At 41.8% G+C, this 52,470-nt stretch overlaps 1 protein-coding gene and 1 long non-coding RNA gene across 2 annotated transcripts; both read right to left on the reverse strand.

Moving 5' to 3' along the window:
* Positions 1–1,126: 1,126 nt before the first annotated feature.
* Positions 1,127–2,361, reverse strand: LOC146573520 (uncharacterized). The gene is made up of 3 exons (XR_014892547.1): positions 2,153–2,361; positions 1,864–1,950; positions 1,127–1,157 (listed from the first exon to the last, which is right to left on the reverse strand). It is a non-coding gene; the product is annotated as an uncharacterized LOC146573520 (long non-coding RNA).
* A 5,370-nt stretch (positions 2,362–7,731) lies between these two features.
* On the reverse strand, positions 7,732–21,544 carry LOC146573521 (uncharacterized). The gene is made up of 4 exons (XM_085275439.1): positions 21,190–21,544; positions 13,764–14,444; positions 10,079–10,202; positions 7,732–7,757 (listed from the first exon to the last, which is right to left on the reverse strand). The coding sequence occupies exons 1-4, from the start codon at positions 21,205–21,207 to the stop codon at positions 7,732–7,734; spliced, it is 849 nt and encodes a 282-aa protein (XP_085131565.1). The 5' UTR covers positions 21,208–21,544.
* Between the last annotated feature and the right edge of the window lie 30,926 nt (positions 21,545–52,470).

Consider the following 52,470-nt stretch of genomic DNA (forward strand, 5'->3'; position numbering starts at 1 on the left):
ATACAATTAATATCCTTTTCATTTCTTTTCTCAAAACCTCCATTCGCTTTATCTGCCTAAAGTTTAACTCATCTGTTTCTCTGTCTGGGTGCTCACTCGTCACAGTCACTTCCTTTTATGCGCATGTAACTTCCTGTCACACACCCACAGCTTCTCAGAGCAGCTCAAGCTGCTTTTCTGTTTCTGCAGGCTAATCAAACTTATTTTGTATTTACAATCTACAAACCCTCTGTAATTCTACTAACTTTTGATCTAAAATGTAGCATCATTCACACAATGATTTCATAATCCTCTCACACACACACCTTTTAAATAAACTAAACTCTTATAACATCACTCATGCATCTCTTAAATTAAAAACACTTTCAAACTTTAAAACATCCTACTTTACATCACCAAAGAAATACCTCTCACACCCAGAGGCGGAGCCAGACATTTGAAACACCCGGGGCTTAGCCCAAAAGGATAGTATGCATGTGGGATTTTTTTTTCCCTTGGGGGGGGGGGGGGGGGGTAGAAATGACTGAAAGATTAATTGGCTCTGTTTTGAGTTTTGTTCAAAAAAGAATGACTTCATATAGGGAAAAATATATATCACATGTGCAGAACACCTTAAGCTAGTTTTTTAATTAAGCAGCAAGGCAGAACAAAATCAGGGCTGTATCAAGACACGAGGACTAAACCCCAATTCAACCAGACCAAGAACTGATCCAGAATTAAAACAGGACTACAACAGTTCAAAATCAGGACTACTTGGGACTTAACCAAGACAGAACCAGAATCAGAACTAGATGATAGTAGCACTAAAAATCATCATAGACCTGCACTACATTTATTTTTTAATTTTACCAAAGTACAATATTTAGATTGAGAAAGGTTTATATAATTATTTAGCCTTGTTGTGCAAACAAGCCTTCATAACTTAATAAATATAGAATTTGAAAAATAACAAACCTAAAAAGAAACACTAGGTATGAGATACATGAGTACCTATGATACGGTGATACTTTTGGTAAACAACCATTTGACTAACATGTGTGTCTCACCTGCTCTTGTTCATCTCTGTTCTGTCCTCATTCTCCATCTCCCTCTCTGCTCCTCTCTCTCTCCCTCTCTGTTCCTCTCTCTCCCTCTCTGTTCCTCTCTCCCTCTTTGTGCTGACAATCATCAAATATACAGTTGAAACCAGATATTTACAAACTCTTCAGATAAAAACACAAACACTTTTAAATTGTAACCTCAAATCAGACTAAATGTTTATTTTTTTAGATTGATAAATATAAAAAACATATTTGTTAACTTTAAGAGTAAAGAGAGAAATCGTCTGTATTTCTTAATTGTAAATGGCACCAAATTGTATTCAAACTGAGCCACACTTATGGAGCTCCACAGTTCTTTTCCTGGTGTTTTGTTGACATCTCTTGATTTTCCCATGTCACAGAAACAGGCTCTGTGTTTTGCCTTATATGCATCCACAGCTGTGCCACCTGTTTACTCACATGGACTCTACTAACCTATCAGAAGCTTCTTCAGCTCAGAATGGAATCGTCTGGAGTTTTCTTATTAATTAACAATAAACTTAGTGTACATGTACTCCTAAATTTGATGAAAGTGATAAAAAACAGAAAGCTCTGTCTCTCTTTATTGTGACATTTAACTAATTCAAAAGATATTTCAATATTTATCTAAAACAAAAGTTTACTCTAAATTGATGTTGTGCAGTAAAATGTTTTATGTTTTCTCCCTAAAGTGTAAATATCTGGTTACAAATGTGAATATCCTGCTGTGTACTGAAATTCCTCTTGTTTTGCATAGAAATATACTGAACAACATACAAAGCATAATATATAAAATAACATTTACCTGAGTTTTTCTTTGAAAGAACCCTCTAATGTCCATTCTTATATTTCAGTACATAACTGAAACCGATTTAGTCGGGGAGGGTAAGAACTGAAAATATGAAATAAACACACGTAAGCTAAGAATCTCTAAAAAAAAATAGCATTTGTTCGGCTTTTCATTTCGCCATTTGTTGATTCACTTGAAGAGCAAGTAACGTAATATTGGTCAAGTGATCAGTTTGATATCAATCTTTCGTGATGCACCGTCATATTTACATTATTTGTACGGTACGAATGATTTGCTTTGGTACCTGGTCAAACTTAAGCTCTCCTTAGTATGGCTGGCTCCGTCTCTCCAACAGCGCACTGACGGGCAGCAGCTGCCCCGCCCCCTCGCTCAGTCGCTTAGTGCCTGAGCTTGGATCATACCAATATCAGGGGGGGATTCACGCACAGTCGTAAATTCCCACAGTGTGCACTATGTGCTTCGAATATTGTGTGTACTTTTTGTTTTATACAGTTGTCAGCCAGACATCTATGAAAAAATTACACTCCAAAATACCCCGGGCTTCTGACAAAACAACCCGGGCTTAAGCCCAGTAAGCCACCCCCACGCTCCGCCCCTGCTCACACCTTTATTCATCATTCAAAACCTTCTAGTCACCGCATTCACACACTTAAAGTGTGACCAGAGTTGAGGAATATAACTCAAAACACACTTTCCTAAGAGTATTTTAGACATGCTTGTCATAATCAAAAAGAGCAAGTCAAAAACAAAAAACAAACGAAAAATTGAAACCTCCATTAATTCTCACCGCACACACAAGAAATTGAAAAAATAAACCACACCAGCAACTAATGCTGGAGAAAAGTTACTACTGAAAGTAATGTGTTAGTCTTAAGTATATACAGTGCACTCAATATATTTATATATCTGCATCCAAACTCAGTCAATTACTATACATCCACTACGGCAACTCAAAACTTTATTTATAGTCCTCTAATAAACATAAATGGCATTTGAAACACACACTCAACAATGTTTGCAGCAGTATTTGTAAAACCAACTGTGGTTTAAACAGTTCACTACTTACTCATTTGCATTTTCACTCACACACACACCGTCTAAAAATAGCTCCAGCATTGCCTCAGACTCCTTTCACACAGAGATCTCTTATTTTATATTACAAAGACATCTTATATTTACAACCACTGTCAGATCTGTCAGCTTTAGCACCTACACAATTTCGACAAATTTAAAATAACCGCCCAGCGGATAAACTCCCTGAGTTTTTTGCGACCAATTAACCAGTATCAAGACTTTAACTGTTTCTGGCCTCATCTCTAAAATCCCTAACTCAATTTAAAAGCGTCAACCAACCCAAACTTTGCCTGAAGCTCTAATTTTGGCGTTTCACAGCCAAGGCTTACCCCAAAGTGTTAAGTTAAAGTTACACACCCGAAGTCCAACTTCTCCTGTCCAAAAAAGCGCAGACTACCGTTCCAAACGGTAAGGAGACTCTAACTCCTAGCTATTTTGGAGGTTCCCAAGTTCTCCCCGGTTGCCAACCGTACTAACCCTATTCGCCGATAGGTCAGGGCCAAGCGTCCTTGGCCGGGAGGGAGCATTACCTCCGAGAACTGCACTTCCTAGAACCCCCACGGTTCCGTTCTAAAATAATTTATAATACTTTGAAACAACAATCAACACCCGAAACAAGTGTATAACTGAGGCAGGTGCAACCTAGTGGTCAATGGAGACTCCAACTCACAAAATGACCGCTCAGGTCCACTCTTATGACCAAATTTGGACTCTAACCAACACAATAACCAATTCCCTACCAAACTACTTGAGACTCTAACTCAATTTCTTTGGGACTTCAACCCAGTATTTAAACTTTTCTTATCAGACTCTTAACTGCTTTCATTTCTTCTTAGCAGAACTCTAACTGCTTCAACTCATGAGATTTTTCATCAAAATCAAAACAGACATCCACCAGTAACTTCAGTGAGTAGACTTAAATTTTATCATATCCAATTTGGCACACTTTGGAAATAATTCAACAGGTAGTGCCTTACCTTTTGGATAAGCCGGCTTATGCCCACTCACTTCGACCACTGGAATTCATGTCTGCCCGTCAGACCACCTAAGACCAAATTTCTCCATCTACACCTCCAATTCTCCCTCCTCAACCACCGGACGAGCCCCCAAATGTTAAGGTTCAAAATTGAGGAGGGAGAGTACAAACCACCCATGGTCCAGAAGGTCTTGGTCAAACAATGATTTTAATGACTACACACGTGTGGGAAGAACACTCTGTACGCCGACAGCAAGTGATCTCCAACTTAATCAAAGCATGAACAGATATTTTATAGCATCAGGGTTTGATTTACTGACGCCCCTTCATGTGTCACAGATACATTTTATACATAGATCAGATCAACACCACAATGGCTTTTAACCCAGAAGATCATCTTCTATTTTCATGGCTGGTACTTTCCGTTCTTGTCTTAAAGTAAATTGTTCCTCTTTCTTGCCGAGACAACAAGGACGGTTCCTCTTTTACCGAGACACTTTTGCAGTTACAACCAGACATGACTAATCTCTCCTCTAAATAAATTTAACTCATGTGTGTGTGTCACGACCTCACATGCTCTTTCTCAATTCACCTGTTGCACTTCTGACCTTTCACCAGACCAGAGGCTCACTGAGACTATATGTATGTCTTCTACTAAATAAATGTTTTAACCAAGAACCTCTACTTAAAAGCTTAATATAAAATGATCTGATATATAAGTGTTTTGTAAGCATGTACTGCAATTCCTTCTATGGCTCCAAGTCACTTGCACAATAGATTGTCCGGACATCGCGCCGAACAAAGCTTCCGACCCCCAATTAATTGACCGAGCTCCAACTCTTTAATAAGCACAGATATGCATTGTGTATAAAATAGTCATAACTGCACCTGAAATACAAGGTCAACATAATAACTGTATGCATAACATCTTAAGGCCTTCTTAAAGCTATCTGTTACATTGTTAAAGCCTCGTCTTAGCCTGCTGCTCAAAATAACTTTCACTTCTGCAAAACTCTCCAAGCCTGTTTCCTGTCCTGTTACTTTTAGCCTTTCTGAAAGACACACACTGTTCAACCCCTGAATGCAATATAAACTCCAGATTATATTATTAATGCAATGGTAATGATGACAATTATTTAACCATAGCAGTAAAATAATTTCCCTGCTCCACAGTATCCTGCAAAGGATTCTCATCGCATCATTATATGCAACATGCAGCTTCTGCATGCTACATTGTTTGTAGGATGACCACAAGGGGGCAGTATATAGCGGTGTGCAATACACTTTAAACAAAGCCACTTTAACTGGAAGTGAACAAAAGCTGAATTTGCGTGCAATAGTATTTGCCTGCACATAGAGCTTACATCGTTGTCTGTATATGTCATCATCATCATTCATTTGCTCAGTAATAAAGTGACCGAGGTATTTCACCTTTTTATGAACTTCAAGAGTTTTTTGTGCCAGTTTAAACAAAGGGAAATTTAGCTGTTTATCCTGCTTGGTTCTACATATCAAAACAGCACTTTTAGCAGCATTGTACTCAATGTCATATTGCACACCATATTCAGTACAGACATTAAGAAGATCCTGTAACCCAGCACTGCTTGGACTAAAAACAACCAGGTCATCTGCATACATGAGATGATTTATCAGTGCTTTACCTAATATACACCCAGTGTTACAGGCTCTCAGCTGTATGGACAAATCATCAACATATAGATTAAATAAAATTGGAGACAAAATCCCACCCCGTCTAACACCATTGCTGACACCAAAGGGGGCAGAAATACTGCTTCCCCATTTAACCTGCATGTTCTGATGAGCGTACCAGTAAGAGAGAATCCTCACCATGTATTGAGGAACTCCCCGTCTCTTCAGTTTATCAAAAAGTTTTCTGTGGTTCACTCGATCAGAAGCCTGAGAGGCATCAATGAAACACATGAGGACAGATGAATTTTTAGCCCTATACGACCTGACTATTTCCTTGAGTGCATATATGCACATGTCAGTGCCGTGCTTTGGTTTGAAGCCAAACTGATTATCCAGAGAAGAGATGAACTCACTAACTCTATCAAACAAGATTCTTTCTAACACCTTAGATAAAATACTGGCTAGTGCAATCGGCCTGTAATTATCCAAACAGCTCACTTTTGCAGCTTTGTCTTTCATAACTGGTACCAGTAAAATACACAGCATTGAGTCTGGTAATATGCCATGAATCATAAACCCAGTGAAACAGAGCGCTAGAAGAGGAGCTAGCCTTAAACTAGCATGTTTTAAATGTTCTGCAGTGATGTGATCCAAACCAGAGGATTTATTCTCAGACAACCTATGAATGGCTTCATATACTTCATGTGTCCTTACACTTATTGTGTCATTACTCATGTCAAGATTGTCCTCATATGGATCACTTTTTATACAGTTAAACAACGCACTGTAATGCTGTCTCCATAATGCTGCAATGTTATCTGCACCAGAAACACCTTCAACAGTTGATGGTAGAGATGGTTTACAGTTATTAAGAGCTTTCACCTCTTTCCAAAAATCTGTCATATTATTACACAGCATTTTCCAAAGAATCTGCTCTCAGCATTTGCTCATTTTTAGTTATAAAGCGAACAGCGTACTTATATCTGGCATTCGCACATTTTTTCTGTTCAAATTCTGGGCCTTGTTTAGGTCTTCCAGCCATGACCCAACATTTATAAGCTATGCGAGCTTCATCATGGTACATGGATACATGTTCTTTCCAGCCAGGTCTGATGTTAGGTTTCTTATGCTTATATTGTTTATCAAGCGGTGTACCACTTTCATGCAGAGCAGTCACTATATCATCATACATGGAGCAGAGTAAATGTTTATGCACAGCATTCTTACAGTTGACATCCTTGCACAAAATAGCTTCTTTGGGCAAAGAAATGTTGTTCAGATGTATATCGGTATTACTATGATAAGCTAAGAAATCATCTTCACTACAAGCTGACCAGTCTAATTTTACACTGGTAGCAATATTGTTTCCAGTTGTTGCTGGCATTTGTTCCACATTCACAGTAAAACCAAAAGGTATATGATCTGACACAGTTACCTCATACCTGATAGTCATGTTTGCTAAAGCTGCATGTCCATCAGCTGTACAGATACAGTGGTCCAGCCATGATGTACTATGCCAGGCTTCACTTATGTATGTATAGCTATCTGCAGGCAGCAACACTTTGGTAGACAGGATAAGATTATTAACTTGACAGAAGTGAGTTAAGTGGTCAGCAAACTGAGAACTGCTGTCTGTGAGATCAGCATTAAAATCACCCAAAACATATATGCTGTAAGTATCATTGTCTTGAATAAATGCATTAATAAAAGCCAGCCTACTGAGGTATTCTTGCTCATTTTGACAAGATTCATAGGGAGTATAAATATTAAGAATGATAAAACTACTATTGTTCTGTGTATATTGTATACCAATACACCAGTCTACATCCAGTCTAATGAGCTTTATCACAGGGTCTATTTTTTTGTCCCAAAGCACAGCAACCCCTCCAGGTATTCTGCCTCTGACTATAGCTGTGCTGAGATCAGTTGTTGATTCCCCCACTCCCAAAAAACTTGCATTTAGACAGTTAAGTTTTCCCAGGTCCTGTTTGGACAACCATGTCTCCTGCAAGCATAAAATGTCACATTCTGCAAGCAGACTGTCCACAACAATCCGTCGAGCTTTGTCCCCTGCACTCTGTCCCAAACGTAGACCATGACAGTTGTAAGATAATATCCTAATAGACATCTTCATGTTGATACGTTGGTACCAGAAGGCGCAGTTATCTCCCCTGCTGGATCCACTGAGCTTGGAACCACCGTACCGAGCTTACGAGGTTCATAAAAACGCCGGACCAGAGCCCCTTCAGGCCAGAATTCAGGATTGTACATTTCACCCACATCATTACATTCAGCAGTAACCTTGAAAGAGCTGAACCTGCTACGTTTACTAGCAATTTTTTGACAGGTCACATCTCTTTTAAGTTTCTCTCTCAAATACAGAGCAAGAGTTTCTGCATCTACATCCAGGGCAAATATAGTGGCAAACACGCTCACCAATTTAGACCCTGTGGTATTTAGGCAGCAGAACAACTAAGAATAACAACTACAAATAATGTTTTTAGGTTTCTGTTGTACTGCAAGGTTCTGTACAGGAGAACCAAACCAAGAGCAAATATTACGTCTCATTTACACCTGAGCACGAAGAGCCATCAACATTTAGCAAATTGAATCATCTTTGTTTAGATGCAAGAAGAATCATATAGAAATGAAAAAGTAGAAATAGAAATCCAGAGCAAAGATATCCTCTAATTCAGCGTAGCACACGTGCAGCTGCTGCGATTCACGTAAGCATTCGGCTCGTCGCTGTTGCAGATTTTTCTCTCGCTGTTCTGGCTCACAGCGCTGCAAACACAAAAATAAATATCCCCAAAGGTGTGAAAGGGAGCTAATTAGTAAGAGTATTGTTACTCTCCGCAGGAGTAGTCCAGCAGTAGAAATCAGTCCAATAACAAGGTGTGTAACATCTAGCAGGGTGACAGAAAAACCCAGGGTAACTTCTAAGGACCTCAACGTCTCTCTCACATTGTGTTTTTTAAACATGCTTCCATTTGTCACTTCAGTCTTTACTCTGAAATACAGGAAGAGAAATCATGGCTGAAACAATTTCTCATGAAACCAGGGGTGTGGTCCAACAGTCAGTTTGGTGAGGAAGGTTCCTAACTGAGAGAAGTGACCCAGAAGTATCTGTGTAGCAGCCACAATGAATCCAGATCATGAGCTTTATTAACTGATCAAAGTCTCTTCTTTCATCTTCTGTATCATTCAGTTTGCATTGGTAATGCCCATTATTGTAATGCTTTTTTAAGACGAGCAAAACTTTATTTCACTTTGGGTTAGCTGGGATAAGTGATGGATGGAGGGAATTTTACTTCAGCCACAGAAATCCTAAACAGGAAGGAGGAGCAGAGTTACAGTGGATCACTATCCAGCAGGGAAACAAGGTTTATTTCAATTTCTTGGCCATGAGTGGGCAAATTAGGGAGACGACACCATCAGATCCCGAGCCCTCCATGTGTTAATCAAGAGACGGCTGCTGTGCTACATCCATAAATAATGAATAAATTAGGAGCTAAAGCTGAAAGGACAGTTTATTTGTACCATCTTCACGTGAACACATTCAAGAACATCACAGATGAAGAAACATTAAAAACTTCCACACTACATAAAGCAAGAAAAATAGTTCAGGTGGTTTCAGAAAAACAGAAACATCAAACATCTCCAAGACTCTCTTTGAAAGAACTAAAAACCTTTGTTCTCATGGTCCAATCATGAGTGAACTCCCCGATGAAGCCTTGTGTGCTAAAACATGTTTTAAAGGTTAAACATGAGTTTCCAAAACGTTTTGCTGGAGAACAATGAACTATTTGACTGAGTTTCAATCATTTACAGACGAGCAAAACCAGGACAGAGAAAAAAGGACAAAACTGACTCAGTAAAACACAGAAAAGAAGATCCCATGTAGATCTGTATTATGTAGAAGTTCAGCCCAGCAACCAGTTCAGTTCAACACAAGTTTAAATGATTCTATCTGAACTCTGTGGAGCCTGATCTCAAGCTTTTTGAGTCCGACACAGAAACCAGAGGATCTTTCTGTGTCTTCAGATTCACTGTGATCCAGTGATGGGAGTGATTTCAGCCCTGAGTGATCACGCTGATGTTTGCACAGAGCAGACAATGAGGTGAATGTTTGGGCACATTGGTAACAGTGAAACAGTTTATTAGTAACGTGGGATCGTTTGTGTGCAGAGTATGAACTGAGATTCCTGAAGCTCTTGTCACACTGGTCACAGCTGTAGTTTCCTTCCATGTGTCCACGTTCATGAATGTTACGATTACCTGACTGTGAGAAGCTTCTCTCACAGTGTCTGCACTTGTGTGGTTTCTCTCCTGTGTGGACTCCTTTGTGTGTTTTAAGCTGACCTGCAGTGGTGAAGGATGACCCACACTGATCACAGAGGTGCTTTTTAACCCCACTGTGAATCAGTTCATGTTGTTTTAAGTGATGTGATGTAGTGAAGCTTCTCCCACATTCTTTGCAGTATTTCAGTTTGTCTCCAGTGTGTCTACGTTGATGTAGTTTTAGGGTCTTTTGCCGACTGAAAGTTTTTCCACAGAGGTCACAATGAAAGTCTTTCCCACCACCACAGTGATGACAGGGTTGAGAACTGGATCCATCTGTGTCGCTCTGCTTCTAAACAAAGACACAAAGACAGTGTAAGTCAGTCCTTCAACATTTGTATCCTGAACGTCGCCTGAAATAAAGAGCATCTCTGCAGACGTCCAACTACATTTGACTGTTTCAGTTAACACACTCAGTTTACTGGGCTGCAATAACTACAATACTACCACCATAATACTACAGTAATACTAAAATCATAACTGAAAGGAAAATCTGAATAATCACTCAGAGCTGCTTTTCCATGCAGTAGAATTGCTAACATGCTAACACAGTTTAATGAGCAGAGTTGTTCCAAACATCCATCCATCCATCCATCTTCATCCGCTTTATCCGGAGCCGGGTCGCGGGGGCAGCAGCCTAAGCAAAGAGGCCCAGACCTCCCTCTCCCCAGCCACCTCCTCCAGCTTATCCGGGGGAACACCAAGGCGTTCCCAGGCCAGCCGAGAGATATAATCTCTCCAGCGTGTCCTGGGTCTGCCCCGGGGCCTCCTCCCGGTGGGACATGCCTGGAACACCACACCCAGGAGGCGCCCAGGGGGCATCCTTGTCAGATGCCCGAACCACCTCAGCTGGCTCCTTTCGATGTGGAGCAGTAGCTGCTCTACTCTGAGCCCCTCCCGGATGGCCGAACTTCTCACCCTATCTCTAAGGGAGAGGCCAGCCACCCTTCGGAGGAAGCTCATTTCTGCCGCTTGTATCCGCGATCTTGTTCTTTCGGTCACTACCCACAGCTCGTGGCCATAGGTGAGGGTAGGGACGTAGATCGACCGGTAAATTGAGAGCTTCGCTTTTACACTCAGCTCCCTCTTCACCACGACGGACCGGTGCAGCGTCCGCATTACTGCAGCCGCAGCCCCAATCCGTCTGTCGATCTCCGGCTCCCTTCTCCCATCACTCGCGAACAAGACCCCGAGATACTTGAACTCCTCCACTTGGGGCAGGAACTCATCCCCGACCCGGAGTGGGCACTCCACCCTTTTCCGGCTGAGAACCATGGCCTCAGATTTGGAGGTGCTGATCCTCATTCCCGCTGCTTCACACTCGGCTGCGAACCGTTCCAGTGCGAGCTGGAGGCCCTCACCCGATGGAGCCAACAGAACCACATCATCTGCAAAAATCAGAGATGAGATTCTGAGGCCACCAAAGCGAAAGCCCTCCGCCACTTGGCTGCGCCTAGAAATCCTGTCCATAAAAATTATGAACACAACCGGAGACAAAGGGCAGCCCTGGCGGAGCCCATCACCCACCGGGAACGAGTCCGACTTATTGCCGGCAATGCGAACCAAGCTCTTGCAACGGTTGTATAGGGATCGAATGGCCCGTAGCAATGGGCCAGACACCCCATACTCCCGCAACACCTCCCACAGGACACCCCGAGGGACACGGTCGAATGCCTTCTCCAAGTCCACAAAACACATGTAGACTGGTTGGGCAAACTCCCATGCACCCTCAAGTATCCTGGAGAGGATAAAGAGCTGGTCCAGTGTTCCGCGACCAGGACGAAAACCGCATTGTTCCTCCTGTATCCGAGGTTCGACTAGCGGACGAACTCTCCTTTCCAGCACCCTGGCATAGACTTTCCCAGGGAGGCTGAGGAGTGTGATCCCCCTGTAGTTGGAACACACCCTCCGGTCCCCCTTCTTAAAGATGGGGACCACCACCCCGGTCTGCCAGTCCACAGGTACTGCCCCTGATCTCCACGCAACATTGCAGAGGCGTGTCAACCAGGACAGCCCTACAACGTCCAGAGCCTTCAGGAACTCGGGGCGGACCTCATCAACACCAGGGGCTCTGCCACCAAGGAGTTGTTTAACTGCCTCAGTGACCTCGCCCCCGGAAATTGGCGGGTCATTCCCCTCATCCCCAGACTCTGCTTCCTCCTCGGAAGACGTGTCAGTGGGATTAAGGAGGTCCTCGAAGTATTCCTTCCACCGCCTGACAATTTTCTCAGTCGACGTCAGCAGCACTCCGCCAGCACTATACACAGTGCAGGTAGAGCACCGCTTTCCCCTCCTGAGACGCCTGACGGTTTGCCAGAATCTCTTCGAGGCAGTCCGAAAGTCTTTTTCCATGGCCTCTCCGAACTCCTCCCACACCCGAGTTTTTGCTTCAGCCACTGCCCGAGCCACATTCCGCTTGGCCTGTCGATACCTGTCGGCTGCCTCCGGAGTCCCACAGGCCAACCAAGCCCGATAGGACTCCTTCTTCAGCCTGGTGGCTCCCTTCACCTCTGGTGTCCACCATTTGGTTCGGGGATTACCACCGCGGCAGGCACCAACCACCTTGCGGCCGCAGCTCAATGCAGCAGCTTCGGCAATGGAGACGCTGAACATGGTCCATTCGGACTCAATGTCCCCAGTCTCCCTGGGAATGCTGTTGAAGCTCTGCCGGAGGTGTGCGTTGAAGATCTCGCGGACTGGGGCCTCTGCTAGACGTTCCCAGCACACCCTCACTACGCGTTTAGGTGCACCAGGTCTGTCCAGCGTCCTCCCCCGCCACCTGATCCAACTCACCACCAGGTGGTGATCAGTTGACAGCTCAGCCCCTCTCTTTACCCGAGTGTCCAGAACATATGGTCGCAGGTCTGCTGATACGATTACAAAATCGATCATCGACCTACGGCCTAGAGCGTCCTGGTGCCACGTGCACTTATGGACACTCTTATGTTTGAACAGGGTGTTCGTTATGGCCAAACTGTGATTAGCACAGAAGTCCAATAACAAAGCACCGCTCGGGTTCAGATCAGGGAGGCCGTTCCTCCCAATCACGCCCCTCCAGGTCTCGCTGTCGTTACCCACGTGAGCATTGAAGTCTCCCAGCAAGACAACAGAGTCTCCAGGTTGAGCACCCTCCAGCACCCCCCCCCCCCCCAGGGACTCTAAGAAGGCTGGGTACTCTGAACTGCCACTCGGCGCATAAGCGCAGATGACAGTCAGGACCCGTTCCCCGACCCTAAGGCGCAGGGAACAAACCCTCTCGTCCACCGGGAAAAACCCCAACGTACCGGCAGCAAGCCGAGGGGATATTAGAATACCCACCCCAGCCCGCCGCCTCTCACCAGGGGCAACTCCAGACTGAGACAGAGTCCAGCCCCTCTCCAGGAGACTGGTTCCAGAGCCCAAGCCATGTGTAGAGGTGAGCCCGACTATATCTAGCCGGTACCTCTCAACCTCACGCACTAACTCAGGCTCCTTCCCCACCAGAGAGGTGACATTCCATGTCCCTATTGCCAGTCTTGGCAGCCGGGGGTCAGTCCGCCAAGGCCTCCGCTCCTGGCCGCCACCCGGCACACAATGCACCCGACCCCTATGGCGCCTCCTGTGGGTGGTGGGCCTGCGGGAGGATGGGCCCATGTCTCCTCTTCGGGCTGTGCCCGGCCGGGCCCCATGGACTAAGGCCCGGCCACCAGACGCTCGCCCTCGGGCACCCTCCCCGGGCCTGGCTCCAGGGCGGGGCCCCGGTAACCCTATCCCGGGCAGGGTAAACTGTTCCCTCGGTGTCCTTTTCATAAGGGTCTTTTGTTTGTTCCAAACAGTCAGGCTAAAATGACAAGATAACAATATAAATACATACCTCACAGTAGCTGCACTTGTAGAGTCTCTTTCTGGTGTGGATCTGTTGGTGTTGTCTCAGGTCATGTGGAGATTTAAAAGTCTTCTCACACAGGTCACATCGATAAGGTCTCTCCTCAGTGTGGGTAAACATGTGTCGTTGTAAGTGTGCGTCTGTTGTAAACTGTTTGCTACACTGTTCACAGCAGTACACATCATGTCTGATGTGAATGCGTAGGTGTTTATTTCGGGGCCCTCTCTGGCTGAAAGTTTTTCCACAGATGTCACAGCTGTATGGCTTAATTCCAGAGTGGGTAACTAGATGACTCTGTAAGTGGCTACTGTGAGTAAAAGCTCTGCCACACTGATCACAGCTGTATGCCTTAATTCCAGAGTGGGTAACTAGATGACTCTGTAAGTGGCTACTGCGAGTAAAAGCTCTGCCACACTGATCACAGCTGTACGCTTTAACTCCACTGTGGATGAGTTGGTGTTTTCTTAGGGAAGGCTTGAAGGAAAAAGACTTTCCACACAAGTCACAGCTGAACGGTCTCTCTCCAGTGTGGATGACCTGATGCTGTTTTAGTGAAGCCCTCACAGTAAAACCCTTCCCACACTCGTCACAGGTGTGTTTTTTCTCTCCCTTTCTTCTGTGAGGTTTGTCGGCCTCCTGAGAGCGCTGACTTCTGGCTCCATGTTGGTCCTGCAGTGACAGAGATACAAACAGAGGCAGTGAGTGAAATGCAGTCGTGGAACAAACTCAACCTTCAAACTCCATTAACACTAGTTTTAAACCTGAAGGTGGAGCGTGGCACCAAACACCTTAAAGGTCTCTTATCCCCACCTGCTGGTAGTTCTAACACATTACATCCAACCTGCTGTTAAAGATAATTCATGACTGTTCAAACACTAAAATCATGCACACACACACACACACACACACACACACACACACACACACACACACAGTTAAGGTTCAAAAATTGAGGAAGGAGAGTACAAACCACCATGGTCCAGAAGCTCTTGGTCAAACAATGATTTTAATGACTACACACGTGTGGGAAGAACACTCTGTACGCAGACAGCAAGTGATCTCCGACTTAATCAAAGCATAAACAGATATTTTATACCGTCAGGGTTTGATTTACTGACGCCCCTTCATGCGTCACAGACAGGATATATACACATACGTCAATATCAAAACCACAACGACTTTTGACACAATTTAAAAGAACAATTGTCTTCTATCTTCATAACAGGTGCTTCCTGTCACTGCCGGATGCTCGCTTGTCATCTTGGCACCTCAGCAGCAGTTCTGCGACAAACTGCTCTTTTTGCAACCCCAAGCAAAACATGATTAAACTTTTACCTATAAATGATTCTCTCTAACTGAGTGTGTGTGTGACTGTGTGCTAACCACAATTGCACCGTTTCACCTCGCCGACTAGCTCCTGACCTCTAACCAGACAGAGAGACAGAAGCCACCCTCAGATATGTAATAACCGAACTGAAACTATGTATGTGTCATCTACTAAATAAATGTTTTAATCAAGAACCCCTACTAAAAGCTTAATACAAGAATATGAACATATAAAAGATATTAAAATGAACTGTTGTGTAAGCATGTATTGCAATTCCTTCTATGTTCTAGTTTTCCCTCAGCATGGATCATCTAGACACTCTCACTAGTGAAGCTTTAGACCATTAATGAACCTGAACATCAACGTCAGCGTCTCTATCACCTCAGACGCTTGAGAGACTTCCAACTGCCCTCCAAGGTGCTCAGGAACTTTTACTCGTGCACCATAGAGAGCATCCTGGCGGGAAACATCTTAACCTGGTTCGGGAACAGCACCATGCAGGACAGACGAGCTCTACAGAGGGTTGTGCGGTCAGCTGAGCGCACCATCCGCTCCGAGCTCCCTGACCTGCACTCAATCTACAGCAGGCGGTGCTGGACTAAGGCCAGGAAGATGGTGAAGGACCTCAGCCATCCCAACAACAGACTGTTCTCTCTGTTGAGGTCAGGAAAGCGATTCCGCTCCCTGAAGACCAACACAGAGAGACTGAGGAGGAGCTTCTTCCCGCAGGCGATACGGTCTCTCAATCACACCACCACACAGTACTGACCCACACATATGGTTCTTACACACACACTGGACTTTCTGGACTTTGGTTTTGCACAACACTGGTCACTATATTCTTCATTTCCAGTTAATACTTGTACAGCTGCTGTTATTGTGTATATATTTATTTATATTTAGATTCCTTCATACATTCTTATATAGTTCTATATTGTGTATTGTGTATTTTGTTGTACAGTTATTTTATTTTCAACTTTAATTTATATATTTATCTTTATCTTATTCTTCCCAGTTAAATTTACCCTTCATTCTAATTTGTGTTGTACAGTTATTTCATTTTTAACCTTAATTTATATTTTATTCCTTCCTAGTTAAATTTACCCTTTTTAATTTTTCATATTTATTTCCTATCTTATTCATAGCCTTTTCCTTTTTTGTTCTCTTTAGGTCACGAGCAGTTGTCCAAGCATTTCACTACATATCGTACTGTGTATGACTGTGTACGTGACAAATAAAATTTGAATTTAAAATTTGAATTTGAATTTGAACTCAAATAAGCACAGATATGCAATATGTATAAAATAGTTCTAACTGCACCTGGAATACAAAGTTAATTTAATACCTGTATGCATAAAACCTTAAAGCCTTCTTAAAGCTATCTGTTACATTGTTAAAGCAATGATCAATTTGAATAACCTAGTAATTCAAATGGCCTCGTCTGGCCTGCTGCTCAAAATAACCTAAGACTGGTTTCACTTCTGCAAACTCTCTGCAAGCCTGTTTCCTGTCAGCCTGTGACTTTTAGTCTTTTCTGAAAGACACACTGTTCAACCTCTGAATGCAATATAAACTACAGATTATATTATTAATGCAATGGTAATAATGATGATTATTTAACAATAGCAGTAAAATAATTTCCCTGCTCCACAACACACACACACACACACACACACATTATTTTATAATTTAGATTATTTTGTTGTTTCCTATTACATATTTCTATAATTTGTGTAGATTTATACAGAATTATTCAGTGATAATAAATCCTATGTTTGTTTATTCTAAAGGAACCCCGTTAGCTTCCACAACAGATGTTGCTCGTCTTCCGTCAAATACTCACACAAAATATTACACAATAAAGTCGATTCAAGATATCCACATAATTTCACTCTTACATCCACAGTGAGGTTTCACAATTGTTCAAATATAAGCAATCAATAATAATAATATCAATAACATTGAGGCACATTACACAAATTTCAAAAACAAATCATGTCTTACAATATTTACAACAACTAAAAGCTCTGTAAATCGGCTTTTAAGTGTTCATTGAAGTTTTGAATAATTCTCTAATTTTTTAAGGCAACTTATTCCACTTAAAAGTTGCTCTAAATGTAACAGTTTTACAAAACGTTACTTTTAACTCGAGCATTTACTAAATTGCAGTTTGTTGAAAACTGTGTAATATGATGATGTATTTCATCTGGATACTGCAGCTGAGCAGAATAAATGTGGTGTGTTTAACAGAATTGCTTTCTTTAGAACTACAAGTAAGCCATAGAATATTTTAGCCTGTACAGGAAGCCAAGAAAGGTTATTATGCATTTTATCAATATTAGTATAGTATGAACATCTTCACACTAATCTGGACGCCTTATTCTGGACTAACTGAAGTCTGTTAAGATCTGTCTCATTAGCTGCTGACCAAATGATTGAACAATACTCCAGATGAGACATTACTAGTGCATTAATGACATCTTTCATAATGAAGAAGTGATACACAAAGAGCATTTCATAGCCATAGCTATGCCTTGTCGGCAGAGTTATGTGACATTAGTGATGTTTGTACTTTCAGCGTTAACTTGGTTTTAAAGCCTTTAAAATATACGCCGTTCAATAGTCGACCTTAATCTGACAGAGACTCTGATGATTTATGGATAATTAAAGTCAGTCATATATCCACAAACACAACAAGCTGAAAGTCAGTGATGCTGCTCGGTTTGCAGTCCTGAACATCACGGCACAAGCAGGATTCACTGCACTGTTAATGTGAGCTGTGTTATATTGCTGCCTCTGTTCGGTGGTGTCGAGCCAAACGGACTTTAACGTGTGTTTGAACGAGCTGACGGTTCACTCGTTAAGCTGAAAGAAAGATGCTTTAATCACAGCAGTCACACATGTGTCCACTGCACCATCTGGAACTCTTCTTGTTTACACTCGTAATAACACAAACACTAAATCCTGCTTCTCTGTGCTGTTGTGTAGCAGTGTGTACACCTGAGACTGTCACCTGTCTGTCTGTCCTGCACTCTCTCTCTGTTTCTTTCTCTCTGATTGTGGAATAAAAGTATGAACATGTGTTTATAAGTTACACTTGTGTTTGAATCCTGCAGCTTATCACACATTTGATTTCCATGTGTGACGACTGCAAGTGTCCAGAGTGAGGACAGACTGAGGGACACACTGCTGCACATCATCTGTGAGGCTTTGCACCCCTGATGATCCACCAGGACAAACTCAGCAGTGTGTGAGGAAGAGGAGGAGGAAGAGCCAGCAGCAGCTGACAGATGGAGAGAATAGACAGACTGTTCCCTGTTTGTGAAGGACTGCTAGGAAAGTTTAACATAACTGTCTGTGCTGAATCAGTCTTATTAGGTAATGTTCAAATAATGTGATCATCCCAGTGTTTTCAGTGTGGGAGAAAGTACTCAGAGTACTCAGGGCCTTCAAGTTACACACTATGAAAGGCAGCAACAAGTTTAATGTTCAGAAACCTAAAGTATGTATCAGCAGCAGGATTAGGGATGGGTATCGAAAACCGGTTCTTGTTGAGAACCGGTTCCCACTGTTTCAATTCCTTGGAATCGTTTGCCATTTTTTCAAACGATTCCCTTATCGATTTCAGTCGCCCCGAATGACGTCACCACGTTGCGGAGCGTCATTTACCTGGCAGGAAACATGGCGCCTAAGCGGCTCAAATGCTCAAAAGTTTGATTATACTTGATGAGAACCGATGACAACAGGGCAACTTGCAAAGTAGATATTTCATTTAAGGGAGGAAACACTACGAATATGCAAAAGCATTTGCTCACAAAACACGCGATGACACGTGTTTTTAATACCGCTCCGGACTCATGACTCTCAACCCAGCAGCAGCGCTAACGTTTGCACGTCCTCTCCCGTTAATGCGGCAGGTAAATAATCAACTAACAGTGCATATTATGTTAGCGCGATCTGCCTTATTCCAAAACCTGCCATTACTGTACATGTAGGTGACCATGATGAGAGAGACAGACAGAGTCTGGCTGGCGCTCGCTGGCAGTTCTCGCTGCAGTCTACCGGTAGCGTCTCCTTTCAGGCCAGGATAGACTAATGTCACCGAGCAGTGTCTAAGTTTGTGGTCAAAGGCTTGCACCCATTTGCCACAGCAGATGCCCCGATTTTTGGTAAGTGAATGTGTTTAATTGTAGGCAGGGACATTACAGGATATTCTTGTGTAATTGCCACAGAACAATTTATATTATACTTTGTTATTGCTACAGAAGAATATTTATTTTATTATTTTACATTTACAATTTTTTTTCCTGGGGACCCTGTGACACCCCATTGAAGAGCCGTAGGCTGGATCTCTTAAGATCTCACTGCTGGGTTTGTAAGGCCATGTTACTCCTAAATTTCTATCTTCTTCAAAGAGAAGATATAAAACAAAGTTCTAAGCTAATCGACCTTAGTGTTCTCTTAAAAAAAAAAAAAAAAAAAAAAATCGATAAGAGAATCGCTAAAGAATTGAATCGTTAAACAGAATCGAAAATGGAATCGGAATCGTTAAAATCTTATCAATACCCATCCCTAAGCAGGATGGAGCTAAAAATAAATGTTGGTTTCAGTTCTATGAAGCTTTGAGTATTTTGGATCAGTAGCTGCTGTGTTTGTTGCATCATATTACTGTAACTGTTTATATGCTTTATATATTCTGAGCTAAGTTGATCTATAGTGTTACATCATATTCTATAAGGATGTTATGTGTTTGTATACTTTCTGCCCAGTTTGACCCATTTAGCAGACATCAGCCTGTTTAAGGCTCTGATGTCTATTCTGTGTGACTTACAGCAGTTATGACATGGTCTGATTTTCTCACCCAATAAAGGAATATTTCATATATCAGTCTACTCTTCATTCTATCAGACACAGTTATCACAGCTCCTACATTTGCTTTTTACACATATATGTAAGCACTGAGCCACATTTAGTACCAACATATTAAATGAACAATATTTGTCTCTTATATATGATACATCTATATAAACACTGTCACAGATACTTGTCTGTGAGTGAAGTGATTAATATAATAACTATAATATTGGCCATATTATATTTACATTACCACAGTGAGATGACTTTAGTCTCATGAACAACATCAGCTAATTGTTATTTACAGCTAATCTTAAACGACTGTTCAGCACAGAAATGAAGCCCAACAATCATGTTTCACAGTCCTGTGGTCTCAGCCTCAGATACTCATCAAATCACACAGAGCTCATGTAGAAACAAATGAACTAAATATGTTCTCCTTCATTTCTGTCAAACAAAGCTGTATGAAACGTTTCCAGCTGTTAGTATCATGGTTGCTAGGCAACCTGGGCAGCGCGACGGAGGATAGACGTCCCATTTCACGAGCCTACGAGCCTCGCACTTCGGCCTTAGCGGTCTTTGAGTACGCGGCCCTTGAGGACTTTAAAGCTGCTGAATCGGGATACAGCCATGATGATCTCCAGCCTCGTGCTCGCCAACATTCTCACCTGAGTTAAGAAGACGATCACTGAAATGGTCTCAGCAGGTCCTTTGATGACAGCAATGAAATGCAGTGGTAAGGCTTTTTGGGGATTAAGTTCGTTTTCATGGCAAAGAAGGACGATGCAGTTCATCTGATCACTCCTCATAACATTCTGGAGTGCAGGCAAAATGCTATTATAAAAACTTAAGCAGCAACTTCTCCAGGTTCCAATATTTATGCAATTCTCAAACCTTTTGGCCACGACTGTATAACCTCTTCTGAAGTTTAGTGGATATTATACATGGTTATGCTCAGGATGTGTCGGCCAGTTTCCACTGGAAACGCCTTTTGGTTAAACTGTCAGCGAGGAATTTGCATTTGCACTGTTACATTTTTATATAACTTTAATGCACATAAACAACAGCTGCTTGTTTCAGTGAAAATACATCGATGGGTTTTTAATAAAGTTGTGCAGCTGTAAAGTATTTTGTCTGGTGTCAATTCTATCGTCAGCTACATCGTTATGGCAAATGTTCAAATGTATATGGTGATAAATATCTTTGGTCATATGGTCCTGCTCTGTCTGTCACCTTCTGTGTTGAGCTCATTGTTTCCTCTGTAGTGGCTGAGCTGAGTCCAAGTAGCTGAAAATGTTCCTCTGCTGCTCCGTCAGACTCTCCTCCTCCTGCTGATCAGCTGGGACACAAAACAGCTCTTTGTTAGGCTCCACACTGCACTGAAGAGTCAAAGTGTCTCATATGTTCATCTGACAAGTAAAAGAACACATTTTTGTTTCCCGAGGTGGGCAACTTGTTGGAAACAAACACAAAAGGTTTGAGCACTGATACCTGCCATTGCTAGCATTGAAAGATGCAACGCCAGCAATGTGGATTGTCAAGACTCAAACCAATCATCAAGCAAAGACAACAGGGATCATTTGTTTCTGTTTATTTAGCATTCACAGCATTTGTAGTTGCCTTCTGTGCAGGGGAAGTCCACGCACACTGTGTGGTACCGCCATCCGCAGAAGGTGCATTCAACCTCTGTAAGAGAAACGAGGTTGTCTGAGACTGAAATGATATTCACTAAAGAAGTGGTGATTTGTAAAACTTCACATTTTGATCCGGGACGTACTCTGCATGAAAACAAGCGCTCACTCTTCCTGCTCAACAAATGACAAGGGCGGAGCCTTATACCACGTGATACAGAAGCTGTGCCGTGTGACAGGAGAAAATCCGTCCCGGTCAACCACCCAAACATCAATAACGGGAACCTTATACAGCGCTTCCCTATACACGTCGAACTCCCGCAGGCACAAAGACATTACGGAGGCTATCACTTATCACCTGACCAAAGATATGGCTCCATCAACACTGTGCAAAACGAGGGATTTAGGAAAACGATCAACACCCTAGACAAACGCTACACAGTGCCGTCCCGCAACTATTTTTCTATTGTTGCACTACCTGCTCTATACACGCAGCGTCGAGCAACGGTGGAGACGGAATTTCAAGCAGGACAACATTTTGCTGCAACAACAAAACGTGAGACATTTGTTGTTTTATGTTTATTTATTGTTATGAGAGAATCATGATCTCAATTCTAAGCCAAAAAATCGTGATTCTCATTTTATGCAAAATCGTGCAGCCCTAACATTAACACAAAACTATTGTTTCACCAGAGAAACGCACATGAAGAGAGAGAGAGAGACAATAACAGCTACCAAACAGTCGTCATAATTCGTCACACAATGAGAAAAGGACAAATCAACAAGTAACAATGACTAATTACTATTAAAATCTGTAACATAATGTATTGTTTGGAGTTTAGTCTGATTGGTTCAGGATGAGCTGCCATTATCCAATCACACGTCTGCTTACCTGCATCTTTTCTCTTTTTTCTAACCTGAGCACCTGATGGCTTTGAACTTTTGTTGTCCATCTTCCATTGGTTTGAATTTTGCGCTCCAGTACAAACACAAATCCCCCAACCCGAGGATCAGCACAATTAACCTAACAGACCTACACCTTAGTTCACAGATTCACTTTGTCTAAGGTTGATTTCTGGGATTTCACACAACCCAGGATTCAGATCGTGAATTCATGATGGGCTTGGATTTACATCATTATAAATGAAATGCGCTCTACTTGGAAGCAGCCGGCCCCGCCCCTTTTGACGGGTTGTGTGAGACTTTAAATCATCAAACTGTAAATTATAATTTAAATTGTTATTGATCCTTTACCCCGAGTCCTAAAGTGTAGATTTATTTTCTTACTCTTCTTATATATATTGTTTGTTTACTTGCACCGCTGTAACTGCAGCCTCGTCGTCTCGTCTCTCTATATGCTGGACTGTCTGTAGCGGAGATGACAATAAAGTTTACTTTGACTTCAGCAGCGCGCAGGCGCACCGAGGGCTCTCGCGCTCACGTTATAGAATTTAGAAAAAACATCGGTGCAGATTATAAGCCTGTATCATAATATCTGTTTGTTGTTTTTATTTTGTTTTGCGAGTTGGTTATTAGATGCCGCTCCAGCCAGCCAGAGACTCCCCGCCGCCCCGCCCTCTCCTCCCTGTGCCGCCAGCAGCAGGCGCACCTCGCAAACGGAGGGCGCCCTTACTCCCAGCAAATGGCTGATAGAAAACCGATCGGTGCCTACGAATTTCCCAATATGCGCTGGCATGACGTCGGGGAAGCATGGGTACGACCGATTCTTTTATTTTTTTCTTGCCCGTGATGCCCCCCCCCACCACGATGCATTCTATTGGTTTGCACACTTACACACACCCAGCTGTGGTTTCCTGTTTTGCTGGACTCTGGAGAGCCCCGCCTTTAACGCTCTTCTCTCACAGAGAGCAACAGAAAACTTGGAAAAACTCCAGATTGACTGAACTCAGTTCAAAGTTACCTTGACACCTTTAGATGTGAGACGTAGTGATGGTCCGCTTGAAGCTGACGCTCCGGTGCGTGTGTCAGAAAGATCAACGCGCTGCTTCAGAAGCACCGTGTCGAGGCTTGATTCGTTTGGCCAGAGTCACGTGATCAGTGACGTCTGAAGCTTCGTTTAGAACGTACCTTTTTTTAAATCGAACTTTATTGAAACACAATGAGTATACAACATACAAACAGATGAAGTTTACAAAAGAACAGAACATGAACATACAGAACCAGGAGTAAAAAAATTATGATATGAGTAGGCGAATAAAATCAACATATTGTAACGTGCAGTGGAGATGAAGCCAGCCGCGGAGGTGTGCAGGTGGATAGCGAATGAGCAACAGCTTCTGACTTTCCAAAAAGTACTCATTTATTTACAATATCAAAAATAAAAGTGCTACCTCTACCACACATTACTAAAGAGCACACTAGTCCGCGTACACACGGGAGCATCCATTACAGGAGGAGTGCGAATAATGAACAAAAAGGGGGTGACACCAGTCGTGAGACAGGAGGCGCTGCCATGTGGTGATACACTGCATTACAATAGCAACTGTTACAATATAAATATTGTTCTGAGAGGCTTTTTGTTGGTTGAGTCTGAAATTGATTGTATGTACAATTCATATCCTTATAAAAAGGCAGAAATATGGTGTTTTATTAATAAACTTACATTTATGGATATAAAATAGCTAAAAGTATTAACAAATATTTTATAAAAAACATTTATCATTCTTCCTGGGGAACTTAAAGAAAAAGAATAAAACATTTTCCATCGTAAAGAAAACTCCCTTAAAATATGGACAATAACAAAACTGCTAAATTCTTCCAGAATCTCTGTGTAGAGGAACCAAAAGAGATGTGCCACAGTTTCTGGATGATCCCCACAGAAAGTTCAATTAGTATTTATGTCTCTTTTAAATGTTACCATATAGTGACTGGCTGGGTCACATTTATGAAGAATTTTATATGAGATTTCCTTCACCTTGTTCACAATTAGATATTTATGGGATCATCCAGACTGTCTTCCAGGTGATATCTGGAACATGTCGGTTCCAGTAAGATATTCTATATATGGGAGAGACATGATATCTTCTTGGAATAAACTACGTATTCTCTTATTGCTGTTACCAAGTTCCTGTGAAAAGCAGATTTTTCCCACTGCTGACTCAGCTGGATCAGGGAGAGTGACTGAGGCAGATATTGAGCTGTCAGTGTTTTTATATAACATTAAAGTACCTGAGGGTATGGCACCAAGCACCATTGAGAATTCCCCAACACTGTTTGACAAGTTTGACGAGCATCTTGACTTTTGGTCTTTGGATATTAACAGTCCTGGATATGTGACTTCTTGTTTAACAGAAATGTAACAGAGAGCATTTGCAGTGCAGCCTTTAATTGCTAGTAATTCACATTTTTTTAGATTTCGACATAAAGCAGATGCCTCAGAGAAATCACTAATAACACTAAGGGCTGGACGGATTTGATTTGCATTCTTCAAGAAGAGTGTGGTGTCATCAGCTAGCTGGCTGATGATGAGCTCCTTATCAGCTGTGCTGATTCCATGTATAACAGGTCAAATCTCGGGGTGGAGTCTTAATCATTTTAATTGAGCTATTGCCATTCGTGTACAAGGTTTTGATAGCTTTACAGAAAAATGCCAAATTTTTCCAAAGAGTGGAAAATAAATTGATGTTCAATTGTATCAAAAGCCTTTTAAAAATCCAGGAAGAGAATGAAGCTATAGTCAGATACCAAATCAGAGTAATCAAGTAGATCTAAAACCAGTCTCATGTTCTTAGAAAGGTGTCTGTTTCTCATAAAGCCTGATTGTGTCTCATCGATAATTGTGTCCAAGAACTCTTTCATTCTGTTAGCAAGTACTAAAGCCATAATCTCATAGTCATCATTGAGCAGACAGATGGGTCTCCAATTATCAATAAGAAGTAAGTCTTTGTTTGGTTTTGGAATAAGTGTTATGAGACCCTGAGTAAGAGTAGGAGGGAGGATGTTATTCTCTACACTTCCTATGAAAAGCTGCAGTAAGAACGGAGCCAGGAGATTAGAAAATGATTCTTAAAACTCTGCAGTTAAACCATCTGTGCCGGGAGATTTGTTGGCCTTAAGTGCAGAAATAGGATTACAAACATCCTCCACAGTCAGAGGGCTGTCACAGTGACTTCTATCTTCCACAACAATAGTTTTTAGGTTTTTAATATTATTGAGAAACAGCGTTGAGTAGGGCTGGGCCATATTATACCGTTCACGGTAATACCGGTATAATGTTAGGCAACGATAGGAAAATGAAATATCGCGATAGAATGGGAGTAAAACGCGCATGCGCAGTGCCTTTGTTTTCATACGCACATGGCCGATTGTTGAGTGAAACAGATGAACCAGAATTGGTTTGTAAAAATGGTGCAACTTCAGTGATGTGGAACTGGTTTGGTGTTTGTCCGTCAGATACACAACAAAGCACATTTTTTTGCAGAACATGCAAGCGGCCGTCGTTATTGTCGTATTTGTCGGACTAAGATGCTCTTAAATCTGGGAGTAATCTGGGTCCTAAACTCCGTATGCTTCAGGTCAAACAAACACTGCAGCATCACTTAGAGTTAAAAACTGTCTAAATTCTTTCATCTTTAATAAAACAATCAGCATTGCTGCTTTACCAGGTGTAACTATAAAGTTTAACTTCCAGGCATCCATGAAAACAAAAGTTATTACATTTAACGGAGTTAGAAGTTAGCAGGAAGCTAGCGGAAGTTAGCTCGCTAGTTTCGCTAGTTACCTAAGCATGATATAGCATGTTCTGACTGAGAGATTTCTGAAAAAAATCAAACGTACAGCTCTGCTATCACTTCCAACATAAATGAAGACAGGAAACTAAACAGCAGTGACGTTTGTAGGGTTACTGAAGTTGGGCTAGCTGGTATATAATGATGTGCTACGTGATCGCTAGCGACACAGCTATGTTAGCATAACATAAACAGTGAAGCTGGAGGACGAACACTAACACTTTTCCACTTATAAAAGTTAACGTGAAGGTTCTTCATGGTTAGAGACAAATGCAATTGCATGGCAGGATACTGTAAACGGACCAAACTTCAGTCAGGAGAACAACTGAGATAATCCATCCACAATACGAGGTTAGTCATTAATATACTGCAACAACATGGGAATAGAGCAGCTGCAGAGAATTCAACATCAATGAATCAATGGTACAGAAGTGGAGGAAGCAAGAAGAATGAGTTTAATAAAGTTTGATTTATCTGACTGCTTTGTTTCGCTTAATGTGCCTTATAATCCCGTGCACCTTATGGTCCGAAAAATGCGTACTGCACACTGCAGTTTAATGTTACAAAGCACCTCTTTTTAACTTCAGTGGATATTATACATGGTTATGCTCAGGATATGTCAGCCCATTTCTACTGGAAATGCCTTTTGGTTAAACTTTCAGCAAGGAATTTGCATTTGCACTGTTACATTTTTATAAAGCTTTAATGTACATAAAAACCAGCTTCTTGTTTAAGTGAAAATAAATGGAAGGTTGTCTTTTTGCGCTGGTAAAGTTGTGGAGTTGTATTTTGTCTCGCATCAATTATATCGTCGGTTATATCGTTATCGCAAATTTTCAAATATATATCGTGATAAATATTTTTGGCCATATCGCCCTGCTCTAGCGTTGAGACATATATATATATATATTCTACTTTTCTAAATGATTGACTATTTCAATGGAGAACCTAAATGACACGGACCCGTGTTTGTTATTACATATCTCTATTTTGAATGTGACAAGTCTATCATTGCCTGTTATTCATAGGTATTAACAGAGTTTTTGGCCTTTTTTTCCTCTATAACAGTTAATTGACTCTTTACAGTGGCCTGCTATGGTTAATAATAACATGTTCAGTCATGAGTGAAATCAAAGCTTTTCTTCACTTTAGCATTTAACATTCCCAACAATATAATGTGATACCTTAATTAAAACACAGCTAATAAAACACAATTTTCTTAATGCAAACATCAGTGACTCAACATTAGCAACCAAAGGGTTCAGTCTGCAGCTCACACTCATGTGAAGCTACAGCCTCCCCCTTTAGTCTCTGTCATCCTTCTGCTCCTGCAACAACAAAACAAAGCAAGACAAAACCTCCACCCTTCTTCTACAGGCTGGGTGAATTGTTGTGGACATTCACTAATCCTAAAGTCGGCACCGTTTTTGTCTCAGTATCAAGTCAGTTAAACTTTTAGTCGTCAGTCCATCACAGTCCAGTCACATGCATACATCCACACACATTCATACCAGATATTGCTGATAATGGAGTCTCACGCGCAGCCTATTCGAGCCTCCATCACCAGCAAGATGACGTCATAATTTTAAAGGAAAACAGCTCCTTGTTTTTGGACTGGATTGACTCGCTGCAATCCTTTTAGGCTCAGGACTTCTCATGTGATCAATGTCCCATATAAGTGAATTTCTCCCAAGCCCATTATAATCATGGAGAAAAACACTTTGCCACTGTTTCCAGTAAGAATATTTTATAGCGCTTTAAAGTTCAATCTCTCAGGTCTGGATTAAAGAGCTGATTTGTTAAATCAGGAACTCACAAAATACCAAAATATCACCACCGGTGGATCACACCTCTCAGATGTTCTTATCTCAGTGCACTGTAACAAAAGCACAAACAAACGTAATCGAGAGCCTTTATAATTAAGTGCTTAAGCTACAGAGATCGAGAAGGCATTATGAAAGCCGCTAGGACAATAAAGGAATTGTCGTATAAGGACAACAAGATAGCCTTCCTGCCGGACCTACCTGCAGAGACATATAGACAACAGCGCCAGTATGAAGGTATGATTCATAAATCTATACCTTTTCAAGTTGAGCACGTGCTTAAGGATAGTAATGGACGTTTTCTAATAATACAAGGAAATCTACTCTCCACTAGACTAAATTTAATTAATATTTATGGCCCAAATGAAGATAATCCAAACTTTTATAGCAATTTATTTCTTAAAATCTCAGACTTGCAAGGTAAATGTATAATTGCTGGGGACTTAAATTGTGCTCTGAATCCACAGAAGGATAAATCCTCAGGCATGGATAATACTCACAATAGAACACGAAAGGTGATCAAACAATTCATGAAGGAGTTAAATTTAAGTGATATATGGCAAGATCAAAATCCAACCAAGTTACAATATTCTTGCTGGTCAGGTACACATAAAGCATACTCTAGAATAGATTACTTCTTGGTATCAAATGAGTTGGTTCATTTTATAAAAGATTGCCAGTATAAGGAAATAGTAATTTCGGACCATGCAGTCGTTACTTTGACTCTCATAGAACCAAAACTGATCAAGACTCGATTTGAATGGAGGTTTCAACTGAAGTGGATGCAGGATAAACAGTTTCTTGAGTTTTTAGGCAAGCAAATTAATGAATACTTTGAACATAACTCAGATCAAACATCGGCAAGTGTAAGATGGGAAGCCTTTAAAGCATACTTAAGAGGGCAAATTATAAGCTATACTAGTAATAAAACAAGAGAAAGAAATCAAAGGATAAAATATCTGGAAGTAAGAATAAAAAAGTTAGAAGAGATTAGCTTTCAATCAGGTCAAAACAATGAGTATATTGTAAAAGAATTATTACTATTGAGAACGCAATATAATGAAATGACAAGTGAAAAAGCAGCTGTTAATTTATTGAGATTAAAGCAACAATTCTATGACCAAGGTGAAAAACCCAGCAAACTCCTGGCATGGCGTATAAAAAAGATGGAATCTGAAAAGGCAATTACAAAATTAGAAAATTCAAAATGGTAATACTATAGTAGACCCATTAGAGATAAATAATGCATTTAAAAGATTTTATGAAACGCTATATAACTCTGAACTCAATAATGTAACTAGAATGCAATCTTTATTTCTAGATAAACTTGAAATACCAAAAATTTCAGAAAAAGACAAAGTAAATGTTGATAGGCAAATTAGTATACATGAAATTATAGATGCAATAAACTCCTTAAATGCTGGCAAAACAGCTGGTCCAGATGGATTGCCAATTGACCTTTACAAATATTTTAAAGATAAATTAGCACAGCCCCTCTTAGATATGTATATAGAATGTTTTAATAATGGCAATCTTACTGACTCATTAAGGAAGTCCCTGATAATACTGCTTCCTAAACCTGGAAAACTAAATAATAAGTGTGAAAATATGCGTCCTATAAGCTTAATCAATACAGACACTAAAATTATTTGTAAAATTTTTGCTAAAAGATTAGAAAGTATTCTTCCAGTTATTATAGGGGATGATCAAAATGGATTTGTTAAACATAGACAGGGTTTTCATAATGTAAGACGAGTTTTAAACATTCTTCATAATCAAAGTGAGCAGGACGATACAGCCATTCTTTCGCTTGACGCGGAGAAGGCTTTTGATAGAATTGAGCGGTCATATCTTTTTGATGTCATTGTTAGATTTGGGTTTGGAAAGGTATTTCTGCATTGGATCAAGCTATTACATTGTCACTCTGTGGCTCAGGTTAAGAAAAATGAGATAATCTCTGAACAATTTGATATTAAAAGAGGGTGCCCGCAGGGTTCACCCTTATCTCCACTTTTATTCCTTTTAGCTATTGAACCTCTGGCAATAGCTGTTAGAAACAGCGGACAGATACAAGGTGTTAGGATTGGTAGAAAGGAACATAGAATTGCTTTATTTGCTGATGATATCATAATATTTTTAAAGCAATTAAAAAATTCTGTGCCCGCTGTAAAGGATTTATTAGATCAGTTTGGGGTTTTCTCAGGGTATAAAGTTAATGTAACAAAATCATCATTAATGTTACTTAATCAAGGGTACAATCAAAACGTAAATCAGAATGTATCTGGCTTTACTGTTAACTCTGAATTCATCTATCTAGGTATTAAAATAGTTCCTTCATTAAAAGATGTGGTGGTACTTAACTATAATATAATACTACAGAAAATTTCCAAAGATTTGGAGCGTTGGATAAGTCTACCACTATCTATTATTGGAAGGATAAGTGTTCTTAAAATGAATGTATTACCTAGACTGTTGTATATGTTTCAAAATGTCCCACTGGCTCCTCCTGCTGGATTATTTACTAAATTAACATCACTAATCAGAGAGTTTATCTGGAACAAGAAGCAGCCTCGTATTCGTTTGTCTTTGTTGTACCTTCCCTTTGATACAGGGGGGTTGAAATGCCCCAACTTTTACTGGTACTATTTGGCTATTCAATTAAGGACAATAAGATTTTATTTTTCATCCCAAAATACCCCGTCATGGGTGGGGATGGAAGCAAATGCTCTTAAAATGCCATTAAATTTGTACTTATATTCTGCAAAATCCAAACAGTTAAAGAAAGAAACAAATAATCCTATAGTTCAAAACATGATTGAAGTCTGGTTTACAATAAAAGAAATGATGAATATTAAGAACAATCTCTCTCAGTTTAGCCCCATCTGGGGAAATGCCTTATTTGTACCAGGAAAGTTGGATGCAGGGTTTCAGGATTGGGCAGTAAAAGGTGTTAAGAAAGTGGGTGATCTGTTTTGTGATGGAGTAATGGTCTCATTTGAGGATTTAGTCTCAAAATTTCAAATCCCCCAAAAACACTTTTTTAAGTATTTACAAATTAGAAGCTTTATTTCATCTATGCAAAATAAATCCCTTAATTTTCCCCAGTTAAGTAAGCTAGAGGAGTTTATGGTGAAAAAAGGTGGTAATAAAGGCTTAATTTCAACATTTTATAATTGGATTGTTTCTGCCTCTTCAGAAACATCAGTTTCTAAGTTGGAAGCTTGGTGAAAGGACCTAAATATTAATATTTCTGAGGAGACATGGAAGTTAATTTGCTTAAAAGCTCAAAAACAATCGATTAACAGTAACTTAAAATTACTACAATACAATTGGATCATGCAAACATATGTAACACCGGTGAAACTGAATAAATATAATAATAGAATACCAGATACATGTTTTAAATGTGGAGAAGCCCGTGGAACATTTTTTCATTGTATATGGGAATGTAGAATTGTTTGTGCCTTTTGGCAGGAGGTGATGAACAAAATAAACCAAATTTTAAATAAAAAGATCACTTTGGATGTAGAAATGATGCTACTACAAGTGTATCCTAAAAATATTAAATTAACAACCTATCAAATTAAGTTTATGGATTATTGTACATTACAGGCAAAACGTATGATTGCAATAAATTGGAAAACATCAATTCCTCCTGCTATTGGCGCTTGGATAAACTCCTTGACACAGTGTATGGAAATGGAAAGGATTACGTACTTTCTGAAAAATAAGTTAATATATTTTGATGAAATTTGGAAGCCATTTAAAAAATTTTTAAAAGTAGTAAATATAGAACAACTTATGTAGGAGAGTGGAGTAGGAGGAAATTGTTTAGCATGTGCATGCTATTTTTTATTGTTTATTCCTATTGATTATATTTTCTTATTTCTTTTTTTTTTTTGTTTTTTTTTTTCTTGAATTATGTATAAATGCCACATATGGTACAATTGTATATATATTTCATGTGAGCTTGTTCTTTTTTTTCTTTGTTCGGAAGAGAGCAGAGTGGGAGGTGAGGGTGGGGGAAAAGGGTTTCTATTACAACAGCATATTATTGGAAACTACCTTTGTATGTTGTTGGAAAAGTAATAAAAATATTTAAAAAAAAAAAACCCAAAACAAACGTAATCAATAAAATACTAATAAAGTAACAGATACTGGGGCCCATTGCAAACATGTCCAAGCATAAAACCATCTTTCTCTCTCTTAGAGAAAGAAAACAATCCAAACCTCACTGATAAAATCAACCTAGTGTCAAGCAAAACACAAAAATCAACCAAAACTTCACCAGAAAGTTTTCCTCCCTCCCGGGACAATATTGTGCAGGAATACAGGCACCGTAACTCCTTCTTGCACTGACAAAAACATGTTGGATTTACTTGATTCAATAGTGGACACTGGTTGCACACAAAGGTTTTGCTTTGGCAGAAACTTAAACAACTGAGTTAAATCAACACAACCTTTTCATATTCAGTAAACCTGCATGTTATGTTCATAAAACACGATTGAAACATGTTCAGATGGAGTAAGTTGAGCTCCTGGAACATTTTAATCCTTCAATTGAAACTGAATGGGTCTACAACAACTACCATCCTCCTATCTCTATCCTGGTTGCAGCAGGGCTGGGAAATAACCCTGAAGTGATAGGTTACCAGGCAGGGTACACCCTGGACAGCTCACCAGTCTATCAGATAGAAACACACAGCCGTTTACATTCATGGATAATTTAGCCCAGGACCTTCTTACTGTGGAGCAACAGCACTAACCAGCATGCCAACAATGGAGGAAATACAGGAAAGCTATGATTTCCTGTATTTGAGGCAGAATTATTTTGTTCTTGCCCTTGACAGGTTAATCCACAATAAATAGCAACAGCATGCATGTGGTGTGTGTGTCGTTGTCTGCCTCTTATAACTCCAGTGATTTTCCTGTATTTTGAAATCTTATGCGGTGTTGACACAATAATTTGTTGTAAACCAGGAAATTCCCAACTGTGGTAGAAAGCACAGCTTAGCCTTAGAAAATGTTCAAAGAAAAGTCGTCACTTCCTGATTTCTTCACTGATAAATATTGTCACACTGGGGTTTTTGCAAATGATATCAGTGAGCACTGTGTGGCAGCTGGAGTCAGACAACTGAAGCTCCCACAATCAAGACCACAAACAGCTTTCAAAGGAGATTTGAAGCTTTTCTGGCAGCAAGCTTCATGATTTATGGGACTGGAACTGGAACAGAAACTACCTGATCACCAATGGTGAGCTGCCATGGAATTATTTTTATGACATTTTATCAAAGTTATAAATAAGCATGCCCATTAACACATAGTGAGTGAGCATGTTGTCTTCCCACGCAGTGAACAGCGGATGCTAATGTTTTTGTCACTTTTTACAGAGTCAAACTCAAAGTAAGGTCAGTGCTTCCACGCTTTAAACGCTGCACGCTCACACTCTCTCCACACTCGATAGATTATCCATTGTTCATCTGCACACAGCTGCGGTTTTAGTAACGCAGTAACGCAGCGTGCTTACGGGAAAGTAACAGTAATCTAATTACCTTTTTTGCAATAGTAATCCCTCACTTTACTCGTTTCTTGAAAAAAGTAATCGGATTACTTCCCATCTCTGGTTGGAGCTGTGCACTTGTGGGTTCCACCTTGTGTACACGTTTATCTTTGCTGTGTGTACTTGTACCTCTGAGTGGAAGCTGAACTCTTGAGTTCGAGTATCGAAGCATCAGCTGTGACGTTAAAGTCCAAACAGCTCGTTCATTTGACGTGCAAATGAACGAAGGTAACGCCGTTTTCATGTGGATGTGTCACTGAGACACTTTCCACATCCACAGCTCACAAAATGGGAAAACTATAGAAGTATAACAATGAAGAAGTTACTATGTTACGGGTCCCAAGGATGAAGACCTCGATGACAAATATGTTACCTGTAAAAGCAGGTGAAGAGCAGAGTAAGGAAGACACGATGCGTCTCTGCTTTCCTCCAGAACGTGTCTGAGTCTGATTTATTTCACACAAATAAATGCTATAAAACACTAAACATGAGCTTTCAATATACTGTTCAGCTGGTTCCTCATTCACATCAATTACATTTACTTATTTCACAACATCAGTGAAATATACTCTTTTTAACTGGTTCAGTTTCTCAAGTTCACACTTCTTTCCATAACAGCTACATCCTTTTATCATATCAATAAACACATCACATTGTCTTCTGCAGTGTCTTACTGGCTAAACAGTTCTATTCAATAACAGCATTGGTAAATACATTACATTTGTTCCCTCCAGTAATTTACTGGCAAAATCACTATTTAGTGCATCATGAAACACAGCTTGTTGAATCAACCCATGAATGCCTCTGTTAGCTACACAGAGTTGCTCAGAGTGCTTGTGTTACACTAGCTAATCTACTCAGTCACTTTAACAGAACTATTAACATTCACATCTCACAGAACTGATTTGATTGGAGCATTACAACACGTTTGCACAGAGCATAGGAGCGCACTGACTCTGCTTCACGAGCGCTCCACCTAACGAGCGGGCTCGCGGTGCGGTCGCGCGGGACACTCCTCTGGTTTTCTCCCGTGTTTACATATAAATAACTTTGGCGGACCGCCTTAACTCTCCCATTCACATTAACGTGGGTAACCATGGTGACAATAAACAACATTTTCGGTGCGAGCACCGTGTACCGACCTGTAAAAGCAGGTGAAGAGCAGAGTAAGGAAGACACGATGCGTCTCTGCTTTCCTCCAGAACGTGTCTGAGGAAGCAGCGGAAGGTGGGCTCCACTTACTGCACCCCGAAACCCCGGAGCAAGCACCAAAGTTCCGCCCTCACTGCTTTCTAACATAAAATGAATCCCTGTTACATGGATTTTCTATCCTCTTAAAGAAACTGAAAATAAATACATATAGCAATGAAAAATGTCCCGTTACATGAGTGTTTTACACAAAATAATATTCATGTGGTCATTCCCTCACAGGGGTGCCACAACTACACTGCTGTTTTGACAGAGACACAGTGTGTTTATCTAACTTGGCTGAAGCCAAAGTTCTCCAGACAAATTCAGTCTGTTTCTGCCAAGTGTGAACTCACTGGATGAGCGCCAGATACACAGAATCAAAAAGGGATAAATTACTTTTCTTATGTCATGTTCCCGTCACAAACTGGCTCAAGGAGAGGGGAAGCAGGAGTCCACAGATGAAATGTTCCTATAAATAAAGTGGAATTTATTCAAACTTTACCAAAACTTCAACACATCAAATACAAGCAGTTCAGCAGGGAGTGGATGTGTGTTGCATGTGCCAGGTGGATGCAGAGAGAGGCCGGGGCCACGTTCAAACCTGAACACGCTGCACAGTGTTTTGTTCCATTTGTTAGGGATGAATGAAATGCTTCCTTGAACGGATGTGTGCAGTCACCAGTGGGCGTGGAAGCATGTGCGCCCTCATTTGGTGGGTGTGCAAGAAAAGTCCTCCTGTCACACAGCAATGCCTACATAAATCACACCACTCTGCTTAAAATAATAATGTTTAGTGAAGCAGGTGAAGCAAAGGGCTGCTTTTAATAGGCTGGGAGACCCAGGTGTGCTGCTTTAGCTGCTGAGCCTCTTATGACAGAACAGCGGAGAGTGGTAAGAAGGGAGGAGGGGGTCTGGCTGTGTTTGTGAACGATAGATGGTGTAACTCTGGGCATTTATCTATCAAAGAGACGCTATGCTGTAAGGACATTGAGCTGCTAGCGGTTAGCATGAGACCGTACTATCTACCACGAGAGTTTACACACGTGATTATGATAGCTGTGTATGTCCCGCCCTCTGCTAACGCTGCAGCAGCCTGTGAGGTCCTGCACACTGTAACCAGCAGACTCCAAACACAGCACCCTCAGGCCCTTTTCCTGATCTCTGGGGACTTTAAAGATGATGTAACCATTTAATTATGGTTACATAATTAATTATGTAATTAATTATGCAAAATGCAAAACGCTCAGCTGTGTCTCCAATCAAAGCTCTGTAACTTCAGAGGTGATGTTCATATGTTGACTAATGGTTTTCTTTCATTTTTGATGTACTGCAGAATATTTGTATAAAATCCAGGCCAGGAAAATCTCCTTCATGTGTTTCTGTGTTTTGTCTTCAGCTACGTTGACACAAAGGCCTCTGCTGTGACGCTCACACCTTTGATAAAGTCTGGAGAGTGTCAGCTTCCTGTTTATAGATACAAAAATATGTAATGTTGTGAACTCTGGCCGCAGCGGCGCAAGAAAAAGGAGAATTACGGGAAGCACTCACAACAGGTAAAATCAAAATAACAAAGTAAAGTAGGATAAAATAAAAACCAACAAAAGAACAACACAATATACTTCCCCGTACTGTTACTGCTAACCTCTGTTAACCTAGTAACTCTTACCTTCTAACTGACAGCTGGTCAATAAACGAGCTCCATAAACGCTCCATATTCACCTTTACATGGAATATAAAGGGAAAAGAAGAAACACAGTGCTGTGTCAGCGTTAGACATATAGATACATCCTTGCTTTTAATACATTTGAAGGTGGGTGGGAGAGGTGCTTCTCTGCGTAGTCTACGGTCTCTTTGGGATCGCTAAAGCTTTTCCTCACATCACCATGGGTCACTAACAGCTTTGCAGGGTATAGCAGTCTGTACCTGACGCCGGTCATCCCACGTAGTCTTCCTCTCATATTTGCAAATGCGGCTCTGCGTTTCCAACAGAGGGAGGGAAATCTGGGAGGATGTTTATTTTAAAAACCCTTATACATCAGGTTCTTGTTCTCTGCAGCTTTCAGCAGAATTTCCTCACCAATGTGGTAGTAGTGCAATCTCAAGATGATGGGCCGAGGAAGATGACTTTGTTTGGGACGCTGGCGATTCACTCTATGTGCTCGATCGATGAGTGGCTTCTCCTCGAGAGATAGGGCCTCCGCCAACAGGTGTGAACCAACTCAGTCATCTTGGGTCCCTCTGTGCCTTCTGGTATTCTTGCAGTTCTTAAATTATTCCTCCTGGAGTGCCTCAAGAGCTCCACATCTCTCATCTAACTTCTTTACCTCCGCAGACAAACGCTCCACAGTGGCCTGGAGAGTGGCGATGGTGTCAGAGTGGTTCGAGGCACAGTCCTGCAGTTCAGTCAAAGTGTTATCATGCCTGGCCACATCGCTTTTTATGTCCGAAATTGAGGGCTGGATGCTCTGGTTCAAGGATGATATCTCGCCTCCTATGGTGGTAGAAATCTCTAATATGCAAGTGTCCAGTGCTAGTTAGTTAGTTCTAGTTCTAGTGGTTAGTGGGGCTTTATTTGATGATTCTAGTGTGTGTTACATTGTTGTCATATTGTTGAGTCGCAGAGCTGCACAGTGTTACAGTTTCTGTAGAGTCTGGTATAAGGAACTCAGATCCCTCTGTGAATAATGTTCACTGAAACTGATCTGTAGTTAATGAACTAGTCAGGATTTACACTAGAGAATGTTTCTGCCATTACATGGCCTGTATTTGTAGAGCGCTTTACTCGTCCCTAAGGACCCCAAAGTGCTTTACACATCCAGTCATCCACCCATTCACACACTGGTGATGGCAAGCTTGTAGCCACAGCCACCCTGGGGCGCACCGACAGAGGCGAGGCTGCCGGACACTGGCGCCACCGGGCCCTCTGACCACCACCAGTAGGCAACGGGTGAAGTGTCTCATTCAAGGACACAACGACCGAGACTGTCCAAGCCGGGGCTCGAACCGGCAACCTTCCGATTACAAGACGAGCTGCCAACTCTTGAGCCACGATCGCCCCACATATTGTTGTCTTTTGTTGCAGACACCAAGTGTTGAGATCCTGTCTCAACCTCCTACATTCTTCCAGCAGGTTACACATTATTTTTTGTATTTGGAATCAAATATATGTGTCAGTTGGGCCTAGTGCAGGGGTCAGCAACCTTTAACACCCAAAGAGCCTTTTGGACCCGGTTTCCACGCAAAGGGTCAGGGTTCGGGAAAACACTGGGAGCCGCAAATACTTTGTGACATCTAAAATGAAGATAACACTGTGTATATTGTTTTTACCTTTATGCTTTGTGTGAACAACTACAGTGTGTTGCTTATGAAATCCATCAAGTGCTACAGAGAAAATTACATTTGATTTATGTAATGAACACATTTTGAGCTCTTAAAGAAATATAACAAAGGAAAGCTGAACTACAATGATCCATGTAGCAAACACAAACTGTTATATCGCCTTTGGGCTTTTGGAGCCTTGACCTGACTTTTAAAAAAAGCGCGTTCATGCAAACATCGTCGGGTCTGCCGTGATATGTTTACAACGGGACTTCTGCTCCTGAACCTCTGCGCACAGCGTCTGCAGGTAAGGTAACTTTATTTATACCCAAAGGCAAGGTAAATTTGCTTTACAGAAAAATGACAGCATTTGACATCCCTTTAAAAACACACATACCTAGTAAATATATAAAGCTCACTGTGACACATACTTTAATATTTCGAATCAAAAACAGTTCTTATTTAATTCAGTGACAGCAACGGGGACAAAGCTATTTTTATAACGCTTTATCCTACATCTCGGAAATAGAAACCTCCGTCCTGAGGGAAGAAGCTGAAATTCACCCCTTAGAGGATGGGAACCATTTTTAAGGATTGATAAAGCCATCCTCTGTACCTGCTCAGAGTACAGGGAGGCTAAACAAGACTGTGGCTCACCTATCAGACGACTGGACCATCTCACTATCTGATTCAGAGAGTTTTTCTCTGTGACAGAGGTCTGACCGAACCATGCCACCAAACAAAAGGATAAAACAGACTCAATAAAAGAACGATAAACAAAGTTAAAATTTTTTGGTCAATGTGGAAATGAACAAGTTTCCTAAGGCAATAAAGGTGCTGGTGACCCTTTTTACAAACTGATTTGCAATTTTGATCAAAGTTCAGTTTTTCATTGATTATGGTCCCAAGATATTTATATGATTGTACTTGCTCTATTTTCTGACCTTTAATTAAAGTGACTCCGTGCCCATTTTGTTGTTTCCTAAAATCAACAACCATGTCTTTTGTTTTAGATATGTTCAGCTGGAGATAAGACTCCTCCCACCACTGAACAAAGTCATCAATGACTGGGCTGTGGTTAGTTTCACCCTCTTTCAGTAAGCTGACAATAACAGAGTCATCTGCATATTTAATAATGACCCTGTTTTCATGTCTGCCCTGACACATGTTTGTATAGAGAGTGAATAATAAGGGCGATAGGACGCACCCTCGAGGAGAACCTGTGGAGGAGAACACTGGGTCAGACAGAACCCCATTTATTCTCACTCTGTGTGACCTGTCAGTTAGAAAATCTAAAATCCAGCCCACCAGGTTTTTCCTGATTTCAAACTGTTCTAAAAGTCTCTTAATTAAAATATGGGGCTGTATTGTATTAAAAGCCGAAGAAAAATCAATGAAAAGAAGTCTTGCAAAAGTCCCTTTACTCTCTACATGTTTAAGAATCAGATTTAGTAAAGTCAAAAGTGCGTCCTCCACTCCTCTGTTGGGCCTGTATGCAAACTGCATTGGATCCAGCTGACCTTCAGTCTCTTCATAATCACATTTCTGAGGATTTTTTCAAAGACTTTCATGACAACTGAAGTGAGGCAACAGGCCTGAAGTCGTTTAGATTTAGGGACAGGAACCACGACTGCTTCTTTGCAAAGAGAGGGCACATGTTGTGTTTGCAAGGATTTGTTAAAAATAACCTGAAATATAGGACTGAGTTCATCAGCACAAGATTTAATTAGGCGGCCACTAATATTATCAGGACCTGGCTCTTGTTCACATTGACTGTATGAAAGGCCTTTTTAACATCGCTGAGTTCAATGATAAAGTGCTGAGTATCTCTCAGTTTCTGTTTCACTTCCCAAATATCCTCGCTGAAATCAGAAGAACTAAAACGAGCATAAAACATGTTTAAAGCGTTTGCAAATTGTTTGATTTTTTCTCTCTTCCCCCCCTTCTCACCGTCTCTTCTCCCCTTTGGTTTTCTTTCTTTCTCTCCCTCTCTTTCTTTCATTCTTTCCCCCTGTCCTATCCCCCAGTCATGTCTGTCCCGTTTGCAACTGAAAATAAAATAAATTCATAATTATAAATAAAGGTCAATCAAATGGACCAATATGGCAAGGCCATGATGATTCACTTGGTAAAATAAATCCGCTTGGCATCTTTCTTGGCCTCAAGACAACAATTCTGATGGCTATAGATCCAAATGGGACAAAAAAAACAAAAAAACAAAAAACACTGAAGTGATGCTAACGGCTGTCGTTAGGCTCACTGACAGCAGTGCTGATGTGTTCATGTCAAACACTGGCTCAGGTCAGACTCCTTCATCCTTCTCCAGCGTGAGGCCGCCCTCAGATCCACGGGAGCTCTGACCTTTGACCTCCTGACCCTAATCATTTTAGTCTCTTTGCGTCTTTAAATGCAAATCCATCCAAACTGTAGCCGAGCAAAAGAAGCTGGAAGCTGTTCTAAGAATGATGTTCATACCAGAGTTTGTGTTTCCAGCTCAGACGTGTTAAACGCTGCTGCTACATTTGTCATTTCCTGCTTTCACTTCCATCCATGTCAAAATGCTGAACTCATCTTATCTCTTTAATGCAGTAAAACAGGAGCTGTAAGTCTGACATTTATTTACTGTCATCACAAACACACACAGCTGGATTAGCACCCAACTTTGATTAAACATTTATTTAGCATTGAGATGTCAATCTTGACCATAAGTCACCCCCTGCTCCTGGTCTCCCGAGGCAGATGGGTCCAGGGTGGCCAAACAAAGAGCAATTCAGACGATTCCTAAAAAGGAAATAAATCATTACAGAGGTCCCACTCTGGAGCCAGGGTAGAGAAGTCAAGTGCCCGGTAGCTGGATCTCAGCCCATGGGATTGGCCCAAACTGAAGATCTGAACAACCCTGACGGTCCTCCTTCAGGAGGTTTAGTTTATTTGAACCTCTCACTGGGGCTACTGTCAGGATATCCGTAACTGAATCTTTGGCTTCTCTTTATTCTCTGACATAGAAGATGAAGATGGACAGATTAGAGCTTCCTACCTGTAACAAATCCATCACAGAGTCCTGTTCAAATCATGAAGTCAGAGCTCCTGCTCACCATCACTCCCCGTCACCACCACCCCCACTCACTGCAGGTTACAGTAAACTAGGGTCCAGGTGTGGATGGTTATTAGCTTCTTGACTCACCACAACATCTCTGAATATTTGTGAAAACCTACAATGATTGATATTTATGATTATCAGTTACTAAATATTTTCAAGGTTATTTTACAAATCCAGACTGAACCAGACAGAGTGACAGGAAACTCATCCAGTGTTGGGACTAACGCGTTATTAAGTAACGCGTTACAGTAACTACGTTATTATTGTGGTAACGAGCACGGTAACTAGTTATTATGCCAAAATCAGGAACGCGTTAGTCGTTACTGGGATTTAGATAGGGTCGTTACTCGTTACTTCGTGTGGTGGCTATCGCGGAGCTTCCACAGATTCAGTAACATTAGCAAGTGGTGGAGGCCAGCAGGTGGATGAGAGAAAGCAACACGTTCTCGATGAAGGAAAAGGGACGCAGAAGGAAAAGAGACCCGAGGCGGCCGCCGGTCCAAGTGTGAACTGAACTTCAGGTAAGAAGTTATGACCTGCAGTCTCTCTGGGTCAGATATAAACCAAGTTTAGGTGGAGTTTATTTTCGTTGTGCTGACTTTTTCCGTACTGCGTGCTAGCTAGCATGACGGAGTTTCTATACAGCTGGGTGGGTGCTATGAAGTTAATGATGTTGAACTTTATTTTGTTCATAAGTTATTAGAGTTGCCAACCGTCCCGTCTGGTATTCAGAGAAAATATTACGCGTTTCTTATTGAAGTGAAAAGGAACAGTTTGTCCCGTAATTCAGCTACAATGAAAAAGACACAAAGCTGGAGTTACTCTGTGTCTTTGCTGCACAGCTGCCTCTTCTTCTCTCATTCTCCCCCCTCCCTCTCCCGTTTCTACTTCAATCATGAAAACTGATCAATGATCAGCTGATCGGCTCTCTTGTTTGTTTATCGCTCACTTTGCGCCGAAAGAGGAAACCAGCGGATGTCGCGCTAAACAACAGCAGCACGTTTAAGCTTGATCAGCTGTTGTTAGAATTTAATATTAATTTCTAGTATCAGCTGATGTTTGCTGGTGTCACGGTCCTGGGTCTCCTGACCCAGCGTTTTTAGTTCTTTGTGATTTTTCGTATTATTGTACTTGTGTGTGATTTATTCTATGGCTTCTAGTTTTGATCCCTTGCCCTTCATGTCTCCCTGTGTGCCCCTCTGTGTATCTGTGAGCCCTCGTCTCTCCTTATGTTTTATTCCATGCTTCCCCTGCCCATTATGTCTAAGTTCTCCCCGTGCTCTCTCTTCCCCCTGTGTGCCCTCTATGTATTTATGAGCCCTCGTCCCCTTTCGTGTTTATTCCGTGTCTCCCCTGCCTGTTACGTTGGTGTTCTACTCGTGCTCTCTCTCCTCCTGTACTTCCTGTTCCACCTCTCCCGTCAGTGTTCAGTTCACCCTGCCCTGTCTCGTTATGATTATCAGTGTCACCTGTGTTCCCCGTGTGTTCCCACTTCCCTCGTTAACCCTCTGTGTATTTCTGTCTGCGTCTCCCTCTGTTCAGTGTGACGTCATCCCTCATGTTGTGTGGATCTCCCTGTGTCTCTCTGCGTATGTTAGTTTACTTTTCCCAGTTTAGTTTTGTATTTCCTATGTTCTGCCACTCCAGCATTAAAGCTGTGATTTTGAGTTCATCCCCGTGTCTGTGAGTTTTGCGTTTGGGTCCTCCTCCTGCCTGCCACACAGCCGAGCCTTGACAGCTGGAGCCACAGCTGCAAAAAAGCTGCTGGTCATGATGTCGGTTTGGATATGTGGTGAGAGGGAAACATGAAGATGAAACCAGGAGATGTCCTTACTGGATCATCAGAGCTGAACAGGTGATGGAGAAACAGGTTTACCTTTTAGGTGACATGAATGAGTTGAAGGGAAGTTATGAACTGTTTCTGAGAGACAAATAACCCCAGGATCCTTTTTTAGGTAGCTGACAGCTGGTAACTGTGCAGGGGCGGGTCTAGCAAAGTGTTGCCAGGGGGCATGTAGGGCATTAACAGGGAGAGGTGGGCACAAAGAAATACTTTTCTTTCTTATTCTCATTTAAAATGTCTAGCTTTTAAAAAATAATTATCTGAATCTTACAACAAACGATTGATAGATTGATGCATATACACCATCAGAACAGTGTACATCACTGTCACAACAGCGTTTGTTTTCATTCAAAGGCTTTATGATTTTTCCTATAATGGTGGGCCGGTCTCTAGTCAAAATGCCCGGGACGATTTTTTGTCCCAGTCCAGCCCTGTATGCAGCTCATCTGCAGTCTGGTGTTACCTACATCTTCCTATTCAGAAGGCAGAATTTCCGAGTTCTGAGTACAATCGAAAGCACCACGACTGCAGTTTTTGTGTTGGATGTAAAAGGCGCACATGATGCTGTGACGTAGGCTAGAATCATGGCAGCAGTCAATGACGGTCCAGGCGTGGGATTTCTCTCGTGGAAATATGCACATTATCTTTTCCTTTCTATTGGTAGGTGGCACAGTGCACTGTGGCAAGTAAGCAAGCTAGAAGACTGGCAAAGTTATGGAAGCAACACATTAACAAGAGAATTCTGAGTAAAACCAAAGTTACTTTCCCTAGTAACTAGTTACTTTGAAAGTAACGAGTAACTTGAAGTAACTGAGTTACTTTTGAGAGAAGTAACTAGTAATGTAACTAAGTTACTATTTTAAAGTAACTTACCCAACACTGAACTCATCTTTTATTTTCACGTTGATCAGAGTTACAGAAAGAAACACACAAAACAGTCCGATCCTCTGCTCTCTGACACGTTTTACTTCAACAACATGAAAGCAACCAAAATTTCCATTAATCTGTTGGTTTCTGTTGGACTTTTTCACAGAGCTCACTGTTCAGGTTTGACTCAAGACCTAATTTCTGGAGCACTTCAGTCCTGAAACCTGCTGAAACTCTGCCATGTTCTGCTGTTTGGAACATCTTTGTTTGTATAAAGCAATAAAATAAAATCGAAAATCGTCTCTGTGAAAACCTTTGATGTGAAAACGCAAAACCAAATAGATGAGCCAGCGCTCATGTTTCCACTCTGTAAGTGGATTGGACAATTGAATATTGAAAGGTGTAAGCTTCTTCTGGGTGAGTCATAATTTGCTTTCCTGTGAGTGCTGACCTGTGAGTCTGATGGAGAACATCTGGCAGTGCATCACATAAGCTGCAGCTCCTGTGAAAGATCCAACTCGCAGAGAGCGGCGATCAGAGCCTAGCCTGGGATCCTTTTCTCCGCACTACGTCGATCACCCGTCGGGCGTTATTCACCCTTCCATCCGCTCCGCCTAAATCCATTTCATCATCAATGATGACGCGGCGCTCCAGGAGTTCATCCAGCAGCCTCCTCAGGACAGGTTCGGACACTATGTTGATAAACTGAGAGCGAAAGGCCATCAGCATCTCCTCTGCCGTGCAGTCAGCAGCGGGCTTTAACGGATCAGGACCCGGAAGACCTGAGAGAGAGAGGGGAGGACAGATTAATGCTGAGCTCAGATGTGAGCTCCAACCACAAGAGCCTCAGGCAGTGTGTGGATGTGTTTACTGTAAGCAGGACTGAGGTCACTCAGTCAGTAAATGTCTGTGTTATTGCATAGATACTTGTGTATTACACACAATGGAGAGATGCTAACTGTGTTTCATTGTTCTTGTGACAGTGACAATAAAGATAAAGAGATATTCTATTCTATTCTATTCCATGTCACACTGGACCTGAGTTTGAAGCTCTGTGTTTCACGTATAACAGTCATAGATCACGCATCCCCCTGAGTCTCACCTGAGTGTCTCCAGCTGAACTGCTGATTCAGCACATCCACCTGCACTCCCTTGCTCTGACAGCCCACCTCCTTCCTGTCCTCCTCAGGACTCTCCCACTGACAGCCCACCTCCTTCATCCTCTTCTCCTCCCTCCTGTGACCATTAACGATCATCTGGAAAACCTGCAGGGAGAACCACAGAGGACAAACTTAATGATCACATCATACAGGGCAGCTCACAGCTGCAAGACGACTGCACCACCCAGTGTTTGTGGGTGAAGAGTAGGGATGGGTACCGGTAATGGCACCGGTTCTGACATAAACGGTAGTAACCAGACCGAAAAGCAGCACACTGCTTTATTTTCGATGCTTTTTTTCCCTGTGATGTGATACACTTCAGATTCAAATGTCAGATGTTAGAAGTTTTCAGAAAACACAGCAGCCTTGGAGAGCATGCAGAGAAGGCCAGCCCACATCAGCAGCAGTTCAGATATGCTCTGGTGATTGGCTTTCACCCGCCATTGCTGATTTCATTAGGAAACAAAATGTTTAGACTATTCTTTAGATTGACCTGATCAACAACAGCCTGTGCTCCAGACCATAGATTTCACTGAGGTGGATAATTGTTAAAAGTAATCTGCATTAAGTTTAGGGTTGCTCAAATTCAGTGCAATGACATATGAGATGAAGAATACAATGAAAATATTTAAAATAATGAAGTGCATAGGGGTACTTGACCTGTTTGAAAACCTGTCATCCTATTATGAGCCATTGTTGACATATAGAGCACACCTATAAAAACAACTAATATGCTGAACCCTGTATGAAACAGTTGAAAATTACATGATGGAGAAGCTGAATTGAATATGAAAATCTTGACCATTGTGCAAGTCTTTTCCACTGTGTGCGGCAAAGCACGGAACCACTGTGTGAGGTTGCGTTGCGGTTTCTTCTGAACTGATGAGCAAGCTACACATTATCAGAGCAGGAGCTGGCTGAGAATGCATCAGAGGGAGGGAAACAGAGCTATGATAACTCGAGCATACAGCTATCTGAGAGTTCAGTTTCTTCCTCACACCTCAGATGCGCAGCAGTTTTCCTGCATCTTGACTCATGTGTGTAGAGTGTTCATAGTATCAGCATCATGTTTTTGCTTGTTTGCTGTGTTGGGTTGAAAAATAACTAAATAAACTTGTGATCATACTTATGGATCACCATGGCACATACCATTGGCGCTGTGTAAAAGTAATTGTCTCCAACTGTGAAAGCGGTGATTCTGCAGCTCACAAGCTATCGCAGTGGACAAATAAAGAAGAGAGAGAGAGAGAGACACAAAATTTAAATTGTAGATGAAAAATAATAATAAGGAAACGGTTTTGTGTTTCTCACCCAAGAACAACTACAGTCTCACTTTCTGTTTTTAAGAAAGGAGAGTTCACAAAACAGAGAGAGAGATGTGTGTTGTTTTAAGCAGTTGTGGGATTATAATATTATTTTATGCCATGTTAGACCCCTAATTAAAGATTGTGAATTATTATGTAGTTTTAGTTTGCATTATTCTCCTGAATTAGAAGAAGCTGATAACTATTGCATTTGTTAAACTGGTTTGCATTACATTAGACTGCTGATTTATGGTGAATGAATGATATTGTTTTATGATGCATTATACTGCTGAGTTATAAGAAATACTGTTCGTAGAAAGTCATCGCCTTATTTGTCTGATTAGAAGAGAACAGAATATGCTGGAGTTTTCTGCCCCATCTCAGCAGGAGCAGATAAACAGGGAGCCAAGGTCGTAGCTTAGGCGCTGTGTGAGAGAAAGCATGTGAATGTTTAGGCTTTTATGATAAGGTGGGGGCACCAGAGGCTATAAGAGTTTGATCAATGCTCCACCATTTTGAGATCTGTGTTAGGTGCCGGCTGTGTGCGGACAGGGATAGGACCCAAGATGCAGACTCCAAAGACAAACTTAAACCAAAACAGCTTTAATGCTGAACGCAAACATGACATAACTGGAAAAAACTCAAAATAAACTAACACCGGTGGATGGGCAAAACACACAGCAAAATAAACGGTAGATCGCGACACGGACACAGAGAAACACAGGGCTTAAATACACAGAGGGAGCAATCAGGGAATGAATAACAGGAGGGAAACACAGCTGGGACAAATCAGAACTGACGAGACCAAAGAAGTGTAAACTGAACACACTGAGAAAAGACAGACACCTTCAAAGTAAAACAGGAAACACATAACACAGACTGAACAAAGACACAGACTCACATTCAGGCACTACAAAGGGAACAGAGACGTGGGACCAGGGCAGACACAGACACTGACTGGACGTGGAAATACAGCAGACAAGGAAGACAGCAACAAAGGAACACAGACAGAAAACCAAAACACTAACACTCTAACCAAACCCCACCCAGAGGACCTTAACTAAGAAAAACCCGTAAAGTAAAGCTAGAATATAATGAAATAACAAAATCAAATAACCAAAAACACAAGACACTGGGTCACCGACCCAGGAACCCTAACAATCTGATGCCGTCTGCGTACGGTGTCCATCTCCCACGCGTGTGATCATTAAAATCATCGTTTGACTCAACCCGGCCGGACCAGTGTTGTTATTGTGGTTTTTCCTCTTGTCTCCATCCCCAATATTTGAATCCGTAACAATTGTGACAGAGGTCTCACTCTGGAGGAAACTCTCAGCACTTTCCAGCAGCTCCTCCATTATGGAGGACGTTCCCTCACTGTAACAGGTGGAGGAGAGAGGAGAGGAAGCACAGGTGGATCCTCTGAGGAAGAGGAGCGTTCCTACAAACCACGTGGTCACATGAGCAGAGGGGCGTGGCCTTCAGTGGTAGTAATAAAGGAACAGTCCACATGTTCCACTTTGAAGGCTCCAACAAAGCAGACCTGTGATCACTTTGACTCAGTATGATGGATTCTTTGGATTTGTCTTTGTTTCTCTGGCTTTTCTTGTGTGTCTGTAGCTGTGTCCCAAAACGTCGGCCGCATCCTTCGGAGGACCCGGCCTTCCTGGCCTACGTGGGCCGGGTCCTGCAAAGACCGAGAAGGCCAGAAGTGCGAGGCTGTGAAATGGGATGGTCCAGCCTTCAGATCTGTGTCACCGCTGTGTGGGTGGAGTTTAATAAACTCGCCGTCTGCTCCTTGCTATCTAAAATATTACAGGACACTGGAGTAAACTCTCGACCGTCTCACACTTCTGTTTAATCAATTTTCTGTTTGACGTTTATTCAGCTGTGTGAAAATCCCGCAGGAACCCACCGATGGATTAATAAAGTTGCATTTAATCTAATAATCTAATAACTTTGATCTCAGCCAAACCGATTTACTCCGGAACAAATAAAACACAGAAAAAAGGCAAACAATTACATTTTTAAGTTATCCGAGTGACTTATGGTAAATGGCCTGTACAGCGCTTCACTTGGTCCTAAGGACCCCAAAGTGCTTCACACATCCAGTCATCCACCCATCCACACACACATCCACACACTGGTGATGGCAGCTACAGTGTAGCCACAGCCGCCCTGGGGCGCACTGACAGAGGCTGCCGGACACTGGCGCCACCCTCTGACTTATATATCATGTTTAACCAGAGTAGCCAAAGAGCGGGGTCTGAAAACGATGAAGCCGGGAGTCCGCTGCTCTCGCCGGCTGGAGTGACCATTGAACCCCCCGGCTTGCTATCGAGCGGGTGGGTAACAGACGTCTCCGAGAACGTCGGCGCACTTTTGCAAATATGCGATGTCTTGATAAACCCAGCAGATATTTGAAGTTTACACAGCTACTTTCTCCCCTTAATATATGTTAAAAGTTTATTTTGTGGCCCAGAAAGATTAAAAAGACTAATTTTGAAACTTAGTAGTGCCGCCATTGTTGGCAGCTGAAATTTGGCTGGGCCGTGCTATGAATTCTGGGATATGGTGGGCCACGAAGGACACACCCGACCCATCCTTCAAACTCGGGGAAATGAAGGACGCATTTGAAGGAGTCGAGGAATCGGGACAGCCTTCGTCGCCTGGCTGTGACGTCATCGGCCTTCAAATGCGGCCTCCGGAGGATGCAGCCGACGTTTTGGGACACAGCTTGTGTGTCTTTGTTGGTCATGTGACCTCCCAGGGACTACACATGGAAACGAGCAGTTTAGCTCAAATCTGGCAGGTTTCCATCGTCTGTTTTTGTCCTGATGTCCATGAACATGAACACTGTCCCTGTCAAACACGTCCAGATAATCTGATCCAGTGTTGTTCTTCTTCTGTGGTGTTTGTGATGGAGCAGCAGCTGCTGATCCTGATGTCCTCCACCAAGGGGGCAGCAAATTCAGCTGACTGTCATCATTTATTAAAAAGATGTAACAATGTGACATAATGCAATATAATAGTGTCAGTTACACATTGTGGGTTGCACTGTGGCCAGAATGGACATTACCTCCTGCCTAATGGAAGCTGTCAGCCATCCTGCAACCATGAATTAGATAAGCAGAAGTGAAGGGATTGTTAACAACAATTTAATAATAAAATGTAATGTGATAGTTGCACTTTATTAGCTCCCCACAATCATATGAATAATAACCATGAATGCACTGCATGCTCATAGCAAGTTCTTTAGGTTTAAAGTGAGATCCTGCTTTAAAGGGCGCTTCATCTGCTGGGAATGACATGTTTCTTCTAGTATGTAAGGCTCAGCCCATCTTACTGGGACTTACTTTTGTAGATCCACATGCTCTAAACCTGGTGCTCCATGATTGGTGCAGAAGCTTTAAGCTACTATTAACAAATAATGACCATGGACTTAGTTGTTACTACAATAACTTATCATTGAGCAACTTGTATATTTAATTTTACTTGTAAAACTATGCAAGTAGAATTGAATGGGGCACAGTGAGCTGAGCACAGGCCCACTCTGTGACACTCAGAGGTTTGTGGATATCATACTGAGAGTATTGGACACAGTGCAGCCAGCTTGCAGCCACTTTCCCACCACTTTAGCACAATGTTTACATGAGACTCAGCCACACTAATGTTCCTGGGCAGACATGTGGTGCAGCATGGCTGATGGCACTGTACCTGCAGCTGTCATGGACAAGAACCACTCAATACCTCACCCAAGCCAAGCCTGTGCTGATGTTGTGATCTGAGACCGAGACACTAACCCAGGATCATGATATGATGTTGTGAGAGTTTCACTAAGAATTAGCTCTGATTACAAGATTTCCATCTATCGTAACTCTAATTTGTATTTACTTCAGTTTGTTCATCTTGGAGCTGTGTGCAGCTGAGGACAGTCTTATTATTACCAGGTGAGGATATGTAACAGCCACAGTCTGTAGAGATGATGTCACCATGGAGTGGTGATGTCACTGGAGCTGCCAATATGTGCTCCAGCCAAAGCTACACCAGAGGGTTGTGCTGTGTAACAGGTTGGTGCAGGTGGTGTTATCTACATTTGAACATTAGGCAACAGTCTCATGAAGACACTTTCTATTGTTCACTAAAGACCAACAATAACAGAGACAAAGGGAGAGCAGCAGAACTAGTGCTAACAATTAGCACTGCTAGCCTGCCCACCAACACCAGCTAATGTTCTAAAAACGATGATCAATGATTTTGCTGTAACGGCTCCAGCTGTCTGAGTCAGGGACACGTTGGAGATGAAGTGAGTGATCCAGTGACAAAGGTTTGGAAACCTGCAGTCAGCTGAGACTAAAGGAGTCACCTGACCGAGAGACCAAATGTTTCACTGAGAACGTCCAGATGAACAGAATCAACCTTTGGGATAATCTGTTCCACACATCCATGTTTCACTTACTGCATTATATTTCCTCATTGCTGTGCACACAGGCCTGTGGCTTATAACCAACTCCAAGTTCAGACTCAGAGGCTGCTGAAGCTGTTTTCTGGAACAGAGACGTGTTGGATATAAAACCAACTCTTCTTTATGTGTCAGCACTGAGGAAAGGAGCAGCTTCGTTTCTAAGTGTATGAAGGACTGTAGCAGTGTGTGTGTGAGCTTTATTTCACAGACAGAACCATGTCAAAAACACAACTTCAGGTAAAAACAATACAAAATCAAAGAGTCTGATCAGAAGGATTAAACAGAGGAGTGTGGGACTGTTTTTAACAGACAGCAGGTTAAGCCAGGCTGGAGGAGTAAACTGAGCCTTGGTGTGAGCAGCAGTGTGTTTGACAGGAAGCTGAGATAAACAGTCTGGAGCCCATTTAGTGCTTCATATGAAAGTGTGAGGATTTTAAAGCAAATCTAAAATCAAGCAGGAGTCAGTGTGAGAATGATTTGTGCTTTTCCTCAGTCAGATGCTGGGAGTTTCAGTTCATCCATGTTCAGCGTGCTGTGCTTTGTGTAACAGGAGAATATGACAGTATAAATCAAGTCTTCATGTCACTGAAAGCCTCCACAGTCTGCTATGGAGGTGCATCAGTTTGGATTTACAAGAAGAACATTTCTTAAACCTGCCACAAGATGGCGCTCCAACAGAAGGGATGTCCACAGTGTAACACAGACACACACATACTGTGTGAATGTGTGAGTGAATGGGCTTTCAACACAAGGCTTCTGCTGCTACCTTTAATTACATAATTAGCTAACAAGAACAAACTGTTAATTACCACCAAAGAACGGCTCCAGATTTTAGCTGCTGACCATTTTGTGAAACGTTGATTACATCAGCTTATTGTTGATTTTTCAACCTTAATATCAGCTGCTTTAAAGGAGCCTCGTTCTCTCGCAGTAACAGTTTTCTTCACTAGATGCAGTGCAGGCACAGTCTGTGTTTCTAAACTACACACTAATGTTCATTGTTGTGCAGCTAAATCCTCCCTCTGGATGGGAAGAATCCCTGTCAGGCTTCAAACACCTGGCTTGGTGTTCTGGAGCTAATGTGTCACCTGTGAGGACTCTGAGATGAACACACAGCAGACACTTCAGTTCTCCGTCTGTGTGTCCTCAGTTTCCCAGCATGCCTTGGCTGTGGTGGTGGAGGTGAATGAGGGGGAACATGCTGCTCTGTCAGCACTCAGGGTTCATACCTGGTGATCTCAGAGGACAAAGCGGCGTTACAGCAGCGCACGTTGATGAGACCTGATGCTCTGAACAGTTCAGACTTCAGCCTCACTCTGAGAAAACAAACGACTGACTGTCAGCAGCAACTACACCTGCTCCATCAGTGACGGAGAGAAGAACTGAGACTGAGAGACATACAGCTGCAGGTCAAAGGTCAGAAACGCCCGCTCTTTGTACGGGTCAGGAGTTAGTACTGCAGAGGTCAGAGGTCAGCTTGCTGACAAACCATTTGAAACAGTTT

This window comes from Mchenga conophoros, linkage group LG5 (assembly GCF_057382185.1).
Source record: "Mchenga conophoros isolate Kocher_MC1m ecotype Shallow Benthic linkage group LG5, M_conophoros_male_GT1.1, whole genome shotgun sequence".
Classification (NCBI taxonomy): Eukaryota; Metazoa; Chordata; class Actinopteri; order Cichliformes; family Cichlidae; genus Mchenga; species Mchenga conophoros.

Bases quoted from the DNA above. Each gene is read 5' to 3' on its own strand.
- LOC146573521 (XM_085275439.1), bottom strand. The intron at 10,203-13,763 runs GTATGTATTTAT...GTCTTTGTTTAG, and splicing joins ACAAGTGCAGCTACTGTGAG to AAGCAGAGCGACACAGATGG. The intron at 7,758-10,078 runs GTAGACACACTG...GGTGGTTCCAAG, and splicing joins GACCCTAAAACTACATCAAC to CTCAGTGGATCCAGCAGGGG.